At 37.6% G+C, this 72,089-nt stretch overlaps 2 protein-coding genes across 2 annotated transcripts; one reads left to right on the top strand and one right to left on the bottom strand.

Moving 5' to 3' along the window:
* Positions 1–8,406: 8,406 nt before the first annotated feature.
* LOC139714190 (uncharacterized) lies at positions 8,407–11,842 on the top strand. The gene is made up of 2 exons (XM_071625905.1): positions 8,407–8,583; positions 10,877–11,842. The coding sequence occupies exons 1-2, from the start codon at positions 8,407–8,409 to the stop codon at positions 11,840–11,842; spliced, it is 1,143 nt and encodes a 380-aa protein (XP_071482006.1).
* Positions 11,843–23,820: 11,978 nt separating this feature from the next.
* LOC139714191 (uncharacterized) lies at positions 23,821–55,044 on the bottom strand. The gene is made up of 3 exons (XM_071625906.1): positions 54,816–55,044; positions 27,314–27,446; positions 23,821–25,211 (listed from the first exon to the last, which is right to left on the bottom strand). Exons 1-3 carry the CDS (start codon positions 55,005–55,007, stop codon positions 23,983–23,985), a joined length of 1,554 nt encoding a protein of 517 aa, XP_071482007.1. The 5' UTR covers positions 55,008–55,044; the 3' UTR covers positions 23,821–23,982.
* Positions 55,045–72,089: the final 17,045 nt, after the last annotated feature.

The following is a 72,089-nucleotide window of genomic DNA, read 5'->3' on the forward strand; positions in this document are numbered from 1 at the left end:
TGTTAGAGCTAATTAACATGCATGGTTAGTGAAGTGCAAGTCACACACTACACAGTGCAGTGAACATTTAAAGTCACCAGTTGAAGAAGTTGACTTGGGCTGACTTTGCTGTGGTGCTGAGACTTTCACTTAAATACCTGGTACAGTAATTTCTGTCCTGTTACCAGTAGTGTTAGTGTTTTAACCGTTAAGTGTTACAAACTAACGTTAGAATCTTCTCAAACTTGCAACTAACCGTTACACTAACCAGACTTAGTAACGTTACAACAATTTAAAATAGATTAACGTAGATAAAATTTAACCGTTAGACTAACGTTAAAGTTATAGTTAGTAGCCTATACTCAAACTCTACAAAGCAGTGCTCAGCCTTAATTCAAAAACTAAAAAGTATTATTTTATTGGCTACAAAACTTAGACAGAACCGTCAGAAGGAATGGGGGGTAACACGTTAGACTAGGGATGAGCTAGTAGAAATCATGTGACGTTTACAAACATCAGTCGGTTAATGTGAAATTTGCCATTGCATTGCCCTGTGCATTATATGCGTGTATAGATAATCTACAAACAGTAGGGGCCTACTAGTACCGAAAAAAGCAATTTAGAAATCTACACGTACACACACGTACCACAGTCCACACACCATGCACACACCAGCTTGCAGCTGTAGATAATACACACGCGTTCCAGAATACACGCACTGACAACACGAATTCCTGTCCTACCGATCTGCAACCGGATGTCAGCGAATATGCCTTCGAGCGACACTGGAAATGTCTCTCCTAAGTCCAACTAAAGGTGAAATGATCCAATTTTGAACAAAATTTGAATTACCTGACTTGTTTAAGCCTCGGATCTGGGATTGCTGCGAAATCCAGCTTGTGTTAATCGGCGTTCCAGGCATATGCACTATCCTCCATTCGCACGACGTACATCATTATGCATGCAAGAGATCGAATTTAAAACTCCTGCCTATGAATGCTGATTATCCAATCATCGCTCAGTATCGATCGAGGCTAACCACATCATGAACAATAGAGGGCGACATAGTCGTTGTTTGCATCCGCGGCCAATGGCCGAAAATAAAATTCTGAGAAAAAAATCGGAGGTTTTATCAACTGACCCACACATATCAAAACTTACTCATACTACTTATCAATTATATAAGGTTGATTATACGTTGTTCGAACTTACATAAGACCATCTAGATCAGCCTTCCTGATTGGAATATATGAGAAAGGACGAGAGAGGATAATGATAATGTTTCACAAACACTTTTTTTCACCAAGTTTTGTTTTATTTCACATTTCATTCGTTGCTTTACATTTAATTTTCAATTCAAATTCAAAATTATTTTATTTCTATATAAAGTAATATAAAGTCATATGCATAATGCTAGAGAGCATAGTATTTTAAGGAACTTTTAATTAGGTAAGTTTCAGCAAAATATGAATACAATAATATCAACTTTGGTTTGGATAGATAAACAAGGTAGCAAAACAATATTAATTATTTTGTAACTCTACATGGAAAAGAGGAATTCACAAGAAAATCATAGCTAATGGATAGAAGGTGAGGGCATCTCAAGACATTTCACATGAGTGTGTGAATAAGCAAAGAAAGTAGGCCTCACGAAACACACCACAGACAAACACGCACAAAAGCAAGTACCCCCCCACACACACACACACGCACACACACACGCGCGCACACACACACACACACACACACACACACACAAATATTCATCTCCTTCAAAATCAAGCAAAATCTGTTGTAATTTCTTGCAATTTTCGTGATATAGCGGCAGGTACAAGCTTATGGAACCAGAAATTTAGGTATATAGGCCCTAATTTTATTTGTGGAGAGAATTACTTAGTGTCAATGACTAAAATATTCCACTAAAATGTTTTAGTTTATATGTATTTTTGTTAAATTTTGTCAAGAGCTACATGGTATGTATATTTCATAAAAGTTGATATAGCAACTTTTCCTAGAGTGGCAATTGTCATGGTAATAACAAGAATATAGCTTCCTGATTGCCTGTTGCTATTGGAAGTTAACCCATTCCAGCAAAAGTTGCTATCCTAACATCTTCTAATGAAATGGGGCTGAAATCAGACTGACTTGAGGACGTGTATAGCATTACCGTACTAGGCAGTCTCAAGTTGACAGGAAATATTGTTTTAGTGATTGGGCATAATACAACGAGACGGCCTACCAACGCAGCCGTATGTTCTGCAAGTTCCCATGCATTTTTTGATATTGCTTGCAATGCAAACCACAATCTATCACTATACGATCATAAAAAGCGCTTATGATAACATGACTCGAGGAAAGTATTGCCATATCAACAAGAAAGAAATTATTCTATCATACAATTAGCTCCAAAGATATGAAGAGTTTGTTTGCAAAAAACCAATAAGTCCATACTTGCCAAAATGGAGATATTTGCGATTAAAGGTCAAGAAAAATAAAGAGAATAATAAGAAAATGTTTGCTTCTTTTGACCATAACTTCAAAAATGTACCTTTATATGTAGTGACCAATATATCATTTAAAAGGTATTATTTTGTACTTTATGACAGAGACCGTACTTCAAACTCTTCAAAAAGGGACCTATCGGTTTTTGCGAACAAACACTTCATATATCAACAATCTACCCGGTTCTCGGTATGCTTTCTTTTAGTTATACTCTGTAGAGTTTTTATACTTTGAATGTTCTGAAGCGTCAATCTTGAGCCCTGGTGGCTTCTGAAATTTGACTTTGGTTGCCATGACTAACTAAGGGGAACGAACTTATAGGTCTATTGGGTAGAACAAGTGGAATTTCTTATTGTTATTTAAGGCTGTACATGACTTTAATTTGTTAATTTACTAGGAACTTACTCTCTAAAAAAAAATCGAGTGAAAATATTCACTAAAACGAGTGAATAAAAAAAGTGAACTTAGAGTGGAATTTGAATAAATTTTGAGTGAAAATGTTCATTTTAACTCATTTTGGAGTGATCTCAGGGATCACTCGAAGATTAAGGAGTGATCCCTGAGGTCACTTCAAAACGAGTGAAAATGAACATTTTCATTCAAAATTTATTCCAATTTTACTCTAAATTCACTTTTTTTTTGTATTCACTCCTTTAAGAGTGAATATTTTCACTTGATTTTTTAGAGAGTTCGTGTTGTACTTGAAGAGTTTGTTTGCAAAAACCGATAAGTCCATATTTGCCAAATGGAGATATTTGCGATTAAAGGTCAAGAAAAATAAAGAGAATAATAAGAAAATGTTTGCTTCTTTTGAACATAACTTCAAAAACTTACCTTTATATGTAGTGACCAATATATCATTTAAAAGGTATTATTTTGTACTTTCTGACAGAGCTCGTACTTCAAAATCTTCAAAAATGGACTTATCGGTGTTTGCAAACAAACCCTTCACTTTGAAATATTGTATCTCACTCTGAAAACTGATAAAGAAAAGAAAACCATCTGTTGTTGTTGTTGTTGTTGTTGTTCTGTTCCACCCAACTCAAGAGTGTGTATACGATACCCATATGCCTGAGAGGTTGGTGTAGGTCTTGTGTGTTTCAATATATAAAAGTCAGGTAAAACTGTGCTTATTTCAGTTATCAAATTGTTAAATTGGCGTCATACGCAGATGAGGCTTAAACGACTTGCTGGCGTATTCCCCTTAAATCATTGAGCAGTGACCTCAAATGGTTGCTCACAATTGGTTTAAGATCATGATGAAACGATTATTTACATCTTAACATTATACATTCTCTCACTATATAGGCAGTGTGCAAGGGAATTCAACATCAATTATATTCTTTTATTTTTTCTTAATTCTAGCATAATAAAGGTCGGAGCACCGTAACGTCCCCTATTTCAGAAAGCACGGGAAATTAAATAAAGCTTAAGAAAAAAATGTTAGTAACAAGTCTAGGAACTATAAACTTTTCATGATGAATTACATTTTGCGGGATTCTCTTTGTAATTCTTTTTTTTTTTATCGGTTGCCATGCTTGGCGCCACAGATAACTTGTGGTGTACCAAAACGTTAAATATTCATAACTTTAATCGGATTGTCCGATTTAGTTTAAAATTCCAGTGATGTGTTCCACTAATATGCCTTCTGATTCATTAACCACCTTCCTTGCTGAGTTCCCCTTTAACATTTTACTCAGTTAGTATTTGACATCTACTCATAAACAAATTTTGTCAAGTGGATTGAATGAACACTGTCTGTTCAGAGAATGGAGAAGGGTAGTGCACCCTCTAGTGTTCATACTGCTCCGTATCTATGTACACTTCGTGTACGAGTATATCCTTGATGGGAATTTTTTACAATACGCAGCATACGTACATGTACGTATTGTACATGGACCGCGAACCGAAACGTAACATGATCATGAGCGCGGTAGTTTCAAAGGTGAAACCGTGGAACACTGCTCTCACTGATGTAGATGGCTACCAACTGCAGATATTAATTTTCTCTCTTAACCGGTGAGTGTTGCTGACATTATATATAATGATATTGATATGGGATTGTTGCCAGCAACTTAATGCATTTCATGTAAATGTAGCATGACAGGAATCTATTCTACTCGGCTTCCAGTCTACTTTACTCTTTAGTCCCATGTGTACAATTTTGGAGATGGTAATTTGTCCCTCTCTTCACAAACAATGAATTAATGTGTGGCAGTGTAATATGCTAGTTTGCACTTTTCCTAGCTCCGAGTTAAGAGAGGCGAATTTCGTATAGATATAAGATAGGGATGAACAGAAAAGTATCAGTACAATCTTAAGTTGTGAACTAGTGCAGTAGTGGTAATCAATGGCTCATCTTTACAACTGCTTTATATTTAAGCAATAAATTGAAACTAACAACGTTAAGCCTTAACGTTAGTTAAACTTAAAGCACAATTTTTATGCAGATAAACATGCCGTCATAGGCCTAGTGTTACTAGCTAGACCTCTCCTAGCCTAGGACCTAACGTTAGGCCTATTAGGCTCTATATACCTAACATGTAAGGTTAAACTACAATCAAATGTAACGTGGCCAATACTAGTTTAAAGTTTACAATTATACAAATACAATAATGCAGGAATCATGTGCATATAGTGATAGGCTTAGACGTATTTAGACCAAGAAATAAAGTACCGGTAGACATCGAGAGATCTAGATCTAGTCTAGTAAGTATTGATGATTTTGAGGTTAAAGATTGCTGATTTTGAATTTCCAGTTGTTAGTTTTACCAAATTTCTTGGCATTTCAACATGATCATAGATGATAACTGAACATGGAAATATCATAATCATGTCAACAAAGTATGCTGTAAGGTCTACAGAGCAATAGACTGTGTCTAAAAATGTATAACGTTAGGCCTACACAGCTCAAACGTCACAGCCCAGTTGCTGTAAAAAAGCGACAGGGCTGTACCAGAGAGTGATGCGCAACAAACGCAACAAAAAAGCAAACACGAAGCGAATGTGGCAATCGCATTGAGTTTTTAGTACTTGACATCATTTTTGTCACCTCAAATCACTTGGACAGTAATAGACAATCTTCATTAATTAGACTTCATTTCTATCTAAATCTTGCTGATATTGACATACACAATTCACAACTTACTGAAAACGAAGGTTATAGGCAATGGTACATCATCTTTCACTGACGGCCATTTTGAATAATCAGGAGTTCACACGATCGGAGCTGCACTTTGTGGTGCTTCAAAGTCTAATTAATGAAGATTGTCTATTACTGAGTTTGCGGCCCTGACAAAAATGATGTCAAGTATCAAAACTCAATGTGATCGCCATGTTCGCATCACAGAGACTCCAACTCTCCCGTTTTCGACGGGAGATCTCCTGACGAAAACCCATTTTTGCAAAATCTCCCGTTCTCCCGCTTGAGATTTAATTTCTCCCGCCCTGCCTCTGTGTCTCCCGTTGGAAAGGATTTCTTACTTATTGCTATTGTATGTTGAAAAATTAAGCCTTCGATAGCACCAGAGAGCATCTTGAACCCTAGGAACTTCGCGCTTCGCACACATCAACTTGGAGTCTCCCGTTTGCTAGGGGTTTCAGGTGGGAGAATCTCCAGATCAGAAGGTGCTTTGGGTTGGAGTCTCTGGCATCATGTTCGCTTTGGCGTTGTGCACCACCCTGGTACAGCCCTATCGCTTTTTAACAGCGACTGGGCTGTGCATTCTACTTAGAGCAATAGGTGAAATCATAGTATACATGTAATCGCAATCGCACCTTCTGAAATTCTTGTGAAGTTATATCACACTTTGATTATGCGTCACATATCTTATTTTAACATTATATGGGGAAATTGTGCAAAGTATCTCTTACAAAAGCATGCAATTTGTATGATTAGTAATAGACCATTTGAGAGTCATACAGGTCCTTTATTAAAAGAACATAACATATTGACTATTTTTGATAAGAACAATTTTTTCTCACTGTTTTCCTGTACACATGTATGAACAGCATTTTGCCAAAGTTTTGTGATATTTCCTTCATTCTAAATAAGAATAATTACAATACTAGACAGATAATAGATTGTGTTTATATCTCCTATTTTAAATACTGCATTTCAAGATGCACTTTCAAATAAACTGGAACTGTTTTAGTGAATGATTTGGCAAATTACAATACTAGACAGATAGATTGTATATCCCTAATTTGACTGCATTTCAAAATACACAGTTTTCAAATATACGGGACCTGCTTAAGTGAATGATTTGCCAAAAATAATAAAGTGGTCTAATAGACTCAAAATTTAAAAGAAGTTACAAATTCTTTCTTGTTCATAAAGATATACTTTGAATTTTAAGTTTTATTCAGTGTACATGTAAGCTCCTCGCTTTGATGACTCTTGCCTTCTACTTATATTTTATTCTTTCTGTATAGTTTTCTGGTGTTCTGTAAATTGCATTGATGTAACTATTTAAACTGTAATACTTGAGATCAGCCTCAGAAAGACCAATGGTCTACAGCTGTATGTTGATACCCCCCCAAAAAAAAAAAAAAAAAAAAAAAAAAAAAAAACACACACACACACAAAAACAAAAGCAAAACTGAAATAACTGTTTTATATTGTGTTTATTGTGAAATTGTTATATACACTTGTAAGTTTTAACATTTTTCCTGTTTTTCCAATGTTCTATGTACAGTTCTTGTATTCGTAAAATTGCTTTTTTTAAAATCAGAATGTGGATATAAATGAAATGAAATGCAAAACATGAAATTGGCCCCACTCTAGTGGGCGTGCATCCTGCGTTAGCAAGCAAGTTTAGGTTAGGTTTCACTAGGGTTCTAGTGCCTTGTTTATTATTAGGGCCATCCCGTGGCATAGCCGTAGGCTATGGCCTAAAAGGTTTAGCACTGCCACAAGTAGCATTGTTTAGGGTTGGGTTAGTTAGGGTTAGAGCTAGGTTAGGATTATAATTTGTATTTAGGGTTAAATAAGTCAAGTGCCATCAGGAAATCCTTCGAAGAGTAAGAGGGAGAATTAGTAAAGAAAATGAAGAACAAAGGAAAAAAAGGACAGATGGAAGGACAAAAGATGCTATGTCATCAAGTTATCATGAGGTGGATGTGTCTGCTGCTGAGGACATTTTACTGACAAAATTATGCAGATCTAAATAGAGTCTTACGGACCCGAACCCTAGATTCATTAACTTAGTTAGTAACATCTTTACATTAGATTGTCAGGTTGTTCGAGAACCTAAACCTGTAGTAATTACCTGTAGATATTAGACCAAATATTTACAAGGTATTATTGAGTAACCAAGGGTTTGTTCCATCTTTACAGCACTCATCTTCCCTATCTTCAAGAAGGGCAGCAGGTCATCACCAGCTAAATACAGAGTAATATCTCTGACTGACATACTATGTAAAGTATATATATATATATGAGCGAGCATGTAGTCTACTTTGCCACTTTCAGTCACTTGGATGAAAACAAGATCCTTAGCAACGCCCAAGACGTTTTTTGGAAGTGCAGGTCCTTTGATACTAGTACTGAGCATCCCAGTTATAACGAACACAGTTATAACGAAACTCCGATTACTATGTTCAAAGTAAAAATTTAGGCCAAAACGTCATCAGCTCTAGATTTTTTATTTTTTATTTGTTGGTTAAAAAGAAATTTCAATATAGCAAAAGAAAACTGCCAGTCCTGAGAACTTCGTTATAACCGGAGTTGATTGTCAGTACCTAACTTATTTTGATCATTAGTGATCTGGCCATATGTATAGGAGGCAAGGGTTAAACAGACCTTACCCTTCTAGAATTTGTTGCTGAAGCCTTTGATATTCCTAAATACTTACCTCTCATTGCTTATGCTACAAAAATCATTAACTATTTTCTCCCGTGTAGCACTATGCCTGAACACCAGTAATGCCTCGGTCTCGGGCCAAGAAGCCGGGATGCTTTAGCACCCTCAAGCCCTCCCTCCTCTTCACCGAGAGTCCGCCCGACAAGCTCCCTCGACGGCTGTGCAGTCCCCAAGCTTTGGTCGACAACCCGGTCACGGCGAGAGTTTGCAACCTCAATGATGGTCTTGAAGTCACATGGGTAGGCTCACATCCTCAGTTGAGAATCCGTGTAATCGTGCCTCTTTTGTCTTTTGAACAGTTGCTAAAGTGCATGCATACATAGAACAATTTGCAGTGTTACATGTCATGATAAGCAAGATTAAGATGAGAAAGGATGATATATATGCTCTTTCTCTTCCATTAATGTTCAAACTACTTGTGCAGATATCAAGTGTTAGCATGAGTGAACTCTCATGCCAAATGCCAGGGCTCACCTCTTCAGCGCCATGCATGGCCCAAAATGTGATTGTCGCCATTTTTCAAGGACGGTCGAGGTAGTAGTATGGACGGTCGGTCACCAAAAATAACCCCCCCCCAAAAAAAAAAAAAACCAAAAAAAAAAAACCAAAAAAAAAACCTAAGATCTCTCATAATTGTCTCGCGACACTGGACTGGGTCCGAATGTGGTAAGTGTAGGTGCAAACAGAACACTGGTATTCTATACCTCTGTAGTCAGGTCAAGATCTTGGGTCTTCTTAAAAATACTGTAAAAGTGACTATTTTCCGTGCAAGTATTTTTTTGTTTGGTTTTTGCAGTGGGCTGGGTAAGATAAATTTTGCATGTTTTTGATTCGGCGGAATAAAAACATTTAATAGTGGTACATATAGTGAGCTAAAATATTCGTGCGCTGTAGTTTTATCCCCCACTTACTTCTGGTTGCACGAAATGCACAAAATTTCAACAACACGAAAATTTCTACTTTTAAATTGCAGTGGCTCAGACATTTCCTTGTGCAGGGGATTTGTTATCATACTGTGTTGGCCTATTTTTTTTTTTCTACCATATGTCCCAGGCAATCTCAAACCTGTATGTACTCCCACTGCGCAGAAGTAATAATGAAGACTATTCCATATTTTACAGAGATTTTTATTTTTGTTTTTTGTTTTTTGTTTTTTATAATACAGTGTAGTAATATGAAAAAAGGGTTGGTACGTCTGTGTCTTAATCCAAAGAATATAAAAAAATCTTATTATGGCCTCTGGATTAATTTGTGACCTGAGTACTTTGAAACGGTGTCTCCCCAAATCTTATTCCATGTAGATTCATCCTTGGCAAGAAATGCCAAACTTCTGTTATAGGTCATGATACAAAGTTAAGGTCAAAGTCCTTTTACTTTCTGATGACAGTTTCTTGCTTATTTGAGGCCAGGGGTGTTACATTTCCCCCTGAATTCTGTATTTGGCTATTGTTGCCACTCGATTTGATATACATGTACCTACCTGTCTGACCTGTCGTTCCTTTTTGATTTTTTTAAAGGCCCTGAATGTTACATGATTATCTTTGTTTTCAGGCTGTGATTACCACAAGAAATGTGATTTTACGTTGCCACGAGCTAATTTTCCTGAGACCCTCCATCATTGTGCACATTGAATCCTCATATACATTTCAATAACCACCAGGGCCCATATCTGATCTGATGTTTGCAAATCTATCCAATTGTGTTTATGTAGCATGCTATAGACCAGTTCGTAATTCCACTTTGCGCATGAGCAGAAAAAGGTCATTTGTACCAACAGGCATTTGGGTTTGTAAATTCACTGAGATAAGCATCTGTGATGCGATGATTATTCATGTGATCCTTATCTAAATAATGCTTGCCAGCACATCCACCTAACAGCAAGAATGGTATTTTGCAGTATAAAAGGAAATAGACTGTTATTGCATTCAATACAACAACAACAAAAAAAAAAAGATGTATGAAATGGATGCCTGTTAAATTGTCAACTGATGGAGTATTCTGATCACCTGTTCTTAAAGCAAGCTCATTCTTTGTTTGAACATGAATTTCATAAATTGTTTGGTCGGGCAAGCTTATGCATTATGTCGCTTTGAAAACGAGGAAAGTGCCTAACCAACTAAGAAAAAAGAAAGGTCATTTGTACCAATGTGTACATGAGCTAATTACGAACTGGCTTATTGATGAAAGAAATCTATGGAGTGAACTCCTATTACTAGCTCCTCTCTAGACAGTACAGAGTACTATTTTCCAGGATGTTCCTTCTACATGATACACAGACATTGTACAAAACATGCACATTCTCTCCTGTCCATGTTGACTCTAAAGCATAATGCAAACGAGCAAGGGCAAACTTACATCACAAACATGGATCTCTGTGCTCATAATGTTGTTGAAATGAGTTGCTGTTGACTTGAGTTGCTGAAGGTACTTGACAAGTCGATACATTTGGATAGTCTGGTGTTCAACCATTGAAGCTCCACAATTTCTTATTTGTTGTTTGTACATTGTTTTTGTTTTCTGATTACATGCAAGGTGTCACCGCAATTTCACCCCGGCATGCTTGAGGCAGAGGAGCCACGCAGGCGCAGAAAGAGGAAGCAAGAGGGGAAATCCGCCATGTCATCTCAGAAGACCGCCACCCAAAGATTGCAGCCGGTCCTGAGATCATCCTTGGCCACGCCCACCACCAAGGAGAGACGTCGCCCCTTCAAACCTCTGCAGTTTGTCGCCGACCGTCCCCCCTCAAGGCGGAGTCATATAAAGAGGGATGCATCGATAGGTGGTGCTAGAAAGGATGGGGATGCGGACGATGTCAGTTTTGATGAAGACGATCTCAGCGAAAACAGGAGTTACATAGGGTTTAAGGTGCCAAAAACGAAAAAGACCAGTAGACTGGAGGTCAGCAGAGGCCAAGAAAAGCAGAAGACAGCTTCACCAACTGATTTGCATGGTTTTGGCTGCCATGGCAATGATTCAATGGATGATAAGACTGAGAAAACAGCAAGTGATCAAAGATTGCTTTCAACAGGGCGACGTGTTACTAGATTGAGAACATCGTTTGCTTCAAAGCATCCTGATAGAGCAGATTCCAGACCACATGATTCTGGTCACCATGGTGATAGTAATGATGAGGATGATGATGGTGATGACGTCAATGACGTGCAGGATGAGAATGATGCAACTGACTGTGGGGTAGACATTCATCAGAGAGACCCCGGAGACGACTTCTGTCTCCCAGAGAGCCCAAAGTTTGCTCGGGGGGACAAAACGACCCGCGCAAAGATCCGAAGAAAGTCGGCCCAAGATTCTCTAGCTGTTACTCAGTGCTCGCCCCGCTTTCTTTCTGAACTGAATCGGACTGGAATCAGCGAGGAGCAGACAGCGAAAGTCTTGGTGGCGGACACGCCCATCAATGATTATGGCCTTCGAGTGAGTGTGAGGAGAAGGCGAGATCTCCTGCCGAGGGCTGTATGTGAAAGACTACTGTTAGATACGTAAATGAACTACGTAACATTCTGACAGTACATGTAAATACGACTCATTGCATTCAACGTTGTCCTCTTTAAAGGGGAAATCCACTCCATAAATAAGTTGATCTGATAAAAAAGAGTAAAATCTTACGAGTTCAACAGTAAAAATTTGACTGAAATTGGATGAAAAATAAGAAAGTTATGAAATTTTGAAGTTTTGCTAATTTCCTACAAAAAAGTTCTTGTACAGTGGATATAAATATGCAAATGAGTGAGCTGACCATGTCATAACCTCACAATTTTCCATTGATCGTGTACAAAAAATGACGAAAATTCAATGTTTCTGTCATTGAAGTCTGGAACATGATGTCATTCCTGGTTGAATAACTTCAGAATAGTGATCAGTTAGATATACAAGGATTTGAGCCTCGGGCATGATTGCGTTTGAATAAAAACTGGAAATTTCACAATTTTATGTGCAAACTATATAATAAGTTGTGAGGGGATAGTAATGACATGCTCACTGTGCTATTTGCATATTCATATTGACCGTTCAAGAACTGTTTCCTCAAAAATTAGCGAAACTTCAAAATGTCATAACTTCTTACTTTTCATTTGATTTCGATTAAGATTTTACTGTTGAGCTTGTAATACTTTACTCTTTCTTACTAGACTAATTTAGATTGGGACTGGATTTCCCCTTTAAGAATGTTGTAGGCATTTATAGCTATTTTCCCCATCATGTGTTGAAAATCAAGAAAATTATTGGTCAGATGAGACCCAAACTTTTTTACATTTACCTAAAGGGATGGTATGGTTTTGTTTGAGGTGGGTCGTCAGGTTTTTAACTTTGTGTGAGATAATGCAAAACCTCTTTTCAAATATGAAAGAACATACAATTCTAAGAGCAATTCAAAGTTTATTTGATGAAGATTGGTTTTGAAATGGCTGAGATATCCAAAAACAAAGAAATCATGATTAAAAAATGGGACCTAACTTTTAACAAGGCCACTTTTCTTTACTTTGTTTTTGGATTTGTCAGCCATTTCAAAACAAATTTTCATGAAATAAACTTTGAATCATTCTTAGAATTGCATGCTCTTTCATATTTCATAAGAGGTTTCCTCATGTCTCCCAAAAAGTTTAAATTTGAATTCCCCATCTCTATCAAAACTGTACTATCCCTCCAATCTTTTGTGAAGTTACTCATCAACCTTACATAACTTCTCTCAAGATACATTTTTCCACAACTGCAATGCAGTTTACATCAGTGATCTAACATGAGGTAGAGTTTGTTGCTCAAATGCATTTGTTTGCTTCTAGAGTCAAACTTCCTTTAAAGAAAACCAAAACCCAAAGAGAAATGTGGATTGAGTGATAGCAGCAACATTAGTACAGCACATCAGTGAAAGTTTGAGGAAAATCGGACAATCGATGCAGAAGTTATGAATTTTAAAAGTTTTGGTGTTGGAACCACTGGATTAGGAGACTACTTGAGTTCATGACATCACGTGTGGACATCAATATAAAGAAAATATAAAGAAAATTCAACATGCTTTCACTTTTGTAACGTAATGCAAGAGCACTTCACTATCTGCTTTCAGAAAGCAGGGGAAATAGTTACTACCCTTAACATGTGTCATTATCAAGTTGATAGAATGTGTGATTTTCGTGAAAAATGAATTTTTGTGGAATTCTCTTTATTATGTTCTTCATCAATTCTAGTAGTCTCCTTATCCAGTCATTACAACACAAAAACTTTTGAAATTGATAACGTTTGCATCGATTGTGCGCTTTTCCTCAAACTTGCACTGATGTGCTCTACTAATGTTGCTGCTCTCACTCAATCCACATTGCTCTTTGGGTTTTGGTTTCCTTTAGAAGGACAATTTTTCCAATGTTATATATAATGACAGCAGTACAACTAAAGCAAAAATTAATGTAAGTGATATATTTTGAGTGAACTTAAATGAATTATGAGAAAACTGTGCCAGTGTAAGAGTCTGTAAGTCATCAAACAGAATCTTGTAAAGACACAAATTAATAGATTATATTATTGTTGGTATGTTACTTGTAGCAATATTTTTATATTTTTCTCAAAGTAACTAAGATACATGTGTATTTTTCATTACAGTTTTGCTTTCATTCAAAACAAGCTTCTCTTCTTCAAAATATTGCTGTACATCCTGGAGTACATTTGTAAACTGCTCCGTTGAAGCTAGCGCTAGAATCGAGAGTAGAACACACAAAGAGGTCTCGTGTAATTAAATGCAAGCTTTACTCTTTGTCGCAGTAAAATCTTAAATGTATTCATGTTTGTTTTATTTTGTTGTTTTTGTTCACCGATATATATACAAAGTATATATATATATATATATATATATATATATATATATATGCTATTACAAACAAACTTTCACAGTTCTAAGGACCTCATGTAAAGTCTCATCCAACAACAAGTTTCATGTAATCACTATGGGTTATTAATGAAAAGCATATTTTAAGATTTTTGCTTTTGCTTTTTAAATGAGAAAATAAACATGCATACATGTACTTCCAGTCTGTACCAGAGTCGCGCACACGAGCAGGAACTAAACAAGCGTCCCAAGCTTGTTGCAATCCATGCGTGCGGCAAACAACTACAGCTGATGCATTTGTGTCAGTACTGTATACAGACACCTTGCTTGTTTGTTTTTCGGGAAAGTTTGATTTTGTGTTTTTGTCACATATTCATGTCGGTGAGCAATTGTAATTTGGGCAATTTTAAGGCATCTGCGTCAATCAAGTGTCGATCCATGTTTTCTCACTTTCCTAAAAGTAAAAAAAAAAAAGGAAAAGAAAAACAGCCCTGCCTTTATTGAAGAGAAGTAGTAGGTGGTGCAGGTTGAAATCTCACAGTAGTTCCTTCTTTTTCACTTGTTCATTATAATACAGAATCTAGCATGAAATTTTATTCGGGGTGAGTAACTTGAAAAGAATGTATATTCAGTTGTATATATATATACACGTGTATATACACATGTGTGTATGTATCACATGCATGTACACTGCATATATTAAAAGTAGTCCACGTGTAAGTGCAGTAATATGAAAAATAGAACAGAACTCAAGTTCAGGACTGTCAATACCAACTCTTTATTTTGACAGCATAAACTTGAGTTCTGTTCTATTTTTTAGATATACATGTATACATTAGTTCTGTCAATACCAACTCTTTATTTTGACAGCATAAACTTGAGTTCTGTTCTATTTTTGAGATATACATGGTATATCATACAGCTGTATAAACTTAATAGATATAATCTCTGGATCCAGCTTCACTTATTGGTTTGTGCATACTTATACACTGTATATATCAAATTAGTATTGTTTCTGTGGATATTTTAGGAACAACCACATATTCTCTCTCCCCCCCATCCCCCCACCCCCCCCCCCCCCCCCAAAAAAAAAGTCATCGCCCAATTACTGCAAAACACACACACACACAAATTGATGTGAATGAGACAAACTTTTCTTCCTGCTTAGCAGTTTACAAAAAAAAAACAAAGAAAACAAAGAAAACAAAAAACCTAACATGAAATGTAGTGAAGATTTGAGTGAAGGTCAACGGGAATCTTACAGTGAGGTCGAGACATTGCTCCCTCTAATTTGTAATACAGGAGTGGTCGCTGCGAATATCATAATCTTAAAAAAAAAATTAAAAAAAATGAAAAAATGACGTATGAACCTTGAAAACCCATATCTTTTTTTTTAAATGTACAGTGTCGATGAAAATCTACTATCTCATTCTATTCTTTTTTTTTTCTTTTCTCTTTTTTTTTGCCATTATTTGCTTGCACCTTGAACATTGTATGCCATCCCGTGCATTAGAAGTACAATGTACCAAGTGCATGAAAAAAATATGTATAAATATTGTCCAACAGGACCGTCTCATTAAGTTTCCTGAATTCAGGAAAAAACAATAGAAGAAAGTTCTGATCTTTCAACGTTTGACACGTTTTCACGAAAGTGGTAACAGTGCCAACCACATGTTGCAAACCACAAATTATGACGTCACTGCCTGCTATCTGCGCGCCAGTTCTTTGTACAGTAGGCCCGACATATAACTTGGATGTACACGTAATCACTGATCAGCCGGTCTAGGCATGCATGAGTGTGTTCTGCGTCTTAAAGGGGAATGAACCCAAAGGAACATGTGGATTGATAAATCATAGATATAAGTGCAACACATCAGCGAAGTTTGGGGCAAATCGGACAATCCGTTCCAAAGTTACATGAATTTTGTAAAATTTCGGTGCAGCCATCGCTGGGTGAGAAGACTATTACAGTTCGTGACGTCACATGGAAAACTACAAGTATATTACAAATCTGGAGAAAATTCCACAAAATTTAATATTTAATGAAAAGTACGAATTCCGTCAATTTGTTACTGTCACATGTAAAGGGTATTATGATTTACAGATCACCCCTGATTTCTGAAAGACTTCTTTCATTACGCTATAGAGAAGTGAAAATATGAGGAATTTTCTTTATAATTTCTTTACATTGTTTTCCATACGTGACGTCAGAAAGTATAGCCATCATCTCATCAGACGATGACTGGACAAACACTAAAAATTTGAACGAATTGTCCGGTTTTCTTCAAACTTTTTGTGGCGTTACACTTCCTCCATTAACATCATTTTGGGTTTCATTCTTTAAACGTATTATAGGTAAATAGTAGTGTGCTTTGTCCTTTCGTAAGATTTCTGTACATGTAGTTGATAATGCGTTCAGTGTACATTTTCGGGTCTGAAACTATTACATGTACTCGTCTACAGGCCTGGCTCCCTGTTTGAACAAAAAACAAAACAAAACAAAACAAAACAAAACAAAACAAAACACTACAATCATAATATGACTTCTATAATGGCGTGGATGATCCGTCCGGTGAGCTGTGTATTCCTTACGCTAGTTTGTCAGGCCCAATGTACCTCAAATTTCCTTATACATGCTATACAGGATGCCGAAACTCGGGACTTATTGAGATTCGTCTCTTTTTGCCATTTTAGTGGGAATATAAGCAAGAAGCGCACATAGTACATGTATACATACATACACGCGTATACATACTTACATACATACATACATACATACCTAACATACATTCAGATTATTACATTCATGTATACATACAGACACTCATACTGTCATACAATGCATTCATACACACATACAGACCGCACACACACACATACATTTGTAGGCCTACATACATACAGACGCACACATACATTATGCATACAATACATGCACAGACGCAGAAACCATTCACATACATGATAATTATAAATGCATACATCATGTAGAAAAATATGGAGAATTATTTCTCCCTTAGCAGGTAATGTGCGGGCCTTATAAAAATACAAAATGACTAATTGTTCTTGTTTACAGTGATGTAGGGTGCATGGTGTGTAGAGATATCTACAAGGATGATGGTGATCTTGTATACATCATTATGAGCTTGGTCTTGGATCGATGATGCTGTATATAGGGTAGAGGGTGTCCCATTCAAAGTTCGTGTGTCTCTTCCACAACCCTAAATACTAGATTCCTTTCATAAGCTGGCATGAATTCTACAGGTAGGTAAATCAGACTTTTCCTCAGTATAATGAAATTGGAGACACCTTCATGATGGAGGGGGAAGCAATATTATTATGTAGTATACATTTCCGGGGGATCTACCTCATCCCCCAGCATTCCCACTGATTCCCACTGATCAGTTACTAGCCATCCCCTTTAAACCTGGCATAAACCCGAAGGATAATTCAACTTGGGGATAAATGCGAGGGATCACCGAAGTGATGCAGCTTTTTGAGTATGTAAGATAATTAGAAACCACTTATATGAAATATATAAGAGCATACTATCCTGAGAGGTATTAAAACTCTATTGGATGAAAATCGGTTTTGAAACGGCTGAGATATCCAGAAAAAAGAAGTCCCAATTAAAATAATGTGGGACCACTTTGCTTTACATTGTTTTCTGGATATCTCAGCCGTTTCAAAACCCATTGTCATCAAATATAGAGTTTTAATTCCTCTCAGTATAGTATGCTCTTTTCTATTTCATATAAGTGGTTGATTATCTTACATACTCAAAAAGCTGCATCACTTCGGTAATCCCTCGCATTTTCATAATAAGTTTTCAATCATCTCACAAATAGTTAACATCTGAATTCCCCGTGCATCTCAACCAAAATTATACCATCCCTTTAATTGTACTTTCTTTATTCACATCAACTTGAACCTGATTGGAATTAAACTTACGCTAATATGGAGTGGATTTTCACCAAAATACACAACTAATCTCAGACTTTTATATGCTCTTAGAAATTATCTGTCGACAAAATGTTCCACCGGCAGTTTCAAAATCACACACAAACATGCGCACAATCACGTAACTGTATATATAACATTCAAGGACATGAAATTAAAAACAAGCAAACAAACAACAATGTTTATGTATTCGAAATATTTCAAAGTTTATTCAGATTTTAGTTGAAAGCAAAGTGGCGAAATAAAGGCATCTGTTTCAAATCAGAAATTTACCACAAATAGATTTGAAGATAAACATCATTATCTTATGTAGAGAAACACATAGAAACGTGTGTGTACTATTTATATCCTGATGCATAGTTATAATATATATAGTACATCATTGGTCACCGACATCGCAAAATGATACACCCTCTTTAATCAACATCCCAAATTATTTGACGCAGTCACAGTGTACAACGGTCAGATTTTGTTAAAGTCCGAGCACTCTGACAGCCTTACGATATACAGTAATAATGTACGGCTTACAGCAAATGAGGTATAACAGATGTGTAGTAATCGAACACGGATACACCCACCCCCCCCCTCCTCCCTAAGGGAAAAAAAAAAATCAGAAACATGCAAACAAGGATGTCTATGTTTGGCACGAGGCATTTAAATTAATCGCCTCCTGACTTACTGACGTTTCCACAGCCCGTTTGCCTCTTGCATCAATCGCATTAATTCCTACGGCGTAATACACAAAGGAATAAACCGCTTACCGCACACGCAAGCAAAGGAAAGAGACAGCGAAATAGAAAACTAGTATTGAGTTGGAGCAAAGAATATTAAAGGGAAAAAAAAGTGAGCAGAACAGCGTTAAGGACGGACGTGTTCGAAATGAACCGGAAGTGGAAGAAGGCGGTGGAGCGGAAGTGAAGAATAATGAGAGAGTGGAGAATATATAGGCAGTGGTTGGGGTATTTCTGGTCACATGAAAAACTGTGAGCCGCTCCATACGGAACCCTGAAATTTTTAGATAAAAAAACCCGGAACAACACGTATAACAGTCTTGTCGATAACCCGTATTCTCAAAATGCGGATTACTTCTATTACAGATCGCACACTCCAAGAAAAGCCACAATCGTTGCGTTTCAGAGATTTCGCTAATACCAATGGCAGAAATAATTCATGAGGGGATTCTTTTGGCAACGCCAGAGTCGCAGAGTGGGAAGCATGCAGTGAACGTTTACTTCGCACTTTCATTTTGAATGAAATGAATTAACTTAGCTTGCGCTAAATTCATCCACAACCATGTTAAGTGTCTGATTTCGGTACATTAACTGTGAAGTATAAAAACGAGTGACATAAATCATTGTGCTTTCACTGTGACACATTGTCGTTAAATTGAAGTCTTAAATCAAAATCTTAAGATATCATCAGTTTGTTTCTATTGTTATTTTTCTCTCTAAAAACAGAAACAAAGCGATTTGCACAGTTAGTTGGGTGATATGTGTAACATAACAAACGACTGGGCTTCATAAATACAAGTACCGCTAAGGTTGTGACTTCAGTTTGCATACAAGAACGTTTTTGTCTTTTTTTTCACTCTTTAGAATACCAGGCATCGAGGCTATGATAGATTCACAAAATGTCATTTCAGATGAGGTATACAATAAAAGTTTTTGACAATTTATCTTGTCTCCATGGAAACCGTTATGATAACCTTCTTACGTAATACAAAAAAAATCTCGTTACCACTAACAGACACGTTGTCAATTTCAAAATCAACATCTTTCATCGCATAAAAACAAGGCCAACATTACATAATTTATTTCACTTATAGTCCACGCATGTCTATACACACAGCTCAGTCAAATCAGACCGCTTACGTTCATTTCATTATTAAAAAAGTCACGAAAATGTGACATTATCCTATACCGTCTCATATACATAACAAAAATATGTATCGTCACGGTTTTCTCTCTTTTTTTTTTGTAGTACACATTCAAATTTCACGAAAGATTTATTTCGAACTTGGCATTGGCATTTGAAGAACATCTGTAAAATTATTCAAAATGCAAATAACAGTACTGTTCACAGGGTCATGGTACAATTAATTTCAAACATTCTTATTTTTTTCCATTTCTTGATAATTCTTTCAACGGTAGGTTCATCTAAAAAGCTGGGGGTGCTTTATCTCTGCCCACTGCTTGAAATAAAGGTTTCTAATTATTCAAATTCATGTCGATGTAGGGCAATTTGTTTGCCAGTTGCAAAGGTTTCTCATTGTGGATTATATCTTAATTGGAAGCATACGGTGGCAAACATTGAACGGAAGAGGAACAGTTACCTTCCCATAAATTCTCCAAAAGTAAATTATCACAGAGACGGGGTGTTGCTGTTGCGTTGACACACGTACTCAAATCTGACGTCCCTGAAAAGCACTTCGCTTCAAACTAAAATCTATGTTCACTGCAGTTACCATAGCAACAGATAGGTCTCGATCAACCAATCAGCTGCAACTTTAAACATGGCAGCTTCAATAATTGCAACCTGCAACAATGATTGCCATGGAAGCCATAAAAATAAGATGGAATTTGGCACGCAATTCTTTTTTTTTTTCCTGCGGGTCTGCCCAAGAGATGGACGAGTAGGGGGACCGTCCGTTAATCCAGGGGCTATTTCACACTAGACTAGCGAGCCGGCAATTGCCATGGTAACAGTCAATATGGTCGAGCTTTTACACATTGCCAAGGTGTTTACAATTCACTAGGGACGAGGAAGACATCCGGATACGATGTTTTTTTCTCTCTATTCCCTTTTGTCCCTAGAGCCTTCTTGTTTTTCTGAGAAAACCCCCGTCAAGCTTGGAACCTATAGGTCATGACCTCAAACTCTTCGTTTTACCTCGCGTTAGTTCGCTTGTTTTCTGTTTTTGGCGATGCGACAACCGACGGTATAGAGACATCAATTTGGCATACGTTTAATGTACTCGTCTCTCCGTCGATACATACCAATACATAGTATATGCATGATATATGAGTATATGCATGTATATATTCTCGTTTATTTTGGTGATATGGTAATGTTATGATGTTTCTGAACTCACAAAGGGTTACGAATCTCCTATTAATCTTCTCTCCCGTTAAGATTCGAAAAATGTGAATTGAATATCATAAGATTAATGTTATCAACATTGTTCAAAAAGTTTTATCAGATGGGAAAACTCTCACTTCAAGTAGAAGTAAAGCAGCTATAACAAATAATCAAAAACGTATGTTTAAAATAGAAAGACAGTACACTAACTTAGACTGGTTTATGGTTATTGTTAGAACTAATAGCTATTAAAACAACAACACAAACGAAACAGAGATCTGTTTGTCTGTCTGATTGGTTGTTTTTTCTTTTTCCTTAGGGTCACACAATTGATGAGAATGAAACTTTCTTGGTTCATTTATCCTTTGACATGTCTTGTAATAAACTATAGTTGCATTCCTTGGGGTTTGTCGAGAAACTAGCTATACCCATCACAATTTTTATGTGAACGTGTGAAATGGAAAAGCAATTACACGTACTCTGTACTGATTTTTTTTTTAATGGTTTTCTCTTTCTGCGTGAGTATATTATCATCTCAACAGCAGTTTGATAAATTATCAGGAAAAGATCACTCTGTGAGGGAGAGAATACCTTTGTACCGACTGGTTAATTATGTATTTTCGTACATACTGTATGGGTCGTGTACACAAGACACATGTTTTGTGCTTTTCGGTCCCTTTCTAGAGTAAGGGCCTACCTACACTGAACAACCACAGACGTTAAAACCGCCGACACGGATATGAATTATATGGGGCATGCACACTTTACGCGTGCGTCTATTTTCCGGTTGCGGAATTATATTCCGGTTGCGGAATTATATTCATGTTAAATGGTTGCCAAAATTGTTGATCACAACATGGTTGTCTTGCCTTTGACCTATTTGCAGGCATACTTCCGTTGATTGTGCCTTTTCAGAGATGGGTTATGAATGGTAATGAAAGTGAAGCACTGAAAACTGAAATATACCTGTACATATATTTTACGCCCCCGTTGCTTTCACGGAGAATTTCCCGGAGAATTTTGACAGTTCCTGACGAAAAGAAGAGGTAGAAAAATCTAAATGACTTGTTTGAAGATAGAGGAATATCTTGAAGGAATCTCTTTCCATGTCGGCATAGACTAGAGGCACATATCGCCCTTGCGCTACGCCGCCACGTAATAATTCACAATGCTCTTGTACACCATCCTTTCCCCTAACCGGGGGATATGACTAACTACAGGAAAAGATTTGCACACGCAAACAAACATGACATTGAAAACAGGAAAACATAAAAAAAAGAAGTGTTACCCGTCAGACATTCCAATTTTGTCTCACATTTGACTAACAGACCGATTTAAGTGATAATTACAATCGAAATCCAAGCAATCCGATGATCAAGCTTCAAAGGTTGCCTTAGATGTTTGCCCAACACAGCAAAAGCAATTGCACAAAAGTGTATGTATTTCAAGTCTTGAAATACTTTTACATGGATCAGACGAATTGATTGGCCCTTGTTTAGGTCTTGGGGCTATATGGAAAGCACGTAAACATTCATACCTCATATACAGTGGCTTGATTCTGGGGGGATTTGCACGCTAACATCAGCCATATCATTTGACCTATGTGCTGCATGGCAGCAGTTTCGTTCAGAGGGCATACATGTAAATTACAACTGATGTAAGATTTACACATGCTATCATAATAAGATATGATTTTGAATTATGTTAATAATTACACAATCGCTGTCTAGCAATCAGAGTAATCTGTTATCAAAACTTAATACTACGGCTCTGTACCGAAATCTATTTCGGAGCCCTCATAAAATTTTCGACGTAAACATAGAGTGTCAGTCCAGTATTCGTTATAACATGTGCGCCAAATGCCCATAAAAATCATTATTAAAAACAAACACACAAACAAAAAATAAATCACCCGTGAATGTGGAATAAACTGCCGTGAGCTTGCACTCTCGTAGAGTTGTGTCTTATACATCTGAGCATAAAAAGCTATAAACACGAAAAGCAAACCCTTGACGCATGCGCAATCTCCATTTGACGCTTGACGGGGTCAAGACGGGGTCAAGAAAAGACCGAGGCAAAGTCCCGGATGTTCGATGCTCCCTGTGTCTTCTACACTGTCAAAGAGTTGTTTTTAAATCTACAATATGTTGGGAACGGACGACGTGTCAGTTGAGGAAGTCCAACAATGACGAATGTCTGGGAAGCATCCGCGTTGGCAAGCCCTCTGTTTTGTGGTATTCTTTTTTTTTTTTTTTTACTCGGAGGGTCGACCAAACAAACACACACAGATACAAAACCATAAAAAAAGTAGTAAATGTAGCCGTGAACTTTAACTCAGCATCCACCAAAACAGGAAGAAGTGAAAGAAAGGCATTATTATAGCTTCATGTTTTTACAGCCGAATTTACAAGATGGACACAGGAACGAGCAACGCCGCCTTTACGGAAATTCAGTGAAGTTTATACAGACAATAATTATTATGTGAATGGAAAGAGTATGCAACATGTCATGTTATCAAAAAAGAAAAGAAAAAGAAAAGAGAGAATACGAATTTTAATTCCCATAGTTCAACTTCAGTAAACTCGAATAGAACTGCGCAGAGACCCACAATCATAGAATACCAATCACGGAGGTACGGCACGTTTACGAACTCTTCTCCATCCTCAACTACACTCTGCTACCGTAGATTAAGAACTATTAGTACGCATGCGTGATAACCTGCCCGGCTATCCTATTGTGTCTGTTAGATGCTAACAGGTATATAAGGTGAACCTCACGGGGAACATGGCTCCGTCTTGATTCTCTTTCTCCTAGACTCGGTCTCCTCCGATCCACAGCTCGAGTCTTGAGAATTTCTGTGACCAGCCGATGACATCGACAAATCTACGGCCTCTGATTGGCTGGAAGAGCTCGCCGTCGCTGACGTGTCCAGTGACGTTGCGCGCGAATGGCTAGGCGCGTGCGACGCCGTTGACAGTGGTCCTTTCGCCGGCGTCTGCGTCGCATTTGGCACGTGCGCACTGGGAAGCCCATATGTAAGAGGTTGGAAGTGTCCAAACACTTTCATGTGCCGGTAGACTGGCACGAAATGGTAGTAAGGGGGCGGGTACACAAAGGGAAATGCTCCGCGATGATAGAGGTAATGCGGCGTCGACAGGTCGCCGCGAGCAGCTGAAGAAGCGACCGAACGAGGACAGGTAGAGGAGACGTCGCCGCTTTGGGAGGGCGTTGCCATTCGCGGCACCTGGAGAGGAGCATGAGGATGAGATATCAAGGAGCCGACTGCTGAGGCCGGGACGCACAGAAGATGATCAGAAGGAAGAAGGGAAGGCGCTCCTGTGCTGCTTGAGAAAGATGTGGACGAAGACATTGCACGAGATCCCATACCTGCAGACGTTGCTGTTCCTATCGAGGCTGTTGCGCCATGCGATGCTTGGAAGTGCAAAGCCGAAGCGGTTGCCGTTGACTGTCTATGGGAATCTGAGTTCTGAATGGAAGATGAGGCGTGAGCCATACTGTTCGCCGATGGCGCGCTCGGCGCGGATGGTGCGGTGCGCGGAGCTAGCGAATGAGCTGAAAACGTCACCTGGGCATTGTGGTCAGTTGATGGCTTACTTCGTATGGCAGAAAAAGGCACATTCCACGGAGCTAGCATACCAGGCCTCACATGGGGAACTGGGGGTACTCGGTGCAAAGGGTGCATCCCGGGTACTCCCGGGGGAGGGTAGTGAGGTACATTCGGTGGCAGTGACTTAGCTGAGTTGTCGAAGGTTGTCCGAACTCTTCTCCGGCAAGCCGTCAAATACCGCCGAAGCCTGCTTCGGAAGTCTTCGTGCAGTATCGCGCCCTTGTCGGGTGCTCGTCTCAGGAATCCTTCTCTATTCATCAAGCAGAGGGCCCGTCCGTTCATGTGGAAGTTACTCTTGTCGACAGCTATTGTATATTTCACTGCCAACGCGTCAAGCCAGCTCCCGACGTGATCGGCAGTCCATTTCCGTGGATCTACGATAATACAAACAGGCAAACAAAACAACAGCACTGAATATAGTTCAATAAACTATACAAACAAAATCTTTGTGGTTGTACTTGTATGCAAAAGAAGCACAAGCTATAAAAGAGTTCATGGGTTTGTTTTTTTTCAGAGCTTTTCCTCTTTTTTATGACTTACGGAAGTAGCTATGGATAAAACGAAGCAATTCGGACAAGGAGGGGATTCCCTGTCAAAAGGGTCGCAACGTACATAATAGTCAGAAATAATACATATACGTTCATATACATGCAGACGTAAAATCTAAGCCTCTCTATATAATAACGCGTGTACTGTAACTTACACTGTACTAATTACACCTTCTAACAGCCGAAAACGTCGAGCATGTCTAAAAGCTTAAAAGATATTCAAGTTCAACAACCAGAACAATAAGCGTAGCAATTTCATTGCACTGTGAAAGTCAATTTCAAAGTTCTGAAACAGGTTATAGTTAATGATTGTGCTACGCCTATACGATGAGTGTGACATACATTTGCGTGAAGGTGGTTCCAAGGAAATAAAGACATACTATAAATAGGACCAATGAGGTCAGTATTTTCTATCACTATATAGTCTTCTTCTCATTATTATGAGACTTCTGTTCTTCGGAGTTCTTAGAGGAAATTACTGATGCGATATTTCGCAACCATGCTAATCATTAACTTTTTTTTTCTACAGATGTTTTTGCTGGGGTCATGGAACTACGGTCACTTCAATACTTGCATGATTTTTAATCGGTATGGAAATCGCACTTCGCACAGACATTCACGTGGCCTTGAATACAGGCCTACTCGTATACCTCAATAAAACCAAACTAACCCTCGAATTTATAAGCATTTAATCGTTTCAGGATACTCGTACAAACGCATTTTATAATGAATTTGAAATATGCTGTACACACTGCCAGCTGCTATGAGCTATCCACACTCCCGTATCCACCCACCCACAAACACACACACACAAACAATGTAGTAAAAAGCAATGTTGCTGTCAAATTCGTAATAAACACACGCATTCACACATAGATTCACCCATACAGAAATCGCATTATTTCGCCCGAAAACCTTGGTAAGCTTTATTGATTGCGAGGCTTCCCGAAACTCTCCCAAATGACGTCATCATATTGCCCTGGGTGCGGGGATCGACTAGGTATTGCTTTTGTTTGTGACGTCGTGTCGTTGTCACTATTGTGCAAGTGCGTTGTAACGGATAAGCTTTTGTGTCCGTGAAAACCTTACCTATTGAAATCTCCGCAAAGTCCAACCCCCCCCCCCCAACATTTTTATGATACCTTCGCAGGCATGGAAAGGCCTATTACAAAGTCAAAGAGCCACAACACCACTTATTAATACCGAACAGTTCTCACGGTTAGAAGGAAGAGAAACTTACGCACTGCAGACAACGATGCGTGCATGCAGGGCCTACATTCAGTGACCAAATACATACATACATATCAGGGATGCCAAGTTCAAAAAATTTTATGAGTGAGATTTTCATGACTCGGCATCTCGGCGAGCGAATGTGCGCTTGGCTTCCTAAAGTAGGGACGTTTTTCAATTTTTAGCTCTTAATGGTGCTATCAGGTGCATACTTAAGTGACTATTTTTTTAACTTATTTTGAAAGACATAAGGAAAATATACCTTCAGTTGTAACTATCACTTTAATCCTTTGAGTTATGCTCCTTATTACGGACCCAAATTGCAGACTTTGCCCGATGCGTGAGAAAAATGGGTGCCATGCGTGAGATCGTGAGACGACCCCTAAAGGCTTGAGTATCACTCAGAATGCGTGAGACTTGATAGCTCTGACATATCCACATTGGCCTATATACATACACACACACGCATACATATACATGTACACACAAGCACAAGCACAAGCACACACACACACACACACACACACACCCATACATACATACATACATGAATACACGGTCATGCAGTCATTACACGTTACAATATAATCATTTCGTACATGATTATGCACATAACATACACAATATAATATTTCTATCAAAACAAAATGCGATGGGGTGGTTTTACGTGAAGTGGACACGTATGCTCAAAATCTCACCTGCCGGTATGTGTGTCAGGTTTGGAGAGGGCGATGCTCCCGATCGGACCGACGGATGCCCATCCTTGTTGCTAAGGCAACGAGAAGGCGGTCGCTTGTCCGAGATCCCGTTGACTTGTGCTGTCATCCACTTCTTCTAGCACAAAGCACACACACACACATAGAAAAAAAGAAGAAAAGAACAAAAATGCCACCTGTAAGCTCTCTACAGAATTAGAGGTGAAGTCTCTTACATTGTTCAAATGGAACAATTAAAGATAGAAGAAAAACAAACAAATAAACAAACAAACAAAGAAAAGCATATTTTTGAAAGTTACTGAATGTAAGATACTGTTCTGTGAGTTATCTGTATGCTTTAGAAACTTACACAATACACATCATCGACTTGTGACCGATATTCAAAATGTTACAGTGATGAATCAAATATTATATTATATATCATATACTGTATTAACTATGTACAACAACAGCAACAAATTCCGCTACAAATACACCCGTACTACTTCTACTACTACTGCTACTATGATACTGCAGTATATGCTCCTTCTACTCTATACTATACTACCACTGCAACTCTTCGCGCATTGCATTCTCGAACCTGCAAGTGTGATCTTACATTGGCACGTGCTAATATATGTTTGCATGCCATGTTTCACGCAAGATCCGGTGCGGAACCGGCGGGGCGCATTTTATTCCTACAATCATATGAAATATAAGGGTATATCATCCCGCGAGAAAAAAAAAAATCGCGAGTCACTGCCAAGTTTAATCAGGTGACATCTTCCTGTCGAGCAGATCTCCCAGTTTTATGAAAACAGTCGAAACCAAACTTTCAAAATTTCCCGGATTGGTTTAGAAACAATCATCAGAAGGTTCCGAGATCAGGAACAGTTTCATTTCGTTTGATTTTGCTTTCTCGTCGTTAATTTTTCTATATTGTTTTAATACAGGAATGCATTTTTTTTTTTGACGTGGCTACCGTCAATATCATTTCCGAGAAGAAAAAAGATGATGCTGAAATTTCCCGTATTGGTTTTAAAGCAATCATCAGAAATTCCCAAGATCAGGGCAGTTTTATTTCGCTTTTATACTGTATCTATTTTTTCAATTGTTTTAATACAGCGATGTCATTATCTGAAGTGACTATCATTAATATTGACACATTGAATTAAACGCTTATACTATAACTTTGGAGCCTACATCCTATATACAAGCTTTATTTTTTAGTAGGTTCCTCATATTACACATTATGTTCTTATACTTTTGTGTAATTTTATCTCAAATTGACTGCTGTGTTAAACGTTTTTTTTTTTTTTCAAGTCAAATGGAATGTAAAATTTGAACGCAAATGACTCTTGTGGAATATGGAACGAGAAAAAACAAAATCACTCCTGCGACGAAAAACAGCGATGTAATTGATTAACATATCATGCGAACATGAATCTGTGGTTTTATTGACGACAAGTCATGTTCCTCACATACCACCTGAAAGAGGTAAATCAAGAGCCCTTTTGTTATAGAAAATGAACATAATATGTGGAAGTCTCTTTCAATTCCATGCATATTCTTTGGCCTATTAATAGTATCATGATGTCGTGTATTATAGTCTCCTTGTCCAGCAAGGATGACACAAATCGGTGCAACGGAGACTGGAAAAAAATATAACGTCTGAACCAATTTGTTCGATTTTCCTCAAATTTCACAAAATAATGCGTCCTGCAAATATTTCTGCATTCACTAAATCCACACATAGCTCTATAGTTTGGGGGGAAATATGCTTTTCACCCTTTCTGGCAATAAAAGGGACATTCCAGACGATTTTCATAATTTCACATCATGTAGTACATAAATCGACAACTCCATGTATAGATTTGTGGAATTTATTGTGATTCTTGAGCAGAGAAACAATAGTTTGAAAAACCTTAAACAAATTACACTGAACAAGCATGATGACATAGGAGGTTCACATATTTCAGAAATGTAGCAGTGTAATTCCATTACAATACCGCTTGCTTGCGAGTTCACCTGTGTATAATCTATGCATGCCTTCTTCTTTTGTTCTGCTTCCTTGAGCCCCAACTCATGCATTCTTATGGTGACTCTGCCATGTCATCATCCTTGTTCATTGCAATATGTTCTAAATTTTGAAAATATTCTTATTCTTCATCCCAACTATCACAAATTCTGAAGCTCTGTCCTCAGCATAACTAATTTACAGTTGTTCAAATGTAAAAATCTGAAAATCACCCGGAGGTCTCCTTTAATTAATGAGTCAAACGTGCACGACTTTCACACACATACTTATGGCCAGGATATGAATGTGGGAAGCAGATGGTTAAGCAAAAAAGAAATAAAAACCAAGAAATGCTGCAATGTCTATACTGAAACATGCTAAAAAAAGATCTAGGAAGAAATATGAAAGAGTCGAGTTTTGGGAAAAAAAGTTTCGTATCCACAAGGAAGTGAAATTCTTTTTCCCTTCCACGTTGCACAATATTCACTGATCGCAGACATTAACCCCTTAAGGACGTGACCGTTTCAAAATGCCTTTGTCATGGCATGTAAAATGTCGCCAGTGGTAACATTAGGGTTAATGAACACGATCGTATAACGAGCGTGTCAAAGTAAACCTTGCGCATATCACCATAATGGAGTCATCAAAGCGCGCAACTTGTATTAGTGTTCGTTTCGTTTTATCTGCAGAGGCTTGCAGCTAATGCATGTTGCAATAATTGTAGTTACCACAATCACCACAACTGAGGTCCTGCATGTTGACCTAAAAGTCTGGCAGCCGATAAAGACATACACTGCTACCATGGTAACGGCAACTGTTGAAAATTTCTTCCTTGTCTGATGTTTTACACTTCATTCAACTTGGAGCCAACGTAATTTTCAAGCCTGTCGAAAAAAAGAAATACAGTTTTCCTTGTATACTTGCCATTAGACATACCACCCTCACATGCCATTCTATACTTTGTAGATAAAAGAATTCGATATAATATGAAAGTTGAATGTTGTGCATACATACAATTGTATTTCCCTTTCTGACCATTCCGAATTCCCACGTCCTTTCCTTCTTTGATTAATTTATAAAAAATGTTTGCTATACCGCATAATTATATCCTGGAATGATTTTGTCATAACGTGTACATAATATACGTGGAGATGTATCGTTCTGCAACCACATTATTCAGCATGCTAACTTCGAATGTACATTTTGGTGGGAATGCCAAATAGGCTCGTCGACGGTCTATCTCATGAGGAAGTACTACGTCATCCCTGCCGTGACATTTCAATTGGTTTTATGTCTACCCATAAGAGCAGTGATATAGCGGAACAAGTTTTTCCGAGGTCGTGGTCTCCTCCTAAATAAGTTTGTTTCTTTTTAAACTTCAGCTGTGGAATTCAAATGCCTCAGTCTCTTGATAGGCGGAAATTGCGACTCACCGCTGGCCAAAATCCTCTCTGGCGTGATGTCATTGTCGTTCTACAGTTTACTCAGCTTATATATTTTCACTTACAAACAATAGATATAATGTATTTTATGTGGTTCATACTATTATCTCTCTGTCTCAAAATGGGTATACGCATCATTACATTTGCGATCGGGGATCTCTCATTGTTTGTGCACTCACTTGAGAAGGTTCCATGTCAGTTCAGTCGTGTGGCGTCAGGTATATACTTTGGCAACTATACTTGTGGCTACAAAGTGAAACCTGGCATAACAACGTCATTAAAAAAACAAGTTATTATTGAATTTATTGAACCCGTGACTTCCTGGGCGCAGTTCTACATAGCCTGTTCTTTACTTCCAGTCTTTCAATCTTATCAGTTAGTGATTATACCTAAGATGAAAGGCTACTGGAAGTGACCTCGTTAATGTGATGACAAATGACGGGAATTTTTATCGTTGGAAAGGGAAATCATTGTTCCCAAATACTTTTCTTTCCTCACTATACCCATATACCGCCACCCCTTGGGATATGAAAGAAAAAACATTACTATACCAATAGTGACAGTTTAAAAATCGAAATTTACCTTGAAGAGAAAATCCCCCAAGTATACCCAATATCACTGCCTATAATGTGTGCAGTGTATACCCATACAAACCACGCTCATCTTTGTAGCCTTATGGAAATTGATATATGTAAAAAATATATGACACTCATATCAATAATGATGATGTAGATAATAATGATAATATCATCATCATCACTATAATCATCGCAAGGAAATTGTACTTTCTTCAATCACGTTTCGAAAAGACGCATTCATTGGGAGGATGAGGTGTGAAAATACGAACTGTAGATAACTAAGTATAATGCTAGCAAGATAACGTTGTATCTTTTTTTTCTACCTTTTTTTTTCTCATCTTCCAACTCCTTTCCCCTCTTTCGTTCAACTGAAATGGGGTGAAGAATTACCCCCCCCCCCTTCACTCCCTCAATACATCGCAACAATGTACAGCATCAAGATGTAACTGACGAGGGCTCCCTAAAAGGGGCTACATTTATCACTTTGTACACTTCAACGTGTTGGACCACTCCTTGCTCTTTTCATACTTGACTTAAAATCAATGTAGAATCAACTGAAAATCAAACAAACAATAAATGGCAGGCAGTGAGTAAAATCGGACATGAGATAAAAAAAAAGGTTTCAGAGAAGTCAACATTGATCACAATAACACGTGAAAATAAGATGAATTAAAGATCACGTGGCCATGACCTTGAAATATCAAGGTTAATGTCAAAATTGAGGCATCACTAAAGTACGTTTAATGGAAAACTGCCATACTTCTTGCTCATCTTATTGTGTTATATAATTCATGCAAAATAGTTCTCCCACTACCACCGAGGGGAAATTTAGTCCACAGAGATTAGTCGGTTGCAAGGTTATAGTAACTAAATGCGGTTTACGACATATCCGTTGTATTCCGAATCCGTCCCACGCAGTTTGCCTGTGACATTGTCTGCTGATCAAAATAGACGCGATCTGTTTCTCCGTTCTGGCCCAGACTTTCGTGCTATGAGCGGGCGGAAGACCCGCTTAAAGGACAAATTCACTTTAAAGGAAACAAAAACCCGAAGAGCAATGTGGATTGAGTGAAAGCAGCAACATTAGTAAAACACATCAGGGAAAGTTTGAGGAAAATCAGACAATCGATGCAAAAGTTATTAATTTTTGAAGTGTGGTGTAGAAACGACTGGATAAGGAGAGTACTAGAGTTCATGCGGTCATGTCTGAACAACAATATAAAGAAAATATAAAAAGAATTTCACAAAAATTGATTTTTTAAATGAAAATTACACATTCCATCAACTTGATAGTGACATAATATGTTAAGAGTAGTAATAATCCCCCCCCCCGCTTTCTAAAATCTTTTAGGGAAGTGCTCTTTCATTACGCTAGAAAAGTCAAGCATTTTGAATTTTCTATATATTGTTGTCAACACATGATGCCATAAACTCAAGTAGTCTCCTTATCAAGTGGTTCCAACACCAAAACTTTTATTATTCATACGATTGTCCGATTTTCCTTAAACTTTCACTGACGAGTTCTACTAATGTTGCTGCTTTCACTCAATCCACAATTCTCTGTGGGTTTTGGTTTCCTTTAATGTGCCGTATGCAAGTGTGGATTTAGTAAATGCAACAATATGATATAGAACACATCAGTGAAAGTGTAAGGAAAATCGGACAGTCGATTCACAAGTTAAGAATTTTTAAAGTTTCTGTGCAGTCGTCGCTGGATAGGGAGACTACAACACTTCATGATGGACAACATCAAAGAAAATATGAAGAAAATTCAACATGAAACTTATTTCCACTCTTCTATAGCATAATGAAAGAGCACTCGACTTACCCCTTCCAGAAAATCAGGGCGAACGGTATTATCCTTACTATTGTCATTAACAAGCTGATGGACTGTGTACTTTCCATTAAAAAAAAGAAAAGAAATTTGTGGAATTATCCTCGTATTTTTATACTGTTGTCCATAATGACGTCATGAACTGTATAGTAGTCTCCTTATCAGGCGATGACGGCATCGAAACTTTAAAGATTCATAACTTCTGAATCAATTATCAAATTTCCTCAAACTTTCAATCAGCGATGTGTTCTACTATATAATATTGGTGCTTTCACTCAATCCACATTTTCACTTGGGTTTGGGTTTCCTGTAAGGAGAGAGGAAAAAAAATGAACCATGGAACTACAAGCAGCTCTTATAATGGTTGAAGGTTGCACTTTTAAAGAGATATGCTCTGTCCTGACTTTCGCTGAACATAACCGCCATGTTGCAACCCGACACTACCGTGAATACAAGCATGATCATTACTTCAGCCATCACTTGACCTTGTCTTCTTTACCGTTTAGTGTTTTGTTGCAGGTTGCTTTTCATACATCAGCGCTACATTTATAGTGATCTGCACATTTACGAATATGCATATAATGATTATGCATATACATGTATTACGAAGCCAGTTCGTAATTAGCTCATGTACACATTGGTACAAATGACCTTTCTTTTTTTTTTTTTCTCAGTTGGTTAGGCACTTCATTCGTTTCCAAAGCGGCATAATACATAAGCTTGCCCAACGTAACAATTCATGGAATTCACATTCATATAAAGGATGAACTTGCGTTGAGATCAGGTGATGAGAATACTCCATCAGTTGACAATTTAGCAGGCATCCATTTCAATGTTTTCTGAATGCAATACAGCCAATTTCCTTTTACATTGAGAAATACCATTCTCGCTGTCAGGTGGATGTGCTGGCAAGCACCATTTAGATAAGGATCACATGAATAATCAGCGCATCACAGATGCTTATCTCAGTGAATTTACAAACCAAAATGACCTTTTTCTGCTCATGCGCAAAGTGGAATTACGAACTGGTCTACAACTGTCTAATACATGTATCAACGCAAGAGTACGTTCGCCTGAATTATATAAGTGATAACTATGATATTCTGTTACAGGATGCTCTCGTTCTGTGTAAGAAATACACGAACACGCGGAAAGTTTCATGCTACATAATTATAAAATACATACACAGCACGTTTACAATACATGTTATACCATACTTGTCTTGTACCATGCGTGTGCTATCATCTTGTACCATAAACTGTATCATTAGCAATCTGTTAAATGCCAAAGGGCCTATAACACTATGAATATGGACAATAATAATAAACTTCAACTTCATCTAATATGACATTTGGAATCTACCAGCTCAATATCGATATGAACAAAGACTTTGATCAATAATAAAACATCAAAATTAGGGAGAGGATACAATATTCTCTAGGTTTCAAGTTCGATGATTCTCATGGCATACGGGGATCCTGTTGTTTACAGTAATGAGAGCTACACGCCGAGACATAACAAGTTACTTTGCAAATAAGACCCATCGACAAATGAATGAATGGATCAAATGGAGCGCAACAAAGCAAATATTGGAGAATTCAGATGAATCGTTCACCCTGTGTACAACATCCCAGTAAAAAAAATAAATAAAATGAAATAAAATAAAATAAAATACGGAAAAAAAATCGTCCTTAGTTCTCCACGATGTCTGTTAATAGCGGGGAATAATTTTCCTTTCTTTCTCCCTCTCTCTCTCTCTCTCTTTAAGATGATTGATAACACTACTGAATGCACACATCGATATTTGACAGTATTTTGGCAGCATTTGGCACCAAAGCCGTGCAATAATCACGTTTATGAATACATTCCTCTCTAACACACAAACCTCTGTTTAAAGCGTTATTCGACCCACTTTGCTTGATTACAAGAATTCAGTGTTACCTTTGTAGTGGTCACATAAAGCAGATTAAAGGGGATGGCTAGTAACTGATCAGTGGGAATCAGTGGGAATGCTGAGGGATGAGTGTTCCAATCCTTGTGGGATTCATTTAAGAGTACATTATAATTTCTATTGTTGTGTGAAAATTGTTTGCTTCAGAATGGTCTCATATTCAAGTAATGTGCAGATTAATGTTTCCAGGTTAGCATGCTTGTGACAGTGACCAACATGCCTATAGAACCTTTTCTACTCATTTATGTAAGCAAAGTTGAACTTACGGACTGACTGCCAATCACTTTATCGCACTGTTATCACTATCCTTGTTTTAGTTTCAGTTATACATGTATATTAGGCCTGTAATATGTAGCCGAAACGACAAACTATACATGTACGAACAAAGAGGATGGGGGGGGGGGGGGGGGGGGTGGTGGTTACATGAAATACGAGTGTAAACGGCGTCATGATAAAATATTGATTGTATAATAATATCATACAATCAATATTATGAAACTCGACATGACGTCTATCACAAATATTTTGTAAACGCCATGTGGTGTGTGGAGTATGCACTGTAGGCCTATACAAGGTACATGTGTGTGTGCGTGTGTAGATGTGTGCATATGTCTTACGCAAAATTACATAGAAATCAAATAAAGATTAATGGAAAACAAAAAAAAAAGTGTGAGCGCGTGAGTGTGTGTGTAGTAGACGGCTCTGGTGTAATGGAAAGAAGGGCGGACATGGTCCATGTAGGCCTATTTGCATTGGTGGGATGACCATGAGGCACAGTGGAAAAAAAAAACACTTTGGGGGAAAAAGTGAAAAAAAAAATCCATGGACTCATGAAACAATAACACCCGCCACTCCAATACGACCACGGGTCGACACGGGTAGTCGGACTAAGAGGAGATGTATAGGACCAGGGAGGTGCTAAATACGAGTAGCACCTCCCCGATAGGACCCTGTCAACGCATTTCCACTGCAGACACCAAATCGATAAAATCTGCATGTGAAAGAAACGCTGGGTTTGACATTACACGCATATATATTATCATACAATAATTGTGTATATATACAGATGTAGATTATCTCGCGTATTATTAAAAGTCTGGGCTAACGAAACGCTCAAAGCACTGCAGTATACAATCATGGGGTGGTGGGTCATCTTCCCTCTTTGTACAACAAAATTACCCGTCCCTTACAGTGTTTTGTACACATGCAGTGCGTGGCGTCTCCCTTTCTACCTCCCCTGGTAAAAATAGGCTATACCCTCAGTGCGTGTACGCGCCACTACTCATCTTTTACACCTATACGTCCTTGATTACAGATTCAGTGAAGTTGAAGGTCAGATACGACTCAATGGTCCGAATGTTACCCTGCGACTTACCAACAACAAAGGCGCCACTGCGAGACGCATTCAACATTGACACAAAACCGCCGCCGCACCGTTTTCTGGGGCATCACGTGCAAGCGGCTTCCATGCAACGCCATGATTGTTGTTCCGTCTATTATAGGCGACAATGAAGACGTCACTTTATGAACGCACGCTGCATGACGAGCGAGAGACGCCAAACGCATTCATAAGAAATACTCAAACTTGACTGAATATACACACACAAACACAAACACAAACACACAAACACACAATGTAATTTTTAAAACAAAGAGGAATACACTATCACTGATGGTCGTTCAAGACGTCATCCATTTTCTGTACAAGGATTTTCGGTTGTTGTTTTTTTTTTTAAATCCCCTCCCCCAAAATTAATGTCTAGGCTCATAATCATACTATTCTGCAGTTTTAGTGACCCAACAATGACTTTCATAATAAATATGGGGGAATTCCTGACCAGTCAAAGGTTACTAACAAAACAAAAAATCTATTAAAATTGCATAAGCACAAAGGTGAAAATTGATCAAATAATATCGGATGAAACTTATAAAAAGCTTCGAAATTGAAAGTTTCGCTGTTAATTTTTTCAGGAAATATTTCTTGAACAGTGACTATGAATAATTCGTTCAAATGAGTGAAATAGATTATGATGACTATGTGATCGTCTCACAATGCATTTGCCGAATAGTCTATACACAGAATCTTGAAAATTCAATTGTTTGTTTTTCTTTTTTTTTTCTCATACAATTATGGCGCAGGCTCAAATCCCAATACAGTGTACAAATATACATATATATATTATGTCCAACTTAAAAAGGGAGAAGATACATGTACTAGCGCACGATCCGCTCTATGACTGTTCAAAACTATTCTAAAGTGATTTACACGCGAGAACCTATCGGACAGTTGGCTATGACGTTTTTGCCACATATTATGTTGCTCTAATCTTGACCGATATTAAACTATTACACATGAAACCTTGCAAAGGCGCGAAAGCTCCTTTTTTTTTAAATATGCAGAATCATTAAAAAAAACACACATAAAAACTTGTTTCCTATTCGTCACACTTGACTCGAATGCGTGGACTGGATTTCCACTTTAAAGGCATCCGTCTTCATTTACACGAAATCAATGATCATGGTGATACTGTATGCACTTCAGAGTACTCAGCACAATCACAAGTTGTGGGGTTGTTCCGACGTTTGTGACCGTGTAAACCTTGGTAACCATGACAACCAATAACGATTGTGTATAGGTGTGAAATGCGATCACGGTATATAGAGTATACAAGTGGTGTTCATGCTGGTAAGGAGCGTTACTCGTGCAAATGCTGCTGGTGGAAATCGATAGTACTCGAACTTTAAAGGGGAATTCCAGGCCAGTTATTTACATAAAGAGTAAAATCTTTCAAGCCCAACTATTAAAATTTGATCAAAATCGGAGGGGATGGCAGCATACATGTATATAAATTCATTATTTGCATGCATACTCAGATCGACTGCTCGAGAACTGTTCCGTGAAAATTAGTGAAAATGTACATTTTAATTACTTCCTTAAATTTCGTCCGATTTTGATCAAACTTCAACTGATGTGCTTGAAAGTTCGGATCTTTTTAGACTACATGTAACTTCACTTTGTCCTGAATTTCCCCTTCAAAGAGAGACACATTCTTACATTTGTACATTGCTGAGAGTTTCACTCACTGATCTTTCTCTATCTCTTTCCCCCTCTTTCTATCACAAACACATACACACACATATACAGTTGTATTATATTTGGATAGTATCCTGTAAAGGTAACATGAATTCACTGTATAACGACGTACACATGGATGAACAAACACACGTAGCATACAAGCATAATGACACACACCCCCACATACGAAATCAAAATGTACGCGGTCGCTATGGAGCAAATATCAATAACAAATATCAACATTCTCAATGAACCGTTTTGATATACAAAGGGTACAGTTCATTGAAAAATGCTCGTGCCTCGTGGGAATTATTATTATGGTGAGTCACAATCTGTCACCCTTTTCAGGCATTTAACGATATTTTTTTTCTTTTCAATATATTTCACCCCTTAGTTCTTCATTTTCGGATAGCAGGGACACTAATCTCATACAAACACTACAGTTATCTGACTATATAATTTATGCCATTCCTGGCAATGTTTAACATCGTGATCTTCCTTGCAAGGCCGCTGTAACTGCTCCAACCCACACTGACGTACATGGCGGATTTATAGGAAATATGAGCACATATTTATAATCTTCATTATAACAGGAACTGTGTACCTGCATAATTCAACGCAAATTTCCAAACTATATACTAGTAGTCTGCGGCTCCATACTTTAATAGTGAATGCATGGGGCACCGACAGACTGATAATGAACATACAAAAATTATACTACTGCTGTACGCATTCACCTTCTCACAACTTGCTTTCGGAAAATACGGCTGTGCGTAACGTGGATATATGTCATCATAAATATGTTTCAAAATACTTCCGGTTTTGCAAAGGGGAAATCTGACTTGCTGTATTGCCATAAGTCTTTCCCTTGTTTCGTCATTGTTGTTATTCAAGATTCATGGTTCGCCTCGCCTTTGAGAACAGGGAAAAAAATGTTAAATCAGGGACGCGAGAAGAATGTTGAACATCACCGATATCATGGAGGAAGCTCGTCGATTGTTTATCCATTTTGTTGATAGTTGTTTTGTTTACGATCATAGCAACTGCACGGTGAATCTTCTCCTGACAGAACATGCACGCGTCAACAGTCAGTGAACAATAACGAAAGGAGTGTGGGTGCTACATGTATTATACTTCTGATACAAATTCGCCCACACCTGGCAAGAAAAGAGACAAAGAACCTGAAAATCAAATCGCTCTACCATGAAGTTCCTTTGCCTTCTCCGTTTTTGTTTTTGCTTTTAATTCAACCGCCAATTCCCACACTATTCCGCCACAGAATCCCATACGAGTTGCTAGTCCTGATTCGCATTTTATTCCACAATGTTCAAGAAGGAAAAAAGAAACTTCGGAATAGACATACAGGTCGTAATACAGGTCTTATTACTTTATAAAATCTCGTTCAGTGTATAATGAATGCTCTTTCAGAATACCCCGATTTAGGGTTATCATAATAACGTTCTATTATGTTCCATATTCCGAAGGTTCGTTATTCCGAAATACACATTATCCCCACACCTAGATGTTCGTTGATTCGAAAATGAAACAGGATTCTTTAATAAGAACATTCTGTGGCGTCATTCAGAAGGTTCGTCATTTCAAAGTTGTATTTTTGTTAGTCTGAAAATGAAATAGGGGATCATTATTCCGAAGGTTCGTTCAATCGGAAATGAATCAAGGTTCGTTACTTCTGTACGTTTGATAGTCGGAAATGAAAAAAAAAAAGAAGGGTTCGTTAAAACAAAAACGGAAAGAAGAAGAGGAGTAAGTGCGGACTAACGATCCTCCGGAACAACGAATCTTACATTCATGTATTTCGTTTTCGGATTTACGAAATTTTGGATTACGAACCTAGTTTCACGTTCGGATTATGCCAATCCTCCGGAATAGCGAACTCTAACCATACTCATATCCCCGCTTTCAAGTACCCATTTTCGCTGCCAGGCTGTGATAAACATCGTGGTTACGAAAGTTTCGTGTAAGGACCTACATAGGCGCTTCTAGGCCAGATTCCGGAGATGCGTTTGTAGTGCAATAAAGAAAATCATTCTGCAAGTTAATTGTTGGTTTATTCTTGAAGACGGAGGTCATGTTTGTCCCGTTAGCCTGATAAGACTGGAGATACAACAATGCCCAAAGAATCGACATGTCATTTGATTTGGCAGAAAAAATAAGAAGTAAGATATTTGTTCAAGAATCGAAAGTTTGTCCTCTTCAAGTGCATCCTGCCTAAAACTAAGCGAAGTCAAGAAATGCATCGAAATTCGAAACTTATAAATATACACGTTATTATACAGAGTTTTCAATAAAAACATGATTGTACTTATATCCACACTATCCTTCCACATGCACTTGAATGTAATGTAAACATCAACGGCAATTTCCCCCCCCCCCAAAAAAAAAATAAAAAATAAAAAAAAAAAAATAAAAAAAAATCTTGTGTTTATCGGAGGGGGAATATTGAAAATAAGATAGGAAAAATTGACAAGCTGACAGAGAGTTTCACACATGCACACATGGACATTTTATATCCGGTTTCAAAGGGATCGTATGGTTTTGGTTGAGACCTTACTTCAGGTTTCTAACATGTTTTTTTTTGGGGGGGGGGGGGTGAGATAATGACAAATCTCTTATGAAATACGAAAGAGCATGTAATTCTCAAAGGAATTCAACGTTTATTTGATGAAAATTGGTTTTTAAATGGCTGAGATACTCAAAACAGGGCTGTAGAGCACCTTTATTACCGTCGCTTTGTTTTACTTTGTTTTTGGATGTCTCGGCCATTCCAAAACCGTTTTCTATCAAATAAACTTTGAATTTCTCCTGTAGAATGGTATGCTCTGTACTATTTCACAAGTGCATGGTTTCTTGGTATCTCACAAAAAGTCAAAAGCCCATAATCTCCTCATCTCCACCAATACTGTACCATCCCTTTGACCTTCTACCAGTCACATAATTAGTATATAATAATACTGAATAAAGAAAACTCGACTTTATGTTATTACACGTACACGTTTTCCACTACGCATGCGCAAAAGAATGTAATGCACATTCATAAGAGGTGAAAATGAAGGGGTCGAAAAGAAAACCATGATGGCTAAATACAAGGGGAAGATTTTCGTTTATTTTGTGATATATTGTATTAATTCCTATACTGTTTACTTTTTATTTACTACACAAATGTCAGTGTTCCGAAATGTATATTTCAGTCATTGTGTATAATTACAATGAAATATATTGCTTTAATTGAGAATGGAGTCATCTTTTTACGTAAGATTTCTTTCACATCTGTTTATTGTATTCTTTGATGTAATTATGCTAAATATTTTGTATGGGCCTACTTGTTATTTGTTTTCTTTACATTGTACATTCACGTGGAATGCATACATCAATGTGCGAAATGGATATTCTAAGAAAAAGTATAGGCCTACGTGTTTTTACGTTGTTCATATCACCCCTAGTCACTGTCAATAAACCCTCCAATAAAATAACTGAGTAATTTTTTATCCCTCCTGAAATAGAGGTTGCCAAATTGCAAGAAAGTCGCTAAGTGCTCGAAGTAGGATCACACACAGTATAGAAAACTCGCGACTAGCCATATACCAAACATCCGGTGTTGGCCCCTATCATATTTATGCACATTATATTATGTTCCTGCTACCCCGCAACATTATACTTTGACTTTCTGACCGTAATGTAATACGAAGATCCTTATTATGAACGAAGAAAGGACCCCAACCAAATTACTATAGTTACTCCATCTCCGGTGTCTATTGGATAAAAAGATATAAAAGAAATGAGTATAATCTAAAATGAATACCACTGCGTTGAAACTAACACAGCACGGAACCTACAACAGCTACTCCTATAATAGACAGAACTTATGTCCCATTATTCTCATCAATAAGTATTGTGACGACGAGTAAAAACAAACAAACAAACAAACAATTCCCGTGATTGATCTAGATAGCGATTCCTTTGATAGTCGTCGAAAATGAATTCGGACGACGAGAGGTGGAGAGGGAGTGATTGAAAGAAAGCAAGACAGCGAGGGAAAAACGGCGAAATAAAATCAATCTATATTATACATATCTATATACTAAAGTCTATGGTATTACGCTCACACTTTTCCGTATATACATTGTGTTATGGTGGAGCAATGAATGGAGACTATAGTATGTGGGCGAGTCACGCCGTCGACAAAAGACCGTTATTTCTTTGTTAGAGTAGCGTCAAATACAGATAAGAATCAATTGAAGAAAGTGAGCGGAAGCGGTTTGAATAGTCAGGCCTCCTTGCCTCGGAATGTTGCGTCATCGCAGATACTGTGCAGTATCACATCCTTGTTCGCAGTCCGTAGGTGTTCTCGGTGATGGTTCTTCAAATATCAAATCCTTCATTTATCTGGGGATGCTCTTCATCCTAAGTGCAGAACACTTTAAGTAATTCCGATCCCTGAGGCTGCGTTCACATAGAAGTATTCGGTATTCGGTATTCGCTATTCGCTATTCGGTATTCGGGCACAGAATACACCGCCACCCGCACCGTCAACTCACCATCCCATGCAGTGAGGATTTCTTCCTCCTACATCCCAGCAAATCTTATTAACAATTTCTTAACTGCATCAGAATGTCAGTCTACATGCTTATTTTTGCTAAAGGGCAAATCCAGACCAAAAGTGTCATTATTTCATAAACGAGAGACGGTATACGCTGCAAGAAAATCGAACAAGCTCGATTCCCACTTTGCTATACTTTTCGCAGCTATTTGGTACTTTCGAATAGTGCCCTCTTATGTGAACCGGTGTGAGGAAATCCTATCGTTCGATTCAAGCTATTCGCGTGCCCTAAAAAAACGAGCCCGAATACCCGAATAGTATACATTTGTACAACACTTCTATGTGAACGCAGCCTAAACGCCTCATACGTGATACACGGAAACTGTTGCTTCATGATATACGGGGTGTTTGTCAGTCGGTAGCGCGTCCGCCTCCAGATTCAAATGACCGTCCCGGGTTCGATTCCCGAGTCCTCCTCCCCGCGGCCTAACTGAGCAATGTAGTGTGTAACTATACTATCCCCTTATCGTAAGTTAGTAAGCAATAATAGTAAGAATAAGATATAGTAAGAGACCAAAAAAAAAAAAAAAAAAACTCTGTCCTTTAGATAGGACATCAAAATGGAGGTCCCGTTTATGAGAGAGTCACAACGCATTGACATAAAAAGATCCCGCTTCATTCGCAATTCATCGCAAATAACAGGGTACATAACCTGGAACGGGTGAAGTGGTTTCGCCCTCATACCAGGGACGTCCACCTCCCTGCCTCTCTCTGCTCACACCCAACTGGACACCATGAAAGACCAGGGAGGGCGAGACTCCAGCTAGGGCAGCTGAATATTTCCTTCTTTCAGAGTGATTGAAAAGGGAAACAAACAAACATACGTGAGACAATCACAAAACAATCATGAAACGAAATCCCAAGTGATCTTATATCTATTGCATTCGCAGGCAACTTTGCTACATGGAGGGTCACAACAGGTCAACCTGTCATGCGTCAGCGCTCCCTCTACGCCCACGCTCTTTCCGGCGCGATTTCGGGGAAACCAGACAATACACAAAGAGAGAGAGAGAGAGAATCTCGTGACAAGCTCACGAAGAAAGCTCTGTCGACCAGTTCAACTGTGTCACATTTACTGACCCCGAGAGACAACTACTGTAGCAGGAAGAACTTCTGTTTTCTGTTGAAAGCATACACAGAGGTCAGAGGACAACTATCATGTTCATTTCTGAGCGAATGAACATACGAGATTGAGGGCAATCTTGAATCTCACAGTTGTGAATACTATAAAATAAAAAGCATGACTTGCCTTCGATTCGAGTGATGGGAACAAAACTTGCGTCTGCGTGCGCACAAACACACCACATAACTACATTGTATACCGTGCGCCGTGTAGACAAAAAAAGCACGATGAATCTCAGTCTGTAAAATTTTCGAATAAAAAAACCCAGGCATTACTCAAAAGAGACCGTAAATCCTCGGGAGGGTTATTTTCTTTTATTCTGTCATGCAAGCGCTCTGAAAAGTCTCATTATACGCTCAAAACGAGAGTATCGTAAAAGACGATTACCCACTTTAGCGTCGGCAGATGATAACAAATGGTGTAACGAGGCGCAGCTAGGTTGGTAGACGAGATTCACCCGCAGCAACTGCCAGCATTATCTCTCAACATTATTTACTATATGCTGCTGATAATCTTTAATCAATTCGCTGTTCTGTGACCCCGCGTCGCGACTTCTGCAAAAATTCTGGTTAAAGGTATACTGTTTACCATTGGGAGCGGTGATAACAAAAAATGTTTAAGGTATCACATTTTGATGCATTGTGCAGGTCAGCTGTATCACAAAACATCCTACCATACGTAAAGATTTCGCAATAAAGCCTAAAATAATATAAGGAGATATCACTTACTTTATTTTCAGTAAACCATAACTGTAGACGGTTTAGTCTAGAAACAATTTTATTATAACTATTGTTCACATTTTGTAGCATATTTAAAAATATTTAAGATTGAATAAAAAAAATTGATCAGAAATTTTACATTGGTTGCTTCTATCCCTAACTCACATTTTAGAACTATTTTGAATCACCAAAGCTGGGCCTTTGTTTCATCTGCAAATGGTAATAATAACTTTAAAGTGATGGGAGACACACAAAGTCTACCATACAATACCTTGATCACGCCCAACCAGAAAGAAAAACGACAATTTCAAAGGGGGGAGGGGAGACACAGCCAGTGGACACAGCACACTATAGACAGCGACTCAGACGAGCATATTTTACAACAGTATACGGTATGGAGGTGGGGGCTTAATAAAAGATGCCCAGACAATCTCTATGCCTTTTCAATAGAAAAAGCAAAGATTACAACCGTTCTGCATGGTTATTCATAACACATGGACTGTAATTATGTTACTGTAGATGTACACAAAATATTAATATAATGCCTCATGAAAAGTGCTGAAGTTGTAGAAACTACAAGTAGCTGTAGTGAGTATATCATGTATTATAACATGTCTGGTTATATTGCTACAAAAAGAATTGTAGATGATGCCATACAGAGAATAAATCAATTCAAATCAAATCAAGAAGAAAGCAAAATGTGACACTTCGAATGCAATATCAATCGAACAGGGGATTATCACCTATCATTCATGGCCCGGAGAAGGGTGGGGGGGGGGGGGGGGGGGGGCTATGTGGGAGCTTCTGGGCTACTCGACTCAATTTAAAGAGTCAAAACAAAAACGAAATGCGACGAAACAAACAAGGAAAATCCGCTCATAGGTCCGAATACACAGAAGAGTGAAAATCTAATGCAAATATAAGGGCAAGCCCTCCTCAAACAAGATTCTTCATAACAATCTATTGCAGTCATTATAGGCCATTCATTTTCTCTGTACAATAACAATAATCGGTTTTACGTTTCGTACGTTTTACATCAGTAGGCGTTTGTATAGTGAGGTTAATATTTGTTGAGTTAATGCTTGGATACCTTACATATTTTGCTCAGTATATATCCATTGTTATTCTAATTCCCTCTTCTGGAATGCAAATGATTGAGCTGAATAACAGTAATGTTCGCATTTCTTACGACCTCCTCCGAGTCAACAAACTTTCGTTTATACCCTGCAAAAAGCAAAAGAAAAGAAAACAAAAACACAAGCCGGAAACGCAATTAAAACGCGATCACGGCTATTTTCCAAGCGATCGATATCCACTATTTGGTTTCCACATCACTCTATCTGTATAACCGGCGACCGCATCTGAATTTCGATACATGTTCAAATTCAGGTTTCCCTATCACGGGCGACGGTTGTACTTACTGTATATATACATTCTTTTTTTTTCATGCGTCGCATCCAAACTTAGTCGTAGTTCCTGTTCTGCTGTATATTGCTTAATCTTATCTGTATCGTTATTACACACTGATGTGTGCTCATCCCGACCAAAGTTCCTATTTCTGGTGAGTGAAGTGTGGCCTTTCAGGAACGATAGCTTCCAACAAGCACGCAATTACACCAAACAGAAGAAGGAATCGACAGCGGGCTATTCAAAGTGCAATACTCATATCTTTCAGTCGAATATGATAATCGATAAGAATATCAAACACAATGATATCAGAATGTTTGTATATTTCATAAAATTGCTCAAGGAATAAGAAAGCTGTGATTTGATATATTTTTTTTTCGTCGTCACTTCCTATAAGCATTGGACGACATAATGGTATCTTTATCAACTACATAGGCCTACTGTAATAAGCATACAAAGTAGATGCAGGATTTTACATCATGACCTTAGACAGGCTATACAATCGTACGTATGCTACTTTCCAATTGGATTGTGTACACGATACACATAATCCAAGTCTTTCGTTGACGATTTCGCAAAATTACTGCAAACTCCTACACAAATCATAAAACAAGCATGATTATAATCGCCAGAATAAAAAAGGATCGCGGTTCGATATAGGCCATTACAAAGTGCATGCGCGTTCAGTTCAACGTTCGGCACCCAGGCAACATGCCATTCCCGGATTGTTATTCCCGGGATCTTTCGCGTCATTGGTGGAAAGTTTTGAGGACGTCACCAAGAAGAAGTTTGCAAAGTTTCCGTCCCTAAGACGATACGAGATTACAGGTTCCATCAACACGTTATCAAAATTACTATTCATTTGCCTTCGAGAGTACAGTACAGGCCTACTTCTGGATGAATGCAGTGCATGCGGATCTACTCATCTATCGACTGATTTTAAGTCTGTTTGGATTTTTTTTTCGGCCACGCAATCCATTTATCTATTTATATGTTTCTATTCTTTCATCTTTTGTCTACCTTGTCTTCTCGTCAGGAAAAAAGCGGCAAGTTTCGGGAATATACTACAAACGACATTGATACACTTATAATCGTAAGTTACTGCACGAGCCTACAGTTTCGTATAATGTATTTGTGACAATATTTCACAGAAAATTTGTTTTCACGAATGCTTTGCTTTGCTCTCCTAAATCCCACATTGCACGGAATATGGTGTTACTTCTCGAAAAAGCAAGCAATCAAAATCATTCATAACTGACTCTCTTGAAAGAAACAAATCGGTAGTTGAGCAAAAGAAGAAAAAGAAAAGAACATTGCTGCATGTTTTATGATTCTGACCCCCCCCCACAAAAAAAAAAACAACAACAACAAACAAAAACCCAGAATCAATAATAAAACAAAAATGTTATGAAAACAGTAGGATGTATGCATTGGCAGGATCAATATCCGTCAATTTAAAAACAAAACAAAACAAAACAAAACAAAACAAAAATACTACACTCAGCACCTAGACATATAAGGATTAAATACGTACAGTTAAAAAAAAACAGTCTCGTACTTACTATATTCCCTGTTCTGTACACCTTTTGTGTGTGTGTGTGTGCGTGTGCGTGTGTGTGTGTGTGTGTGTGTGTGAATGCGCGGTCATGGGCATTTTTTTTTTCTTTCCCGCGTTATCAACAGTGAGAAAATAGCAACAAACATTTTCTCCTCCGGATACCCTTTGGAATCATACTGAGCAAAGGTCAAGAGCATGATATTGTGAGGGTAATATACTCCACATTCGTACCTGGCACATAATGGGAGAACATGATGAAAAGGGCGACGTTCTGTGACGGGTAAGATGCTACAGATGAAGGCAGCAGTATAATCACACGCCGACACTTTAATCGATTAGTATAATAATACACGGGCGAGAAGCGCGTGCTTTTCTTTTCGAGTACAGGTGGTGTTCTGTGTAGTACATAATAATGTCCCATGGTGCACTGAGGAACACACAACCTACATTATATAAACTGTAAGAGCGTAAAATAGTCACAATCGATAATCACCAGTTGCAAAGGTGATTGAACTGTTTTCTTAAACATACGCCTCATTATATTACTATGAAACTATACAGCGGTACTGTTTACCATTGGGAGTAGTGATTTTAAAAATGTTCGAGTTATCCACATTTTGGTGCATTATGTGTATGTCAGTTGTATCACAAATCATCCTAAAAGATTAAAAAAAAAATTGCAATAAACAATATATTAAAGGAGATATAGCACTATACATTTCTCGATAAACCATAACTGTATACGATTTATTCTATGAACGATTTTGTTATAACTATCGTTTACATTTTGTATATCTAACAATGCTTTACATTGATTACATTAATGTTGTTTCTATCCGTAACTCACATTACAGAACTAAGCATGTATATTTCAGCACTAAAGCTGGGCTCTTGTTTTATCTGCAAATAGCAAATAATACATTGTGACTAAGGAACTGTACAAGACTTTAGTGATCGATGCTAATGTTGATATAAATGAACTAATGTGATATATTATGTACAACTGTACACATACAATATACTGTATGGCTGCAATCACGCTTTCCGCTGCGTGAGAAAAGTTTTTTAAAAAATGGAAAAATGATACAAAAAATAGTAGAAATAGTTTTAAAAAAATCAGTCAAGGTACATTGTACAATGTACATGTATAACGCATACATAAATGTACTTGGCATTTCGAGAGAGCTATAGTACAGGGTAAGTTAAATACACAAGCAAGACCAGTCATTTCCTGGCTGTTTCTTACCCCTGTCAATGTAGATTTAGATAGTTGACAAACATGCAAATAATATATATTTTATGCAAGCATGCAAATATCAAGTTTCAATAGATCCTTTCACATCTTTGACTGAAAGCCAATTTCCTGCGGGACGTGCCCATTATTCGACATAAAAAAATAACTGGCATAAATGTAGTCAAATAGACGCCAATTTCTGGCAAAAAGCACACACACGCAGTCGCGCAGACCATGTTCAGGCAAGCGTCAATGAAAGTTATTTTCAGTTTGGCAGCGTGGGTGGCGTCACCGCAAAACGGATCGCCGAAGAACTGTCAGTAACGGAAACCTACGATCTGAGCGTGAGCCAAAACAACGCACTCCGGTGAGATCACGTGGGTGAAGTTAACCTATATCATCCCTTGTGACTGTTTGTATTATATATACGCGAAATAATATTGGATGGTTTGATTTGATTCTTTCGGTCAAAAAGTCAGCTCTATAGTCTCGACAAAGATGAGTCACATGTTCATATGCCACGTATACGATACTTCCTACAAAAACAGACCCGTTCTATAATCATTACAAAGAGATAGAAGGATATAAAAGATATTTAAACAAACAAAGCTTTCACGACTAGTGTGTACTCTATTTTTCAGAGGAGATTGACAGTTAATGTCAAGATTGCGGCTAAAAAGACATTTCATAGAATAAATAGTTGCTTCCCGCGTTTACTATAATTTTACGAGTAATTCCGACTTCGTTTCAGATGTTATATTGCAGAATACACTCGCTGCAGATGTGAACATTAAAAAGCGTAATACAGATATGTACATACAGTACAACTCTTCCCCCTCTACACTGTAAAAACATCGGTGTTAATTTTAACACCATGGGTGTTAAATTTTAAACCGATCAAACTTCAATAGAGGACCACACCCACAGGTGTAGAAAATGTATTGTGATGGTGTTAAAAAGTGTTCGCCTGGCACTTCGTGGTGTTAATTTGACACTGTGGCTGGTGATATTTTTGACACTGCGCTAGAGTTAATTCAATAATGACACCGCACGGTGTTGACCTGATATTGGTGGTGTTAATTTCGATGGTATAACACCCGTCCAGCTTCTATAGGGGACCACACCAACTGGTGTTACTGTGGTGTAAATGTATTTACAGATTTTTTCAAAAATCAAGTACTTTATCGGAAAATTCTTTATCGTCTTGTTGAAGTTCAAAATTAACAAGAAGTGCAGTAACTAATAAACTACTCAAAAAACAATTTCAAATTTTGAAATGACACCCGGAGGTGTTAATCTAACACCATGAATGAGCACCGGAAATTTAACACCAGCTCGGTGTTTCATATTTTAACACCGGACTTTTTGCAGTGTATCTATCATTAAACAGCATCTTCATTCAGACACTCATAAAGCTCTTACGTTGTAATATAGAAACGCATTACAGTATATCTATAATGAATATTATAGTGTGTAAACAATAACGACTTCACCCATATCCTTTGATTTCTATGAATCCACTGCAGAGTGCTTGTGTGTGCGTGTGTGTGTGTTTGATAAAGTAACGACTGATAAAATAACTTATATGTATTTGCACGCACTTTTATTCCAAGTATAACTTCAATGAAAAATATATTTCGCTTGACTAAATATAGAGTGCACGATGGACCGAGCTTTAATAGGATAAAGGGCATATTGCTCGGGCACTGGAAATGTATAATTCGTGGCATTACTGTGAACACACTGAATTCACGGCGGCCAATCTCTGAATACCAACGTGTACTGTGTTGTTATTAGAAATAGAAAAACGAAAAAATATATATATATAAAAGAGTAAAACATCAAAAAAAAGTCTTTAAACGGGAGAAATTGTATACAGCAAACGGAACTTGCTAAACGAAGCTTCAAGTATAAAATCAGCGAAATGCGATAAAATGTAGAAGCTATGACTAGGACAAAACAATCAGTCATGATCAATAACCAAAATGTTCTATCAGAGGGAAGAGACTCGAATCATGAAAAATTATTGTTTTCGTTTCTCATAATACGTGTACATCCTGCAATGTATAATCACAATGTGGACATCAGAATGATAACTGGATACAGCGCATTCACAAGTTGTATTTCACTGACTGTTTACAGTCTCATCTTGCAGGGATGCACACATTAAATAAGTTTAGGAGAAGGAATGCACTTTAAACGTCAACTTTAATTATCATTTTTGTTCAAAGATGACTGTGGTTATCTGTAGAGTGTATGCATTTTTTTTCCTTGTAATATTAAACTGTCGCGGGTGTACTTCGCTGTGAGGGATTATCGCATCCCTCAAGTTTCGATAATAATAGTAATAACAACAACAACAACAATAATAATACTAATAGTAATGTATTAATCATAATCATATACTTTTGTTTAGTGCGTTGTTGCGACGTAAAAACGACACGAACGTAAACAACTAGTATATCATTATACAATATGTATCTGTCTGTGTACATTCATGGCAAGGAACACGGAGGTGTATACAATCGTGTAAACAGTATACATTCCTTTTATGTTTGTGTCACCAGTTGCCATATCAACTGTCAAGGTTGGCATGGAATCATCGACAGAAAGGCAACTATAATAGAGTATACCAATTCAAAGTTCATTTTTTGTTGTCATTCAGTAATGGAGCGATGACTTTTATACATCAACCTTTCATCAATCGAATTTGTTCGAGCTTGATTGGCTATAGTATTAGTACGCAGAATATACTTAACGGCCAGTACACTTTTATACAGTCATTTTCTCCATCATTAGCACACGAACATTATTTTCTTTTCCACAGCTTCGCTGATTTTAATGTCGGCGTGACACCACAACTTCTTTTAACCTCCATCAATGCCATTTCTCAACATCATGACGTTGTAATGTCACATATAGCTTGATCGTTTGGGATAGCGCTGCATATCAGTGTATATATATATATATATATATATATATATATATATATACATATATTTGTCAACATCATGACTTTGTAATGTCACATACATGTATAGCTTGATCGTTTGGGATAGCGCTGCATATCAGTGTATATGATACAATGTATTTTGACAGTAGAACGCCGGACAGCTGATGATATCCAAAATAAAACAGCTCTACAAAACGTCAACCAAACTGGTGAAGTATCACAAAGTATGACGTCAGTGGTGATACAGTTGTACACATGCACTATGCAGTGAGGCACGGTACCCGGTCGATCGGAAAGATAAGGTACAAATTGTACATGTTGTACATATACAGAGCCGTATACAGAATAATCTTACACTGCAAAAAGTCCGGTGTTAAATAGTGAACACTGAGCTGGTGTTAAATTTTCGGTGCTCATTTATGGTGTTAAATTAACACCTCCTGGTGTCATTTCCAAATTTTAAACTGTTTTTTGAAGAGTTTCTTAGTAACTGCACTTCTTGTTGATTTTTAATTTAAACAAGATGATCAAGAATTTTACATTAAAATACTAGATTTTTGAAAAAATGTGAAAATAAATTTACACCACAGTAACACCAGCTGGTGTGGTCTCTTATTGAAGCTGGACGGATGTTAAACCATTGATATTAACACCAACAAATATCAAATCAACACCATGTGGTGTCATTTTTTTAATTAACACCAGTACAGTGTCAAAATAACACCAGGTACAGTGTCAAATTAACACCACGAAGTGTCAGGTGAACACTTTTCAACACCATCACAGTGCATTTTCAACACCTGTGGGTGTGGTCCTTTAGTTTGACCGGTGTTAGATTGAACACCCGTGGTGTTAAATCTAACACCGATGTTTTTACAGTGTATAGTCGATGATTATTACAGAAGAAAACATAACGCACCCCACCTCCCCCTGTATAAAGTACGGTTTGGTTTTTAGCGTTGGTGGACGACCGCAGATCGGAGTGATTATCAAAGCACTAAAATTGATACATGACATGAGGAATTAATATGTCACTTCCTACTACAGCGATCGTTATCATAATCTACACATCATTTAACGCTCTGTTGATAAGCTGTGTATAATTTTGAACTTCCCCTTCTACAGATATGGAGCTTTTTATTAAAGCCTGAATGTTCAGCAACTATATACTGTAGATGAGACCATCCCTCACCAACGACTTCTTCTTCTTCTTCTTCTTCTTCTTCTTCTTCATCATCATCACCATCATCACCATCACCATCATCACCATTACCACCATTACCACCATCACCATCATCTCCTTCCTCCTCCTCCTCTTCTCGTTCTTCTTCTTCCCCAATCTCTGTCTATCCAACTTTCAAGATCTCTCTTCCAAAGTTCCATTCGATTTACAAACTCTGTGAAGTATATACCTATACTTCATACATAACATAAGAGAAATGGGAACTACTAGTATAGGCCTACTAATCACTAAAAACCCTTCGTTGATGCGGGCGTTAAGATCCCAGTGACGTGTATAATCATGGACCGTAGGTCCATGGTATAATGCACGCATGGTGGTGCATTGTTCACATCCCTCTAATGCGGATTACGATCGCAGTATCCAACGCGAAACCTGATGATCTCTCTCCCCTATCAGTGATCATCTATTTCTAAGATGAGCACTGTTTGTGAACGAAAATCTCAAATAGTGTAAATAGTGTCGAGTTGTGAAATGCATTCTCATCCATTTTTTTTTTAATTATTATTATCATTATTAATAAAGGGGTGGTAAAATAGTTTTGGTTGAGATGGGGGTTTCGATATTAACTTTCTGCGAGATAACCAGAAACTACTGATGAAAAAGAGTATACAATTTTAACAGAAATTCAAATTTATTTTATTATCATGAAAATCGGTTCTGATATGGCTGATATCCAAAAACAAAGTAAAACAAAGTAGTCCTATTAAAGGTGGTTCCCACTTTTCATTAGGACCTTGGATATCTTAACAATTTCAATACCAATTTTCATCAAATAAACGTTGAATTTCTCTTAGAAATTGTACATGTGTACGCTCTTTCATACTTCATAAGAGGTTTCTTTATATTACAAATTCATGCATGAAAAAGTCGGAAACCTGAAGCCACATTATTTTCAACCAAAACTGTACTATTCCTTTAAAGTATTAGGTGGCCGTTCTATATTAGGGCTATAGAGGGACCTTTGGTTTTACCTTTATGCAGGAGATGGTATATACGATAAATCATGAACTCTGATAAATGATTATCTATTCTTGGTTATCTCTCGTGACAATTGACAGCGCCACTTGAAATACTGCAAAATGATAACTGAACGTGTAAATAATTCTTTTCACATAAAATTATATAGGCCTACCAAAACTGCGCGCTGAGCAGAAAAAAAAAAAAGAAGTGCTATCGAAAATTGAAAAAAAAAATACGGGGGCATAAATCGTTCGCTCTGACAAACTTCAAACATTTTTATCATGGGGAAAAATACACATCATTTCAATGCAAATCGAGAGGTTGTGGTAAATACATTCCGGATACAGTTGACAAAGTAATGTACAAATATACAGGCACAACAGCTCAACAGTGCAGTGAACGTGAAGTATAGGTACCTGCCCGCAAAACTACAATGTATGTGTATCTCCCTCAATAATAGAGCTAAAACCGGACGGGCAGGAGTAAGTACTAGTATGATTAGGCCTATGTGTCAGGTGCTTCTTAATTCAATATAGCTACTCTGAATCATGAATTATACAGACAAAATATAATCTTAAACCTATTGAGATTTTACGAACATAAGAGCACGTTATCCATATTAAACAAAAACTACCGTCACCAAAACTCAGTAAGAGATTTAAAAAAATACAGTTTGCGATATAATGACGTCGATTCATATTCTACACCGAAGAAAATATACTTGCCGAATACACTGCTGCAACACCTAAGTTTCAGGAGATAGAAACAAAACAGTCGTATTGTGATACCTACCAGTTTCTTTCGGTGGTGCTTCGAGACACCAGGTTCGCGCGAACGAGAGCTGCTGGTCTCCGAGCCGCTGCTATCGGACAATTCGCGTTTGAATGCGGTCTCGTCTGCCGTGCTCAAGAGGTCCCCGTTTGCATGTTTTCCAAGTTCGATGTCGCCAGCCGTGGACGATACGGCCATAACCTGGGGCTTCATAGTTCTACAGGGCCAATAGTGCCCACACTGACCCGGATTCGGGTACTGGACAAGATATTATATCCAGAATAATACTCCGAGCAGTCCACCTTTCCAGCGTGTTCCTGTTGCATTCACATGATTTATGACTGTGAGAGCGATATGTTGTTCTTATGACTAATAGCAGAGCAGGTAGCACGTTGTATTTTATAACAGTGTGCGTATATCGCCTACATGTAGCGTATCGCTCTGCACGCACGCAACGTGCTATAGCTAAACACTGAAAGCTCGACGATATAACACCGATGTATTGACAATCGTTGGAAGTACATGGAGTTCGACCGAGTACGCTGGAGCGCTATGATTTCTATTCATGCGTTTCCTTGCTTTGTTGCGTGCCTACACGAGGTTAACGCGTATCCGGGACTTTGCACCATCCAATATCCGCATTCAATGCACGCTACCTACACTGCTTACTGGAGTGTGAGACCACCCCCCCCCCCCCCCCTCGCAATCATTATCGTCTGCTCCTGCTCTAGTGTATTGATACGAATTCTACAGAGCCGGGGATTACGTTTTGTCGATGAGGCAGAGCTTTCGGGCTCACAGAAATTAAATCGTGGGACAAGAATAGAGAGAAGGCTCACTTCCTCACTCGCGTCTGACCCAAGCGACCCATGCTTTTGTCCTTTTCTGAACAAAAAAAAAAAAAAAAATCTCTTCCTCCCCCCCCCCCTCTCTCTCTCTCTACCAACAGATTTCACGCCCGTTCATATACATTGTACTCTCAACATTACAAGCACGTGTTGTATACGAGTATACAGTCGTATAATCAAGTAACTCCTTGGTATCAGTATAACGATCATGCAACACTTTCGAATACAGCACGGTATCTTTCGAGTATACTCTGGCTTTCATTCTATTAAATTACAGGAGTGAATTATGCACAGCCACTATTTGATTAACCACAACTCATTTCTGTGAAACGTGTCATAACAAAATACATTGGCGAGGACCCGCATATAAATGTAATGTTATCTCTAGTGTTAAATTGTAACTTTTCTTGCATAAAATATCATATATATGTATGTATGTATATATATATATATATACATATATAGTGGTAATCCTGACAATATCGCAAAGTAAAAACGCCCCGGTTGGTTTAATAGGGCCTATAGAGACAACATTTTTCAGGTGATCAAAATGATAACATACCACTCGTTACCAGTATAAATGCAATTCGCAGCCGCCCCCGACATATCTTATCCTTTCTCACTAATCACAATATACATGTTCAATGCTAGGTTCTACGTGTTGCTACACATCAATAAAGCGGTCTTGAATGAGTTTGCGCTGTTAAAAGCGTAAAATCACACAGTTGAACGCGAGTTTAAGGAAACCAAAGTTCAAATATGCTAATAAACTTGAGTGAAAGCAGCAATATCAATATATCAGATATGTAGCAAAACTTGGTCGAGATGCTCACATCCGGCGGAAAGTATGAAATTTTGCAGAAAGGGGTATTTTTGGGTGCTGATTTCAAAGATTGCCGGATCCAAGAGATCTGACCAAGGGGTCAGCCGCCATTTTGAATTCCAATATGGCTGCCGTCATGATACGTATTTAAAGATCCCTATCTTTAATTCTGAATGACATGTGGCACCAAACTTTGGTACACAAGAGGAATATCGGAAAATCGATTCAAAAGTTATGAATTTTTATGAAAGTTATTTTTCTATGAAAGTTTTGGTGCCCATATCGGTGGCACTTTATGACGTCATATGGATAGCAATATAAAAACATATAAAGAGAATCCCACAAAATGTAATTTTCATGAAAAGTACACACTCCATCGATTTGTTACTTACGTCGATATGTTAAGCTTATTATTATTCCCCCTGCTTTCTGAAAGAACTTAAAAGTCATATTTTCTTTAAACTGTTGTCCATTATTACATCACGAGGTGTAGTATCGTCTCCTTAACCAGCGATGAGGACACCAAAGCGATTAATAACTTTTGAATTTTGGGGCATTGGTTTCCTTTAACTCTTTGAAGGATTGCCACTTTAAAATGCCATTAACAGCATACAGCAATGCCAGAGACAAGGTTAAAAGGATGGTATACAGTATTGGTCGAGATGAGAATTGGGCTTTTAACTTTTTGCGAGATACCAAGAAAACACTTATGATATAGTACAGAGTATGCCATTTTAAGAGGAATTCAAAGTTCATTTGATTAAAATCGGGTTTGGAATGACTGAAATATCCAAAAACAAAGTAAAACAAAGCGATCGTAATAAAGGCTGGGTCCCACACTTTATTGGAATCGCTCTGTTTTGGATATCTCAGCCATTTCAAAACCAATTTTCTTCGAATAAACGTTGAATTCCTCATGGAATTACATGCCATTTCATATTTCATAAGAGGTTTCTCATTATCTCTCCAAAAAATGTTAGAAACCTAAAATTAGGTCTCAATCAAAACTATGCGATCCCTTTAACATGAGCAAAAGTTCAATGAACTGACAGAGAGGGAGAGGCGGGGAGGGGGGGGAGTAAAATAGAGGGAGAGAGGGAGATAGAGGTGCAAATGAGGTGAAGAGGGGAAGAGGTCAACGTTATAAGTACCAAAACAGAGAGTACTGGAGAACGCTGCTTGTCTGTGGGCAGTTCATTTTTTTATCTTTGTTGAGAAATAGGCCTATATTCACTTATTTCATTATTCTAATCGGATTTATACAGTCTTTTCATTACATGAATAATTATCGTTTAGTTTTGGCTGAGATGGGGCTTTAGGTTTCTAACCTTTTTTGTTATTGGTCGGGAAACTCTTATGATAATGATATATATATATATATATATATATATATATATATATGATTATATTTATATATAGCATTATCATATGATATATATACTTATATATATATATATATATATATATATATATATATATAATATATATATATATATGATATATACATATAATAGGTTTATTTATTCGTATTATGCCTCGTAGCCCAGGGGCTCAATTGCGTATAACATTACAAAATATGTACAGACAAACTCAAACCTTCAGTTACAAGATGTCCAGCATTTTTGTATTATAAAAATGAGTGAGGAAATATCGCAATTGCACATTATCAATAAGTTGAGCAATATCCAATGTATGACATACATGATAAGGGCAGTACACTTTTGACAACAAAAAGAACTGAAAAAAATTACTGTGGGACTGGTTTGCATCCGCCATATCTCACTATTCCTCCAATAAAACTACAAACGTCTTACATAAGACAACAATTTCACATGACTGAGAGTAATAAGAAATAACATCATAATACTTGGAAATATATCAAATATTTATATTTCTTAACCAAATTTCATTCCATATGAAAGAGCATACAATTCTAAGAGGAATTCAAAGTTTATTTGATGAAAATTAATTTCGAAACACGAAGAGGTCCTGATAAAAAGTGGGACTCACCTTTTTTTTTTAGGACCACTTCGTTTTACTCTGTCTTTGAATATTTCAGCCACTTTAAAACCAGTTTTCATCAAACAAACTGTATATATGCTTTTTAATATGTTATAAGTGCATAGTTTCATTGTCTTGCAAAAAGTTAAAATCTGAATCCCCATCTCAACCAATACTATCCTATATACCATCCACTTAATGACAGTACTTGCTACATCGCGCATCGTTTGAATGATTTGCTTCCATGCATGATGAATGGGAACCTGTTTATTACATTAACACGTTGACTTCGACATTATTGTATTTCACAATCTAAGGATCTTCATTAGTCAAGTATATATAAAAAAAAGAAACCTTGTTCAAAATTGCCTGTGTTTCTTCGCAACCTGATGCAGCTGATAAGCAGAGATCTATGGTATAACGTTTGAACCTCATTAGCTGTTGCGCTAAAAGAAATAGACTGCATCCACATAGCATGCAAAGGCTAAGAACAATTCAAAATTGAGATGTTGTGGTCTGATGGTTTCGTGGTTTGCATGCTTGATCAACGAGACCCGTGTCCTTGGTTCGAGCACCGGCTCTGACGCCCGTAATCAGTAAGCATGACACCCATATCTTAGTCTAAAATCAAAAGAATTCCTCTTTATCAAAGGGTGCTAAGACATTGTCTCCAAAAGTGTGAAAAACTTCTGCCCACTTATAAAAATGCTGGTATCTCTGTTTAATGAAAACATTTTAAAATTCAGGAATTCCGTATGTATTGACTTGTTTATCCCTCAACCTGAATTTAAGATTTGTTTCCTTTTTTTTTTGTTTCATCTCATTCTTTTCAATACAGTCAACTTAGGCAGTGTGAACTGGCATTTCCCTTTGAGGTGAAAACCCGCATCTTTATGCGACCAGAAAATTGAACACAAATTTTCATAAATTTTCAAGCTTTCACTCAGGGTATAAAACTAAAGTAAGAGATGAGAAAATACTTCATGAAAAAAAAAAGGTTCTATAAAACAACAGTAACAAACAACAAATACATTTATAAAACGTTATTATATGAAATCAAAAATTCATGCACATTTCACCAAAGAGTGATACACGTGAAACATTCATTATGCAAATCAAATTAAGTAATGATTGATGCTCAAACCTGACGATAAGTCACACATTGCTCATAAAGCTTCTTAAATGCTCCCATTGGTTATCAATGAGAATAAGAAATTAAATCATTAATTACAGTAATCTATTCTATAAAAGTAAGAGTTACAGTGATTTTCATTGATGACGCATATATTTTCACTGAAGACAGATTTTTGCATTGCTATTAATGCTGAATATTTGAATAATCATTTATCTGTTTTGACTGTCATATTCAAATCATACGTTGCTCATGTAATTCGTTCAGTTGACTTTGTATTACACTTATGTATGTAAACGAAATTCAGAAATCAAATTAAATCAAATCAAATCAAATATACAGTAGTTGCTGTCATAAGTCATTATAGGCGCAGACTTTCTTGGAAAAAAAAAAAAGAATAAAGACTGATTTTTTAGCACAAAATTAATGGGAAATTGTGGAGCAATGATATCTTCAACATATCTTTTTGCATATGGAAACGAAGTGACGCCATAATCATGTTACAGTCAATTTATGAAACTTCTTAAACTTTCTTGCACACAGCCACATCCGTAAAATGAAACTATGCTCCAATCAAATCAGTTCCTTCAATTTTTGCAATGTCAAGTCAAGTGGCAAAGTGATATCATCGGAAAATGTACAAGCTTTCACTTTCCACAGTCCTGTCAAGTCATTTCAGCCATATCCGTATACGGTAATTTCTCGTTATTTCGGAAGACTTCATATAGATTTTGCAAAAAAAGAAAAACACAAGAAAAAACAAGAAGCAAACTGCCACGTGACCTCGTGGTTATTTACCAAGAAACGCCAACGTATATGACTACATTTGTACCCGCAAGTTTCGTGGATATTACTTCATGCTCTGTAATCGAGTGTTCTATGAAGAATGAATTCGCATTATATGACTTCTACCGGAAAGGAATACAACAAAATAAAGAGATATGTATAGTTTGCTAGCCTTGTTCCATGCTTGAATTTTGTTTGAGTTTGAATCGCCAAGATTCGGCGTTTTCTGAATTAATCGAAACGATATGTCAAAGAATGATGAATAGAATAACGAATACACGAAAAAATAAATCACACAATCATGACTTTTTTTTACTATCGTTTGAATAACAAAAAACAAATAATTTTTCTTATTAATTAAATCTTTGTCATGATCCGATTCGTCCGACATAACATAAAATGTAGAGGGAATTCAAAAAAAAAAAAAATCACTTTTCTAGCATAATGAAAGAGCACCTGACTAACCGCTTTTAGAAAGCAGGGGAATAATTGCTACCCTTATCATTATGTCAGTATCAAGTTGATGGAATGGGTAATGTTCATGAAAAATGCATTTTTGTGGAATTCCCTTCGCATTTTCTTTATATTTTTGTCCACACATGACGCCATAACATCTAGTAGTCTCCTCACCCAGCAGTTCGAACACCAAAAACTGTAAAAATTCATAACTTTTGCATTGATTGTCCGATTTCCCTCGAACTTTCACTGATGTGTTCTTCTAATGTTGCTGCTTTCACTCAATCCACATTTCTCTTTCTTGGGTTTTGGTTTCCTTTAAAGTTTGGCATGTAAACGTGCTCTATCCATAGTCACTTATGCAAGGAATACGCTTTTACTCCGCAATAAGTTTATTAACGACAAATCGAGATCTGCACATCTTTGGACCAGCGGTATAGTTCATTTCCAAGAAAAGCGATATGTTTGTTTTTTTTTTCCAGCGGAGTGACAATGTTTCTCTGTGTTGTTTGCTTGTTTGTATTGTCAACGCGGGATTTTTACTATCGTACGTGACGACATCATGTAGGCGCAAAGGAAGGAAATACAGTGTAATACTCGGTATTCTTTTCACGGAACGCGGGAAGTGGTTCGGGCAACAGCGACCAGACGACAGCGTTTGAAATTTCTGGCTGCTCAGTTCTAAATACCTGGATAACCGTGTTCGGATCGAGCTGTTAAATGTCTAAATGGAATGGAGAAAGAGAGACTCAACATTACCAAAAGTTGTGAAATTGAGCTGTCACTATATCAGAACGAACGATCTAGAGGTAGTATTTCATGAAGCGTTTTGTCAGATATTCTTTTCAGACAGACAGTTATAAGCTACTGAATCCCCTGCGTCTGATTGGCTGAGAGCAAATTTGTCCGACAAAATAATGTCGGACAAAACGCTTCATGAAATGCCCCCATAGCTATTACACCTATAATATATATGAACACGTAATCATCTTTTCCATACTGGTAACTGATGGCGGAGATGGTTAAACTCTAAAAAGAGTATTATGGTATAGTCCAGCCATTCACAGTATTTCACCTTCTGAAACATGTAACTTTAGTTTCCAACCGCAGTCTATTTTCGTGTTTTCATTTTCATGACTGCACTTTATACACAATATCCCTGACACTTCATGGTAACACGTGAGACCACGCGACCTATTTATAGATTTTCACAAAGTGGAAGGAATGCTAAGACACTGCCTGAATTCAAATTATGATTAATAAAAATTACTTGAGCGGGTAGGGACTAATAACGCAACCTGCAAGGTGCTCCTTGCCCGAATTGTTTGAAATAAACAGGAAAGGTGTTATAGATACCGGGTAAAGTGCACAGAACGTTTAGGGAAATCCCTCAACTGCACTTGCGGAGAATTTCTCCTGCAATGATTTCCATTTATAAACTGAACAGACATGACATTGTAAAGTCATGATTTCTGCGTGTTTGTGTAAATTATTCTCGTTCGTTTCGACACAACCACCATAGTTTGATTTCCCGTCATAACCGGCACAAATAATGTTCCCTCGGCACCCTATGCACAACTCTTCTTTATGGTGACATATCACAGGGAGATTAGCCTCCAAACACATTTTCGTGTTTTCTGTGAAATAACCATTCTTGCCTTGGACAAAGAAAATCTTCGACAAAATAGAATAAGAAGGAATATTCAAAGAAAAAAAGATATGAGCAAGAGCCGGGGAAAGAGAAAGTATAGTATTCATTATAACTGATAAAAAGTTTGTTGCATTATTTTGTTTCAGGGAATATGCTTCAATGATATTAACGGTTAGCACTTTTGAAAGGGCAGAGGATTTAAATCTTCCAGGAAATGGAAAAAAAGGAAGCAAATGGTGTGCGATTAATTATAGCTCAACACGAAGGATGTATGGCAACTTTTCCCCCGGTCATTGGAAGTATTCTCGAAGGAAGCTTGTAAATTGTTTTACGGTATGGTGGTCCATAAATTCATCACACTCTGATATGAACATGCCATCCTATACTCTCTCATTGACCGTCAGTGGCATGCAACACGCTTCTGTAAAACATCAATAGCAGTTTTAAATTGGTCAGCCTGTATTGAGTTTAAAATGATAAAACAGATAGGCCTATATGAAATGCACACAAACAAGAGTCTTTAAAAACGCATTCTTTATCATTCGATATCATATATGCCACTACCTGGTATTATACGTCACCTCAATTTGCAGTGATGCTATATTAAGATCCGACTTTCGTAAAATGTGGCAGGTTGTTTTCAAGTTTATTTCATGAAAGAGTAGAGCCCATCGAAAGAAAATGAGAAAATTTCATGGAAATCAGACACGCCATTCTCTGCATGTGATTGTCCTTAAAGGACATCCAAGTTCACCTTCATAGACATGTGGGTTGAGTGAATGCAGCAATAATAGTAGAACACATCAGTGAGAGTTTGAGGAAAATCGGACAATCCGTTCCAAAGTTATGAATTTTTGAAGTTTCTGCACAGTCACGGCTGGATGAAAAGACTACTTTAGCTTGTGACGTCACATGAGTACAACGATATAAAGAAAGAATAAAAAAAAATCAACATTTTTCCATTTTTCTCGCATAACAAAAGAATACTCGACTTCTCTCTTTCAGAAGGCAGGGTGAATAATATTACCCTTAATATACGTCAATAACAAGTCGAAGAAGTGTAAACTTTAATTAAAAAAAGGTAAAGTTTTGTGAAATTCTCCTTTTATTTTCCTTATATCGTTGTACGCATGTGACATCATACACTGTATAGTAGTCTTCTCATCTAGCAGTGACAGCACAGATACTTAAAAAAATCATTACTTTTGAACGGATTGTCCGATTTTCCTCAAACTTTTACTGATGTATTCTTCTAATATTGCTGCATTCTCTCAATCCATATGTATATGAAGGTGGACTTGTCCTTTAACTTGATGAGGGGATCGCAGTTCGAGGGAAGAGCTTGGGACTCTGTCATTATAATTACCCCAAATCTGCCAAGAGCAGTATGTTGCAGTTTCGTGAAGAAGGACATATGACTATAAACACTTTGGGATGTAAAGGGTTGGATTCGAACTCGAAGCCTTCCGTTTGAAAGACATCAAGTCTAGAGCCTTTTAACTAAACTACAGTTCTACGCAGGGCTGAAAGCGTTTGCAAAAGAGGCTTGCAACTTACGTCATCAGCGCAAAGCACAAAACTGCGATTTCGCTGTAATTCTCATATGAAGTTGATACAACGCTTATGGATATGTTATAATGCCAGAAAGATTCTAATGATATTTGGCGAGAATACTGCATCCTGTAGACAGAAAACCATTTGATACTAGCCCTTCTACAGAAACTTACGTGCGTAGCGAGCAGTGAACATGCAGTTGCTGATACTGGCTGAAGCGTCTTGGTTTAGGACGAGAAGGGAAGTTTGATACTTTGTTAAACTCGTCAGGTCTCCCTGTTCAGGATCGAAAGATGAAAGGCTGGTACCTTGTCCAAGAAAAAAAAAACAAAGAGAGGAAAGAAGCCAGGCTCTTAGATCAGGTCGACAAAGGAAGAAAAGGAGAGGGAGCCTTATGAAACTCGCCGGGCCGAGCAATCAGAAAATAATCGTCTTTTCAACTTCTCGTTGTAAACAAAGTGCCTTCCGCTGCACGCCTGAGCTTCCGCATCCTTCGCTATACTTATGTTGTATGTTTTAAGTTCTCGCATTTCGCCGGAAATGCTTTCATGTACGTCAGTACCATGTTCCGATCTTCCTCAAGACACACCCTAAATTGCTATTCCAGGATGATCGCTTTGACACCTGTTAGGTATTCAGAGTTTTGAGTCAAGTTTCTCCTTACTCGTGGCTTGGTAAAAACATGGACTTGCATGGAGGCATCCAAAAGCCGACAGGTTTAGATATGCGATAGCTCAAGTTAGGGAAATTCCAGACCAGTTAAAAATGAGTATGAAAAGAAAATGGAAAATAGTACAAGCACAACAGTGAAAATGTTATCAAACTATCGGATTGAATGTAAGGAAGTTATGAAATTTCAAAGTTTTTCCTAATCTTTCTACAATAGTTCTTGAACAGTTGATAGGTAAATGAGTGAGCTGATGATGTCATGCCTTCACCTCACAATTTTCCATTGCATGACGTGTACCAAATAATGGCAAAAATTTAATTTGTCTTACCTAAAAGTATAAAACAATGTTATTTCCGATGGAAAAACTTAATATAACAACCAATCAAATTATATCAGGATTTGGGACTGGGGCATAATATTGTGTCTGATCAAAAACTGGAAATTTTTTATTATGTATAACATATATACTGTGATGGAACCAATTGTAAGTATAGATGACATTAATCCACTGTTTGCATATTCATATTGACTGTTCAAGAACTGTTTCGTGATAATCAAGAAATCTTCACACTATGAGCCTTATTTTCTCTGAGACTCTCATTCTGATCGTCTGAGAGCCTTAATCTGAGATTGTCACTTTCAGAGCCTCATTTTCTCCGAGACCGTCATTCTCAGAGCCTCATTTTCTTTGAGACCCTCGTTCTGAGAGACTAGTTCTCTCTGAGACCCTCATTCTGAGAGTCTTAATCTGAGATTGTCACTTTCAGAGCCTCATTTTCTCCGAGACCGTCATTCTCAGAGCCCCCATTTTCTATGAGTCCCTCGTTCTGAGAGCCTCGTTCTCTCTGAGACTTTGTTGTTACCACATTATTATCTCCGAGACCCTAGATCTTCATTTTCTTTGAGAATTTTATGCCATTAATGACATCTTTATCTCGCAGACGCAAATTCTCTTTGAGTCCTTTCTCTCTAAGACTTTAATTTTGGGAGCCCTATTTTCCTTAGACCAGTATTCTGAGACGCTTTCTTCTTTGAGACCTTCATACAATTCCCTCATTCAGAGGCGGTCATTTTTCTTTCTGAAACACTCGTTTTAGACATTCATGCCCTCGAGACCTCATTCTGATATTCTCTTTTCTTTTAGACCTTAATTCTCAGACAATTTTTGTTGTTGAAACATCTATTTCGACATCTTCATGATCTCTGAGACCCCAAATTCTATCCAAGTCTCTCACTTTTTCTGAGGCTTTCACTTTGAGACCCTTATTCTTTTTGAGAGTCTAGAATTCTTAAATTCGTCTAATTCCTTCCTCCTTCCTGTCTTCAAGACCTTCATTATGAGACCACTTTATTCTCTTTGGCACCCCACTCAGAGAGCTTCATTTTCTCCACGTTCGATCCTTATCCTGAGAACCTCATTTTGGCTCAACGACCCTCATTTCAATACCCTTTATTATCCTGAGACTCCAATTATCTTTGAGTTTTTCATTAAATTATCTTTGTATAGAGACTTTAAAATTGATGCCCACATTTTCCGTGAGACCATCATTCTTAGACCCTCCTTGTGCAAGAGCTTCGTTCTCTTTGAGATCCTCACACAGAGAATTTCATTCCAAGATTCTCATTAAACGAAAGCAAGAGGTTATTAAGCAGGGTACAGATGGGAGACAAATTGAAGAAAACCCATTCATACGTCATGATTCTCATTATCTCAGAGACATTTCCCTTCTCCATTCTCTCTGAAACCATGATTAAGATTCCTTTTCACAAAACATTAATGGGCGCGGATCCATCATGCTGATCTGCAGTAATTGGCTATATGCAATATTATTTCACATTATTCGATTTTTTTTTTTCATCAGACGGATATTACTACAGTCTCTTTGTGGCCCCTGGAATATCTATTTCGATGAACATCAGAGGAGAATGCTGGGTATTTCGCGGAATCTGAGCCGTTTCTGAGATAAATCGGGAAAAAACTTGGAATTGTTATTTGGTATCTCGAATGTATATCACGGTCGTGTTCCTGTTATGAATTCTTCTAGATACTACAATGGCAAAACTTAGAAAAATACAGCAGGGCCAACTCTTACTATGATGACAAACATATCGATTGCAAAATAAGAGAATATCCTTGACTCGAATGAATGTCCGTGAATATCACAAATACATTTACTAATTATTGATGTTTTTACTTGGTTTCATTGTTCGCCGATCATTAAAAAAAGAAGAAAAAAATCGAGGATCGATCAAACGAACAAGCACAGAAACAAACTGACAAAACTTCATGCAACGGTTTATCATATTGGCGTGCTGAGTTATGATTTGAAACCAATACTGAAATCAACCTAATCAGAGTTATCCAGATGTTTGATACTATCTTCACTAAATCAGAACCATGCCCCCCCCCCCCCCGCACCCATACATTTAGCTGCAGTGTCCATCGCATTGTTCGTTTGCACGAGTAAAGGACCTAAAACTCCCAGAGTGCAGCAACACGTAAAATCTGGATATACGAGGTTGCATGTTCTTTTGGGATGAGGATATCAAAGCTATTTCTGATTGGCTACCACGCAGCGGGTTGTACGACCCGAAGGCATGGAACAATTCCGAGAACTTCCGATTTTTGTCGACTGACCTCCGAAATCCCGTGATGTACATCAAGCACGATTTCAGTGAACTCAAATGACTTCCTTTCGAGTGAAAATAGCGATCAGTCAGTTTCCGATGATTATCTCAGCGTGCTTCCGTCCTGTTTTCAAATTATTTACTCAGTTGCTAGTAATGCGGTTTTAAAGGCGCGGAAGTATCTTGATCTAGACTATTATTGTATACATAATGTTAAGGCGCCCTACTCTGAAAACATCGGACTTGCAACATGGTTCGCAGAACTGACATCCAAAAAGTTTCATAAAACAATGAAAAAGAGAGGACCATTTCGGCATTACTATATTCTGGGAATCACAATTAGAAAGTGTAGGCTGCATTGATAGCAACAGCAATAAAACAGTGAAGAAGATACCGAAGAGCAGGAAGAGACGGTATAACGAGTAGTATGAAGTAAAGACAATGGAGCTCATAATTACATTTGAATTCAAGCAATACACAGCGATGTTATTTTTCACTGAGCATAAAAACGCTATATACGTTACAATGCCACATGCTACCATCACAAACCTTCTGCCTGCTGTCGAGCAAAATATGCAATGGCCCACTTATCATGCCATAGAATTTTCATGTTTAGACACGTTATAGCAAAATTATGCATCAGTAAGAGTATATATATCAACTCTTTGCAAAAGTGGTCTTTGAGAGTTAATGTTTTTTCTTCTTCTTTTTCTTTCTTTGATCTAAGTATAACCAACGCGACGGAAGTGTAGCAGAGAACGTGCGTTTGATGATGGAATCGCTCGCGGTTCATTGAACTTCCGTCAACCGGCACAGACCGTTTGTCATGAGATCCGGGCCCTGAGGCGGGGGGGGGGGGGGGGGGGGGGGGGGGGGTGGGGGGGGGGAGGTATAGTGTGAATGGGGTCAATATATTTCTCTTCTCTCATGCTTAAAGGACAAGTTCACCTTCATAAACATAAGGATTGAGAGAATGTAGCATTATTAGTAGAACACATCAGTGAAAGTTTGAGGAAAATTGGACAATCGATGCAAAAGTTATGAATTTTTAAAATTTTTGTGTTGGAACCGCTGGATGAGGAGACTACTACAGCTTGTGAGTCATATGCGTACAACAGTATAAAGAAAATGTAAAGAAAATTCAACATATTTTCACTTTTTTCGCATAATAAAAGAGCACTTGACTTGACTCTTTCTAAAGGCAGGGGGAATAATATTACCCATAACATTTGTCGGTAACGAGTCGAGGGAATGTGTACTTTTTGCAAAAGAAGAAATTTTGTGAAATTCTCTTTATATTTTCCTTATATTGTTGTACGCATGTGACATCTAAGTTATTCACACACTGCAGTAGTCTTCTCATCCAGCGGTTACTGAACAAAAACTTCAAAAATTCATAACTTTTGAACGGATTGTCCAATTTTCCTCAAACTTTCAATGATGTGTTCTACTAATATTGCTACATTCTCTCAATCCTTATGTTTATGAAGGTGAACTTGTCCTTTAAATCAGTGTAAAACAATTGCTGGTATATCCGCAGCTGCTAACCATCGCTTTACGAACCTATCCTGTGTATCTCCGTGTGACTATTATGATAGTTGGATAAGATTCTCATCGATATCATCGGCGTTTCGGCGTGCATAATTACTTTTCAATATATCCGCCCAGATATTGAATTTGTTATGTTAGCCTTGACGAGTTTTGTTTATCGACGCCCCAACTTCAAAACCTTCCTGTTTTCTCCGCACGGACAAACCGCATTTGCATCGATCATAGCAACGGCTGTTCCGTAAACTTTTACCGCTACTTTTGTTATTACTAATCATTTCTACTTGTCATATACGTGGCATAATAATTTACTCTTATGATGTAATGATGATGATGATGATGATGATGATGACGATAACAATGATTTTAGTAATTGCTAATGTTGTTATCTCTATAATTGTTATTATATTCTGTATCATTATTGTTATTATTATTATTATTATTATTATTATTATTATTATTATATTATTGTTGTTATTATTATCATTATTATCATTATTATTATTATCATTATCATTATTATTATCATTATTATCATTATTATTGTTATCACGACGATTATCGTTACCACCGTCATCTTCATTATCATTATCATCATCGATAGGGCCTATAGTGCTTTTATTTTTGTTGGTATAACGACCACTGTCTTGTTTACTGACAAGAAGTGTGATGAACCCCATTACAGCAATATTTGAATCTCACGGACTGTTCTTGCTTTTAATAGAGATTCTTATCAACTCTAATTCGAAAATTTAATCTTTGAAAAATATACTTGATGATAAATGAATATAAGAGAAAATATATCAGGAAGAGAAAGGTTACCTTGAATGAAAGCAAATACTCACAAACAATAAACACACATCGCTGAAAGTTTGCACAAACTCCATAGGAAAATGGGGCGGGAACGTTATTTTTCATTTCATTTCACTATTGTTTCTGCATGGTACAATAATCAACGAATCACTTTCAAAGACAATGTACACATTGATTCATCATTAATCGTGGCTGACTGTGCACATGAGAGGTATATAAGAAACAATGAGTGACGGGTCTCTTTAATATACTCTATAATATGTATATACACTACTAGTATTTCAAAATTCTGTGGGGATGGTCAATAAGAGGGGGTTGTATGGTACAGTGACAAAAAGTGTTCCGATATCCAAAGTTGTAATTTTGAAACGCTGTGGCTATGACACTAGATATAGAATCGTCCCAAGCAAATATGCAGTAATATCAAAATGATTATATATTTTTCTCGGATTAAGAACCAGTTGGAGTTCATAGCGAAACATTCGTTCACTCTATATAGTCAGTAACATAGGTATCTCAACACTGATAGAAATTTTAATGATTTATCATTATATCTCTAGGATATGAACGTGAAGAAAAATGCCACCATTTTCTTTTCCTATCAGAATCCATGGAAAACGACTAAATACCATCTTTTTTTTCCAATGAGTCCCCCGTACATGAAGATAGTTTCATGATTTTACGCGGCTTTATTCAGCAGTTTGCTGTTGTTGTGTTTTTTTTTTTTTGTGGCGTAACGGTACTTAGAAAGTATATTCCTTCTTTGTAAATTCTCAATATTCATTTATATTTTGGTCGAGCAACCCCCAAATAAATAAAAAAAATACGATAAAACAGTAACAAAAACCACCGCCAACAACAGCACTCTTATAAAAGTCATGCGTCGCAAAATCGAGTGTTAGTCAAATGAAGATAAAAATGATTACAAACAAACTGAACTCATTAAAAACGGTGTTACCGCCACCCCACCCCCGAGTTTGGTGTCAACATTATACATAATAATATATAAAAGTCTTCTTCTGTTATCTTCTGTCTTTGAGGAAGTGTGTCTTGCAGATTGCATGTAGGGCAGATCGAGTCGTCTATAATTAGATTTTTCATATGGTTAGCTTTCGATTGTCATTCGTGACATTAGCTCTGTGGTTGTTATCCGGTTGTTGACGAAGTCGCTGGTCAGACGGCTCTATCTTGCGCTGAACCACAAAATGTGAAACGATTGCTGTTTGTTGTATCACCAGGTCCCTTGACCGAGCATTGTGGTAAGTCTAAATCGCTACAGATCGTTGCAGATCCACCATGGGGAATATGTAAAAGGTGGGACGTTTCTTCGAGAGGGTGGACTAAATTTGTGTCGACCCGCCGCCGCAGAGCCGTGTGAACGAATCCTCCCAACGTGAGACCGTGCGATTACACAGATTATTCACATCCGGGATCGGTGATACAACATTGGAAGTCTGGCGAGCTGCCCGCATTTTAGTGGTCTCCCGTCTCTCTTTTTTATTTATTTTTTCCCTCTTCTGAATATTGACAAACCACAAACGTTTCGTGTGTGATAAACACCAGCGAGAGGTTTGATCGATTGTAGATTGAGAATGAAGTGTTTGTTTGTTCTGTGTAAAATGTTTGTTTTTTTTTCCCTGTGTTCATCTGTTGCGTGTTTGCATGGAAGTGCATGTATTGGGGGGGGGGGGGGGGGGGGTGGTATTAGGAGGGAGGTGGAAACGCCTCCCTGCTACTGAGGATGGGGACGGATGCATATATACCTCCATCGAACAGGGCATGTCTGTGTGATATAACAAGTTTATGCCTATTATCGCTGCATGCTTGCAAACCCCATAATAGGGTGTTAGATTGAAGTCATTCCACTATGGAGTTTTGAATTGACATTCAATATCGCTGCATGCTTGCAAACCCCATAATAGGGTGCTAGATTGTAGTTATTCCACTATGGAGTTTTGAATTGACATTCAACGGGCCCTAGATATTGGAATGACATCTCCCCCGAAAGCTGCTCGTCTTTTTATTCCTTTAAACGCAAATTAAAAGAGTCTTTATTGAGTGCATATCTTGCAGAAACTGAATAATTGTAATGTCTTATGTAATATTGTGGTATGTTATTGTCCAATCAAACATTCTTGTCAACACGCTGCAGATTCCATTTTGGGTCTTGCTGTCAGGCTCTCCGAATTCATCATTATCAATTCCACATTCTACTTCGCTTCCCTCTCTTCCTCTTTCCCTCTTTCTCTCTCTAACTTTCTATACAGAGCTTGACGGCGGACACCAAATGGCTTGATAGCTGTACATGTTACTTCTTGTGTCTTACTGATCATATCCTGGCGATAGCTTTAATGCAACAACAGTTTATATATAGTGTATATACCA

The sequence above is a fragment of the Diadema antillarum genome, unplaced genomic scaffold (assembly GCF_040938485.1).
Source record: "Diadema antillarum isolate AM-2024a unplaced genomic scaffold, OU_Dant_1.0 seq00002187_RagTag, whole genome shotgun sequence".
NCBI lineage: Eukaryota > Metazoa > Echinodermata > Echinoidea > Diadematoida > Diadematidae > Diadema > Diadema antillarum.

Coding starts and splice junctions, on each gene's coding strand:
- LOC139714191 (XM_071625906.1), bottom strand. CDS start 55,007: ATGAAGCCCCAGGTTATGGCCGTATCGTCCACGGCTGGCGACATCGAA. Junction 27,447..54,815: donor AGCACCACCGAAAGAAACTG/GTAGGTATCACA, acceptor TTGTGCTAGAAG/AAGTGGATGACAGCACAAGT. Junction 25,212..27,313: donor CCTGACACACATACCGGCAG/GTGAGATTTTGA, acceptor GTATTATCGTAG/ATCCACGGAAATGGACTGCC.
- LOC139714190 (XM_071625905.1), top strand. CDS start 8,407: ATGCCTCGGTCTCGGGCCAAGAAGCCGGGATGCTTTAGCACCCTCAAG. Junction 8,584..10,876: donor ATGGTCTTGAAGTCACATGG/GTAGGCTCACAT, acceptor ATTACATGCAAG/GTGTCACCGCAATTTCACCC.